Below are 72,089 nucleotides of genomic sequence, written 5' to 3' on the forward strand. Positions count from 1 at the left end.
ATTCCCTTTGCTAAGCAGGCGTTGTGTATAGCTATGGTTGGTTGCTGACTACGTTTCAGTAGGTTAGTAATATTTTTATTGGAGAATTTCTGCATGCTTTTTAATTTTAAGGAAACAAACTAGAGTTGAGAGACTAGTTTTGTTGAGACTTGTTTGTTAACCAACTAGGTCTTAAGGATTGAGCCATCGAGCTATCCTACATAGCGCTACTATATAGACACAGAGTGAAGCTCACCTGTGCATCTTGTGTAGTGTTTATTAAATTTTTATCCGCTTTTAACCTAAGCAAGCTTGAGCGGCCCACCAGGCTATTTTCGCACTCAGAAGATGAGTAGCATGGACCATCCTGGGGCAAGGGCTCCCTCAAGGCCAGACGACCTGTCAGAGACAGTCGCCAGTCTGAGCAATTTTTATAGAAATGCTATAATTGAGTTTTTGTCCGCTTTTATCTAAGCAAGCTTGAGCAGCCCACCAGGTGTTTGCGCACTCAGAAGATGAGTAGCATGGACCACACTGGGGCAGGGCTCCCTCAAGACCAGACGACCTGTCAGAGACAGTCGCCAGTCTGATCAATTTTTCTAGTGATGAAGTGAGTGAGTTGAGTGAGTATGATTTAAGTACCTGCGATCGTAAGATTAAAGAACTGTCCATTCACCTGATCAACCCCACTGGCCCGCATCCAAAAATACCCCATGCTCTGGGTCAACTGACACTCCTTTACCAGCAGAGAGCCGAGCTGCAGGCCCAAGAACATGCGAAGGAGCTCCAGGCCATGCAAGCAGCATGTCGAGCGGAGCAGGAGAAAAACTCCCACCTGCGGCATATCATCGAGACCCGCACAGAACAGGACCAGGCGGTGCAGGAGCACGAAGCTCTGCACGCGAAGGTCAAAGGTCAGCAGAAAGGGGTGCACAGTCAAACAGAGCTGCCCCCCCTCGAGCTGATATCCCTGATGACAGGGCCAGGAGCTGACGTCATTCCCGGTGGAGCCAGCGGAACAGAGACACTGGGAGAAAAGCTGCGAGCACAGCTACGCAACCCTCTTGCAGAGGAAGCTTTGCTCTGGAGAGCCAGACACGCCCAGCAGTTGACCGCTCCAACCCCCTCAACACCAAAGGGGGGGCCGGACTCAACCCCTAGACGTGCAGTGACCTGGGACCGCTATGAGGCACTCCAAATGCCTTTCCAGCGGACACACAGCATCCACTCCAGCCAGAAGGAACACATCCTGCACGGAGCCATGCTGATCCACACCACAACGACGGAAGGAATCCGTCCTGGAGGGCTGAAGGAGAGTTCCCAGTCTGCCACTCAGGCAGGGGCGCACCATGACTCACGGTTGCGTCCTGGATGGTCCTCCACTCCCGGTGCAAGAGATGGTGGCCACAAAGATGAATACTGTGGCACACACAATTCAGAAGACCCTGATGACTCAGCACCCCCTCAAAGAGAGGAAATCTGCACCCGGCAGCTAGAGCCCCTTTAAAAAAAAGACATTTATCGCTTCGACCCAGACAACCGAGGGTTCAACGAAGACGACACCGTGGTTCTGGCAGTTCAAATCCAACAAAATGTGGACCCGGCGCTGGAAGATGACAACTTTCCCCACGCCAAGATGAACCCCAGCAAAGAGAACCAGGAACAGCGACCCTTCCAACAGGGCGCCCCACAAAACCAAGGGGGTGAGGATTTCAACCAGCCCCACAAACAGTTTCGACCTCAGCACCTGAATCCCTCTCAACAGAGGAGTAGGGGCTGGAACAGACGGAAACCCTATCAGTACCAGGAGTATAGATGTGGTGACCGAAATCCAACACATGGGATGCATCCTGGGACAGAGGAGTAAATACGGAGATGTGTGGATGAAGCAATGAGACATTGTGCCACGTGTTCCTCCAGGCTCCACTGAGAGACCAGACACTGAACCCCGTTGGCGAAACTAGGAGCAGACGCCCTCCTTCTCCACTCCCAAAGATGACTTCAATGACGGGGAAGGACCAAGGCGCTGCCAGAAACCCCCTCTCACCTCCACATCTGAAAAGGGGGGGAAGAAATCCCAACTTTAAAACAAAAAAACGCTCAAACCACTCACTCCATCAATAGCTGCATGCTTTAGACCCTCTGTCAGTAAATTGTATAACGTAGTTCAGGTAGTGAACCTCCTTAGACCTCGTTGAGGATTTTGAAGTCGTTACCACTACGGTTGTGCAGCCCTCACGGGTACACTTGGCAATTCAGTCTTGGCAGTGAAATTCCAATATCTGTAGATCTGAAAACCTAGAAATAGGATTTATCATAAATTCACAGATTAGCGAACAACAGAACGTGACTCGCCGTTCTAAATGTTTTGGTTTGACAGGATAACACACATGTTTACCTCAAAACACCAGCACCTACTCAAACATTTTCTTCTGTTCGTGTTTCCACTTTTCTTTCATTTCACTCTTCACCGAAATTCATTGGTATTTTAACAATAACTGCCGATAAGCATTATGTGAAATTGAAAGTGTGTGCCGTGTTTTAGAATATATGTTATTTAGCCTGTCTGCCCAGACAATTACCTCTCTCTGTTTAGACTCATGCCTCGAAGACATTTATGCCTCTCTGCCTCATAATGAACTAACTTTCACTGCTTCAACTCCACTCAAGGATTACCTCTCATGGATTATCACTGGACTCTCGACCATAGTTTGCCCTGGAGACCGGGGTCACAGCCCACTCTCCAGACCAAAAGGGGGACTGTTGGGCCAGAGCCCAGCGGGGGGCCGCCAGACACTGGAGCCGAGAGGAACAAAGGGTTGTTAAACTTTGGGCGGGAAACATCCTCCTGCAGGCTCAAGAATCTCCCCCTGGTGGTGGAAAAATGTCCTGGGGTTTTCCCAGAAGCCCCTGCTCAGTTCCAAGCCCCGCCCACTCAGATCCATTTCTGACACTCAATTGGCTTAAAGCCAGCATCATCCTATGACCAACTCCTCAAGGAGGAGGACCTCTCAGGTAGAACAAAACCACTGAGACCCCAAACATCGTAGCCATTTTACCCTGCTCTGAAGACAACACCAGGCCCCCTTCGGGGCCTCCCAGCTGATTTAGTTGCTCAAGGGGGCAACCAGAGTTATTTTCTTTCATTTCTTTCATTGTCTTTTATCTCAGTCGACGTTTTTATTTTCAAAAGGACTTTTGCTCTTTTAACTTGAAAAGACCAAACAGGAAATTGCACGCGGAACAATCTCAGACTGTTCCATTTTCCCCACGGACTTTTCTTTTCCCAACGATCTACAAACGGCTTCCACAGCCGTCCCCTGCAGAAGCGCGAGATTCATTCCGCTGAGGAGCACGAGCTCCACATCCCTGAAGAAGAAGGACGACGTTCATCCCATCGAAGCAGCACGAGCAAATCTGCTGTTTGTCCGGTCCAGCGGCCGAAGACCGCTTGAGAGACCACGTGATTCACTGGCCCGACGCGCACGCACACCGCGAGGGTGGTACAGTAAGAGGCTTTATTGTCTGGGCAGATGTTAATCTAATACGTAGCGTATTGTTTTAATACTTGAATGTATTTGTTTTGTATGAGACCGCCGAGTCTCTAGTGTTAGCGGCGATTCGCCACTTCCGGTTTCCGGTTACGGCCTTGTGCCACAGTTTTTAAGCGCCGTGAGCAGCGTCTCCAGCTCATTGTGACCGTTTGAACAACTTTAAAGAGACTTTACCGGTCAAACCTCAGCACACAACGCCACTTGGGTGCTGAGTGGTAAAGTAAATGTAACTTGTCTCTGACGGTGCTTTTAGGAGCTTTGCTCTCTCCTTGTATGCTCTCTCTCTCTCTCTCCTTCTAAACCGACCTATACACACATCCGATCTGTATTTAGAATACAGTTCAAGTAACGTAGTTAAATCTATATTCAGAGAGGCTGGACACATCTGGAAGCCATGCGGCCGAACGCCAAAGCAGAGACAAAGAATTCTCTTTGTCTGAAAATCCCTTGGTGTAATTCATGTGACGACCACCAGTGTGAGCTCCGGCCACATGGTGTCATTAACATAGACTCCATTTTGAATAACGCAAGTTAACCCACCATTTTGAATCTGTTATTGCCACGCCTCCTCTCTCCCTCTCCTCCCCATTCTGGCTCTAATTTCATAATGGCTCCGCCATCTTGTTTTGTAGTCAATCCGCCATTTTGAGAGTTTTTAGGCCTTGATTCCACGAATCATGATCGGCCGCCATCTTAGATGTGACGTCACCAAGTGACTGCGTCATCGCCACGCCCCCTTTCTTTTTCTATCTCTCTCTCTCTCTCGCTCTCTCACACACCCACACACACACAGACACACCCACACAGACACACATTGATAGACACAGACAGATACACACACAGATACACATTGATGAATACATGTGTTTTTCTAAATTGTGATAAGCGGCTGCTGTTGTTATCTTTGAAATATGGGAGTTTGTTAAAATGATGAATCATTAAATAACACTAACTTTATTTCACATGCATACACAGACACACACACACAGAGAGACACTTTGACACAGACACACACACACACACACACACACCGAGACAGACATACATAGGTAGACCGCCGGTTTTACATGTATTTTCTGAATTGTGATAAGTGCTGCTGCTGTGTTTATCTTTGAAATATCGGAGCTTGTTAAAATGATGAATCATTGAATAACATTATAACTTTATTTCCCCTTTTTAATAAATGCTTTTGTAATTAAAGTATCTGTAGTCTGTGATTATTTGTGCATATGTATGTGATTACAGCTGGATTATGATTGCCTGTGCTCGAACTTAGTAGCCTTCACTGTTAATTAAATAATTATTAATATTAAATATTGAGATTATTGATTTGACATTTATCATTATGAGACTGATATTTATAGATTGTATCGTTGGTCCCTGTAACCAGGGTGGTGCCCCGCGACAATAAGCAATGATTACAGATTTGTATTATTCTTAATTGATAATTTTATTGTTTTCATTAATTATTTTAACTATTATTAATGGATAACCGTATCATTTCTAATTAAATGTGTTACATTTCTTAATTAATAGCTTTATCATTTTTGATTATTTTTAAGAAATAATTGTTATTTTAATAATCATATTTCATGATTATTAATAATTAGCCAACGTCAATTCTACTCCTACTATTGCACAACATAAATGGTGCCCCCGTGTGAGGCATTCTAACTCCAGCTGTATCATAATACTGTACAATAATCCAGATTCATTTTCCCCCAGAAATTAATTTTTGAAGAAAAAGATATTAATGAATTTTTTTTTTCCTTCCAAAACTTTTTTTTTTATCCCTCACAACATAAATGGATCCCCGTGTGAGGGCGGAACGCTTCACGCATGCAACATAAATGGTGCCCCTGCGTGAGGCTATCTAACTCCAGCTGTATCATAATACTGTGTACAATGATCCAGAAATAATTTTGAAAATTATTTCTCTGCAAATAATTTTTTTTTTTTTTTTAATTTCTAAATTCCCCTGCACCTTTGCAACACAGGTATACTCGTGCCTTGCGTATCTGTGGTTGGCTGCAGAGTGCAATCGGTGGTTGTGTATTCGCGATGCACAATATTTATGATTAATTTCTTAAAGAGAAAAATAATTTTGGAAATTTATTTCTCTTTGAATTTTTTATTTGTAATCCCTTTGCACCTGTGCCAAGCAGGTATACTATTGCCTTGTGTATCCGTGGTTGTCTGCTTATTGCATATTAGTGGTTGTGTCATCTCAATGCACAATAATTATAATAAATTTTCTTAAGAGAAAAATAATTTTGGAAATTTATTTCTCTTTTTGAATTCTTTATTCTTAATTCCCTTTGCTAAGCAGGCGTTGTGTATAGCTATGGTTGGTTGCTGACTACGTTTCAGTAGGTTAGTAATATTTTTATTGGAGAATTTCTGCATGCTTTTTAATTTTAAGGAAACAAACTAGAGTTGAGAGACTAGTTTTGTTGAGACTTGTTTGTTAACCAACTAGGTCTTAAGGATTGAGCCATCGAGCTATCCTACATAGCGCTACTATATAGACACAGAGTGAAGCTCACCTGTGCATCTTGTGTAGTGTTTATTAAATTTTTATCCGCTTTTAACCTAAGCAAGCTTGAGCGGCCCACCAGGCTATTTTCGCACTCAGAAGATGAGTAGCATGGACCATCCTGGGGCAAGGGCTCCCTCAAGGCCAGACGACCTGTCAGAGACAGTCGCCAGTCTGAGCAATTTTTATAGAAATGCTATAATTGAGTTTTTGTCCGCTTTTATCTAAGCAAGCTTGAGCAGCCCACCAGGTGTTTGCGCACTCAGAAGATGAGTAGCATGGACCACACTGGGGCAGGGCTCCCTCAAGACCAGACGACCTGTCAGAGACAGTCGCCAGTCTGATCAATTTTTCTAGTGATGAAGTGAGTGAGTTGAGTGAGTATGATTTAAGTACCTGCGATCGTAAGATTAAAGAACTGTCCATTCACCTGATCAACCCCACTGGCCCGCATCCAAAAATACCCCATGCTCTGGGTCAACTGACACTCCTTTACCAGCAGAGAGCCGAGCTGCAGGCCCAAGAACATGCGAAGGAGCTCCAGGCCATGCAAGCAGCATGTCGAGCGGAGCAGGAGAAAAACTCCCACCTGCGGCATATCATCGAGACCCGCACAGAACAGGACCAGGCGGTGCAGGAGCACGAAGCTCTGCACGCGAAGGTCAAAGGTCAGCAGAAAGGGGTGCACAGTCAAACAGAGCTGCCCCCCCTCGAGCTGATATCCCTGATGACAGGGCCAGGAGCTGACGTCATTCCCGGTGGAGCCAGCGGAACAGAGACACTGGGAGAAAAGCTGCGAGCACAGCTACGCAACCCTCTTGCAGAGGAAGCTTTGCTCTGGAGAGCCAGACACGCCCAGCAGTTGACCGCTCCAACCCCCTCAACACCAAAGGGGGGGCCGGACTCAACCCCTAGACGTGCAGTGACCTGGGACCGCTATGAGGCACTCCAAATGCCTTTCCAGCGGACACACAGCATCCACTCCAGCCAGAAGGAACACATCCTGCACGGAGCCATGCTGATCCACACCACAACGACGGAAGGAATCCGTCCTGGAGGGCTGAAGGAGAGTTCCCAGTCTGCCACTCAGGCAGGGGCGCACCATGACTCACGGTTGCGTCCTGGATGGTCCTCCACTCCCGGTGCAAGAGATGGTGGCCACAAAGATGAATACTGTGGCACACACAATTCAGAAGACCCTGATGACTCAGCACCCCCTCAAAGAGAGGAAATCTGCACCCGGCAGCTAGAGCCCCTTTAAAAAAAAGACATTTATCGCTTCGACCCAGACAACCGAGGGTTCAACGAAGACGACACCGTGGTTCTGGCAGTTCAAATCCAACAAAATGTGGACCCGGCGCTGGAAGATGACAACTTTCCCCACGCCAAGATGAACCCCAGCAAAGAGAACCAGGAACAGCGACCCTTCCAACAGGGCGCCCCACAAAACCAAGGGGGTGAGGATTTCAACCAGCCCCACAAACAGTTTCGACCTCAGCACCTGAATCCCTCTCAACAGAGGAGTAGGGGCTGGAACAGACGGAAACCCTATCAGTACCAGGAGTATAGATGTGGTGACCGAAATCCAACACATGGGATGCATCCTGGGACAGAGGAGTAAATACGGAGATGTGTGGATGAAGCAATGAGACATTGTGCCACGTGTTCCTCCAGGCTCCACTGAGAGACCAGACACTGAACCCCGTTGGCGAAACTAGGAGCAGACGCCCTCCTTCTCCACTCCCAAAGATGACTTCAATGACGGGGAAGGACCAAGGCGCTGCCAGAAACCCCCTCTCACCTCCACATCTGAAAAGGGGGGGAAGAAATCCCAACTTTAAAACAAAAAAACGCTCAAACCACTCACTCCATCAATAGCTGCATGCTTTAGACCCTCTGTCAGTAAATTGTATAACGTAGTTCAGGTAGTGAACCTCCTTAGACCTCGTTGAGGATTTTGAAGTCGTTACCACTACGGTTGTGCAGCCCTCACGGGTACACTTGGCAATTCAGTCTTGGCAGTGAAATTCCAATATCTGTAGATCTGAAAACCTAGAAATAGGATTTATCATAAATTCACAGATTAGCGAACAACAGAACGTGACTCGCCGTTCTAAATGTTTTGGTTTGACAGGATAACACACATGTTTACCTCAAAACACCAGCACCTACTCAAACATTTTCTTCTGTTCGTGTTTCCACTTTTCTTTCATTTCACTCTTCACCGAAATTCATTGGTATTTTAACAATAACTGCCGATAAGCATTATGTGAAATTGAAAGTGTGTGCCGTGTTTTAGAATATATGTTATTTAGCCTGTCTGCCCAGACAATTACCTCTCTCTGTTTAGACTCATGCCTCGAAGACATTTATGCCTCTCTGCCTCATAATGAACTAACTTTCACTGCTTCAACTCCACTCAAGGATTACCTCTCATGGATTATCACTGGACTCTCGACCATAGTTTGCCCTGGAGACCGGGGTCACAGCCCACTCTCCAGACCAAAAGGGGGACTGTTGGGCCAGAGCCCAGCGGGGGGCCGCCAGACACTGGAGCCGAGAGGAACAAAGGGTTGTTAAACTTTGGGCGGGAAACATCCTCCTGCAGGCTCAAGAATCTCCCCCTGGTGGTGGAAAAATGTCCTGGGGTTTTCCCAGAAGCCCCTGCTCAGTTCCAAGCCCCGCCCACTCAGATCCATTTCTGACACTCAATTGGCTTAAAGCCAGCATCATCCTATGACCAACTCCTCAAGGAGGAGGACCTCTCAGGTAGAACAAAACCACTGAGACCCCAAACATCGTAGCCATTTTACCCTGCTCTGAAGACAACACCAGGCCCCCTTCGGGGCCTCCCAGCTGATTTAGTTGCTCAAGGGGGCAACCAGAGTTATTTTCTTTCATTTCTTTCATTGTCTTTTATCTCAGTCGACGTTTTTATTTTCAAAAGGACTTTTGCTCTTTTAACTTGAAAAGACCAAACAGGAAATTGCACGCGGAACAATCTCAGACTGTTCCATTTTCCCCACGGACTTTTCTTTTCCCAACGATCTACAAACGGCTTCCACAGCCGTCCCCTGCAGAAGCGCGAGATTCATTCCGCTGAGGAGCACGAGCTCCACATCCCTGAAGAAGAAGGACGACGTTCATCCCATCGAAGCAGCACGAGCAAATCTGCTGTTTGTCCGGTCCAGCGGCCGAAGACCGCTTGAGAGACCACGTGATTCACTGGCCCGACGCGCACGCACACCGCGAGGGTGGTACAGTAAGAGGCTTTATTGTCTGGGCAGATGTTAATCTAATACGTAGCGTATTGTTTTAATACTTGAATGTATTTGTTTTGTATGAGACCGCCGAGTCTCTAGTGTTAGCGGCGATTCGCCACTTCCGGTTTCCGGTTACGGCCTTGTGCCACAGTTTTTAAGCGCCGTGAGCAGCGTCTCCAGCTCATTGTGACCGTTTGAACAACTTTAAAGAGACTTTACCGGTCAAACCTCAGCACACAACGCCACTTGGGTGCTGAGTGGTAAAGTAAATGTAACTTGTCTCTGACGGTGCTTTTAGGAGCTTTGCTCTCTCCTTGTATGCTCTCTCTCTCTCTCTCCTTCTAAACCGACCTATACACACATCCGATCTGTATTTAGAATACAGTTCAAGTAACGTAGTTAAATCTATATTCAGAGAGGCTGGACACATCTGGAAGCCATGCGGCCGAACGCCAAAGCAGAGACAAAGAATTCTCTTTGTCTGAAAATCCCTTGGTGTAATTCATGTGACGACCACCAGTGTGAGCTCCGGCCACATGGTGTCATTAACATAGACTCCATTTTGAATAACGCAAGTTAACCCACCATTTTGAATCTGTTATTGCCACGCCTCCTCTCTCCCTCTCCTCCCCATTCTGGCTCTAATTTCATAATGGCTCCGCCATCTTGTTTTGTAGTCAATCCGCCATTTTGAGAGTTTTTAGGCCTTGATTCCACGAATCATGATCGGCCGCCATCTTAGATGTGACGTCACCAAGTGACTGCGTCATCGCCACGCCCCCTTTCTTTTTCTATCTCTCTCTCTCTCTCGCTCTCTCACACACCCACACACACACAGACACACCCACACAGACACACATTGATAGACACAGACAGATACACACACAGATACACATTGATGAATACATGTGTTTTTCTAAATTGTGATAAGCGGCTGCTGTTGTTATCTTTGAAATATGGGAGTTTGTTAAAATGATGAATCATTAAATAACACTAACTTTATTTCACATGCATACACAGACACACACACACAGAGAGACACTTTGACACAGACACACACACACACACACACACACCGAGACAGACATACATAGGTAGACCGCCGGTTTTACATGTATTTTCTGAATTGTGATAAGTGCTGCTGCTGTGTTTATCTTTGAAATATCGGAGCTTGTTAAAATGATGAATCATTGAATAACATTATAACTTTATTTCCCCTTTTTAATAAATGCTTTTGTAATTAAAGTATCTGTAGTCTGTGATTATTTGTGCATATGTATGTGATTACAGCTGGATTATGATTGCCTGTGCTCGAACTTAGTAGCCTTCACTGTTAATTAAATAATTATTAATATTAAATATTGAGATTATTGATTTGACATTTATCATTATGAGACTGATATTTATAGATTGTATCGTTGGTCCCTGTAACCAGGGTGGTGCCCCGCGACAATAAGCAATGATTACAGATTTGTATTATTCTTAATTGATAATTTTATTGTTTTCATTAATTATTTTAACTATTATTAATGGATAACCGTATCATTTCTAATTAAATGTGTTACATTTCTTAATTAATAGCTTTATCATTTTTGATTATTTTTAAGAAATAATTGTTATTTTAATAATCATATTTCATGATTATTAATAATTAGCCAACGTCAATTCTACTCCTACTATTGCACAACATAAATGGTGCCCCCGTGTGAGGCATTCTAACTCCAGCTGTATCATAATACTGTACAATAATCCAGATTCATTTTCCCCCAGAAATTAATTTTTGAAGAAAAAGATATTAATGAATTTTTTTTTTCCTTCCAAAACTTTTTTTTTTATCCCTCACAACATAAATGGATCCCCGTGTGAGGGCGGAACGCTTCACGCATGCAACATAAATGGTGCCCCTGCGTGAGGCTATCTAACTCCAGCTGTATCATAATACTGTGTACAATGATCCAGAAATAATTTTGAAAATTATTTCTCTGCAAATAATTTTTTTTTTTTTTTTAATTTCTAAATTCCCCTGCACCTTTGCAACACAGGTATACTCGTGCCTTGCGTATCTGTGGTTGGCTGCAGAGTGCAATCGGTGGTTGTGTATTCGCGATGCACAATATTTATGATTAATTTCTTAAAGAGAAAAATAATTTTGGAAATTTATTTCTCTTTGAATTTTTTATTTGTAATCCCTTTGCACCTGTGCCAAGCAGGTATACTATTGCCTTGTGTATCCGTGGTTGTCTGCTTATTGCATATTAGTGGTTGTGTCATCTCAATGCACAATAATTATAATAAATTTTCTTAAGAGAAAAATAATTTTGGAAATTTATTTCTCTTTTTGAATTCTTTATTCTTAATTCCCTTTGCTAAGCAGGCGTTGTGTATAGCTATGGTTGGTTGCTGACTACGTTTCAGTAGGTTAGTAATATTTTTATTGGAGAATTTCTGCATGCTTTTTAATTTTAAGGAAACAAACTAGAGTTGAGAGACTAGTTTTGTTGAGACTTGTTTGTTAACCAACTAGGTCTTAAGGATTGAGCCATCGAGCTATCCTACATAGCGCTACTATATAGACACAGAGTGAAGCTCACCTGTGCATCTTGTGTAGTGTTTATTAAATTTTTATCCGCTTTTAACCTAAGCAAGCTTGAGCGGCCCACCAGGCTATTTTCGCACTCAGAAGATGAGTAGCATGGACCATCCTGGGGCAAGGGCTCCCTCAAGGCCAGACGACCTGTCAGAGACAGTCGCCAGTCTGAGCAATTTTTATAGAAATGCTATAATTGAGTTTTTGTCCGCTTTTATCTAAGCAAGCTTGAGCAGCCCACCAGGTGTTTGCGCACTCAGAAGATGAGTAGCATGGACCACACTGGGGCAGGGCTCCCTCAAGACCAGACGACCTGTCAGAGACAGTCGCCAGTCTGATCAATTTTTCTAGTGATGAAGTGAGTGAGTTGAGTGAGTATGATTTAAGTACCTGCGATCGTAAGATTAAAGAACTGTCCATTCACCTGATCAACCCCACTGGCCCGCATCCAAAAATACCCCATGCTCTGGGTCAACTGACACTCCTTTACCAGCAGAGAGCCGAGCTGCAGGCCCAAGAACATGCGAAGGAGCTCCAGGCCATGCAAGCAGCATGTCGAGCGGAGCAGGAGAAAAACTCCCACCTGCGGCATATCATCGAGACCCGCACAGAACAGGACCAGGCGGTGCAGGAGCACGAAGCTCTGCACGCGAAGGTCAAAGGTCAGCAGAAAGGGGTGCACAGTCAAACAGAGCTGCCCCCCCTCGAGCTGATATCCCTGATGACAGGGCCAGGAGCTGACGTCATTCCCGGTGGAGCCAGCGGAACAGAGACACTGGGAGAAAAGCTGCGAGCACAGCTACGCAACCCTCTTGCAGAGGAAGCTTTGCTCTGGAGAGCCAGACACGCCCAGCAGTTGACCGCTCCAACCCCCTCAACACCAAAGGGGGGGCCGGACTCAACCCCTAGACGTGCAGTGACCTGGGACCGCTATGAGGCACTCCAAATGCCTTTCCAGCGGACACACAGCATCCACTCCAGCCAGAAGGAACACATCCTGCACGGAGCCATGCTGATCCACACCACAACGACGGAAGGAATCCGTCCTGGAGGGCTGAAGGAGAGTTCCCAGTCTGCCACTCAGGCAGGGGCGCACCATGACTCACGGTTGCGTCCTGGATGGTCCTCCACTCCCGGTGCAAGAGATGGTGGCCACAAAGATGAATACTGTGGCACACACAATTCAGAAGACCCTGATGACTCAGCACCCCCTCAAAGAGAGGAAATCTGCACCCGGCAGCTAGAGCCCCTTTAAAAAAAAGACATTTATCGCTTCGACCCAGACAACCGAGGGTTCAACGAAGACGACACCGTGGTTCTGGCAGTTCAAATCCAACAAAATGTGGACCCGGCGCTGGAAGATGACAACTTTCCCCACGCCAAGATGAACCCCAGCAAAGAGAACCAGGAACAGCGACCCTTCCAACAGGGCGCCCCACAAAACCAAGGGGGTGAGGATTTCAACCAGCCCCACAAACAGTTTCGACCTCAGCACCTGAATCCCTCTCAACAGAGGAGTAGGGGCTGGAACAGACGGAAACCCTATCAGTACCAGGAGTATAGATGTGGTGACCGAAATCCAACACATGGGATGCATCCTGGGACAGAGGAGTAAATACGGAGATGTGTGGATGAAGCAATGAGACATTGTGCCACGTGTTCCTCCAGGCTCCACTGAGAGACCAGACACTGAACCCCGTTGGCGAAACTAGGAGCAGACGCCCTCCTTCTCCACTCCCAAAGATGACTTCAATGACGGGGAAGGACCAAGGCGCTGCCAGAAACCCCCTCTCACCTCCACATCTGAAAAGGGGGGGAAGAAATCCCAACTTTAAAACAAAAAAACGCTCAAACCACTCACTCCATCAATAGCTGCATGCTTTAGACCCTCTGTCAGTAAATTGTATAACGTAGTTCAGGTAGTGAACCTCCTTAGACCTCGTTGAGGATTTTGAAGTCGTTACCACTACGGTTGTGCAGCCCTCACGGGTACACTTGGCAATTCAGTCTTGGCAGTGAAATTCCAATATCTGTAGATCTGAAAACCTAGAAATAGGATTTATCATAAATTCACAGATTAGCGAACAACAGAACGTGACTCGCCGTTCTAAATGTTTTGGTTTGACAGGATAACACACATGTTTACCTCAAAACACCAGCACCTACTCAAACATTTTCTTCTGTTCGTGTTTCCACTTTTCTTTCATTTCACTCTTCACCGAAATTCATTGGTATTTTAACAATAACTGCCGATAAGCATTATGTGAAATTGAAAGTGTGTGCCGTGTTTTAGAATATATGTTATTTAGCCTGTCTGCCCAGACAATTACCTCTCTCTGTTTAGACTCATGCCTCGAAGACATTTATGCCTCTCTGCCTCATAATGAACTAACTTTCACTGCTTCAACTCCACTCAAGGATTACCTCTCATGGATTATCACTGGACTCTCGACCATAGTTTGCCCTGGAGACCGGGGTCACAGCCCACTCTCCAGACCAAAAGGGGGACTGTTGGGCCAGAGCCCAGCGGGGGGCCGCCAGACACTGGAGCCGAGAGGAACAAAGGGTTGTTAAACTTTGGGCGGGAAACATCCTCCTGCAGGCTCAAGAATCTCCCCCTGGTGGTGGAAAAATGTCCTGGGGTTTTCCCAGAAGCCCCTGCTCAGTTCCAAGCCCCGCCCACTCAGATCCATTTCTGACACTCAATTGGCTTAAAGCCAGCATCATCCTATGACCAACTCCTCAAGGAGGAGGACCTCTCAGGTAGAACAAAACCACTGAGACCCCAAACATCGTAGCCATTTTACCCTGCTCTGAAGACAACACCAGGCCCCCTTCGGGGCCTCCCAGCTGATTTAGTTGCTCAAGGGGGCAACCAGAGTTATTTTCTTTCATTTCTTTCATTGTCTTTTATCTCAGTCGACGTTTTTATTTTCAAAAGGACTTTTGCTCTTTTAACTTGAAAAGACCAAACAGGAAATTGCACGCGGAACAATCTCAGACTGTTCCATTTTCCCCACGGACTTTTCTTTTCCCAACGATCTACAAACGGCTTCCACAGCCGTCCCCTGCAGAAGCGCGAGATTCATTCCGCTGAGGAGCACGAGCTCCACATCCCTGAAGAAGAAGGACGACGTTCATCCCATCGAAGCAGCACGAGCAAATCTGCTGTTTGTCCGGTCCAGCGGCCGAAGACCGCTTGAGAGACCACGTGATTCACTGGCCCGACGCGCACGCACACCGCGAGGGTGGTACAGTAAGAGGCTTTATTGTCTGGGCAGATGTTAATCTAATACGTAGCGTATTGTTTTAATACTTGAATGTATTTGTTTTGTATGAGACCGCCGAGTCTCTAGTGTTAGCGGCGATTCGCCACTTCCGGTTTCCGGTTACGGCCTTGTGCCACAGTTTTTAAGCGCCGTGAGCAGCGTCTCCAGCTCATTGTGACCGTTTGAACAACTTTAAAGAGACTTTACCGGTCAAACCTCAGCACACAACGCCACTTGGGTGCTGAGTGGTAAAGTAAATGTAACTTGTCTCTGACGGTGCTTTTAGGAGCTTTGCTCTCTCCTTGTATGCTCTCTCTCTCTCTCTCCTTCTAAACCGACCTATACACACATCCGATCTGTATTTAGAATACAGTTCAAGTAACGTAGTTAAATCTATATTCAGAGAGGCTGGACACATCTGGAAGCCATGCGGCCGAACGCCAAAGCAGAGACAAAGAATTCTCTTTGTCTGAAAATCCCTTGGTGTAATTCATGTGACGACCACCAGTGTGAGCTCCGGCCACATGGTGTCATTAACATAGACTCCATTTTGAATAACGCAAGTTAACCCACCATTTTGAATCTGTTATTGCCACGCCTCCTCTCTCCCTCTCCTCCCCATTCTGGCTCTAATTTCATAATGGCTCCGCCATCTTGTTTTGTAGTCAATCCGCCATTTTGAGAGTTTTTAGGCCTTGATTCCACGAATCATGATCGGCCGCCATCTTAGATGTGACGTCACCAAGTGACTGCGTCATCGCCACGCCCCCTTTCTTTTTCTATCTCTCTCTCTCTCTCGCTCTCTCACACACCCACACACACACAGACACACCCACACAGACACACATTGATAGACACAGACAGATACACACACAGATACACATAGATGAATACATGTGTTTTTCTAAATTGTGATAAGCGGCTGCTGTTGTTATCTTTGAAATATGGGAGTTTGTTAAAATGATGAATCATTAAATAACACTAACTTTATTTCACATGCATACACAGACACACACACACAGAGAGACACTTTGACACAGACACACACACACACACACACACACCGAGACAGACATACATAGGTAGACCGCCGGTTTTACATGTATTTTCTGAATTGTGATAAGTGCTGCTGCTGTGTTTATCTTTGAAATATCGGAGCTTGTTAAAATGATGAATCATTGAATAACATTATAACTTTATTTCCCCTTTTTAATAAATGCTTTTGTAATTAAAGTATCTGTAGTCTGTGATTATTTGTGCATATGTATGTGATTACAGCTGGATTATGATTGCCTGTGCTCGAACTTAGTAGCCTTCACTGTTAATTAAATAATTATTAATATTAAATATTGAGATTATTGATTTGACATTTATCATTATGAGACTGATATTTATAGATTGTATCGTTGGTCCCTGTAACCAGGGTGGTGCCCCGCGACAATAAGCAATGATTACAGATTTGTATTATTCTTAATTGATAATTTTATTGTTTTCATTAATTATTTTAACTATTATTAATGGATAACCGTATCATTTCTAATTAAATGTGTTACATTTCTTAATTAATAGCTTTATCATTTTTGATTATTTTTAAGAAATAATTGTTATTTTAATAATCATATTTCATGATTATTAATAATTAGCCAACGTCAATTCTACTCCTACTATTGCACAACAGTGCCATGGAAGCAGTACATCAGGCAGAGCTTAATGAAAAGTCCCATTGGCAAGGGAGGAATTCCTCTTTACAACAGGAAGTTGATAGGTCCCGTGAAGAATGGGACCAGGCACTGCAGGAGTGCGAAAACCTGCGCGAGCAGGTCAAACGTCAGAGTGAAAGAGAGGCAAGATATATAGGAAACGGTCTGTGGCCCTCTGGAATGGAAACAAGGTCAAGAATTGACACCCTTTCCGGAGGAGCCAGTGAAATAGAGACACCAGAAGAGCAACTGCAAGCACGGCCACGCCAACGTCAGGTGGCCGAAACTGATTCACCCTGGCTTATCACTAACGTTGATCAGAGATCCACCCCGGCCAACGCGAGGACGGAGCCAGCAGAAACCCCTAGGAGCACAGTGACTCTTGACCATCAGGCAACACCGAACGCCCGTCCAGCTGACGTTGGAAATCAACTCACCTTAGAAAGGGCTCCCCCTGTACGAAACTTACCTGCTCCATATCAGGACGACGGAAGAACGCCGCCCTGGATGGCTGAAGGATATTCACAATCAGGGAGGAACCCGGCCAACAACCATCCTCCACCTACCACGCAGGCGGCTGAACGATCTGGTTCTGGGTCACATCCGAACTGGTCCACCAATCCGAAGGCACGCCAAGAAGATGGTTTCTATGACCAGCACCAGGAAGAACCGGATTCAGATGACTCTGAGCACCATGAAGCACCAGTGGTACAGGGAATTCGCACCCGACAGATCGAGTCCCTGTCTAAAGACATCGATCGGTTCGATCCCGACGTCCGAGGGTCCAACGTGGACGATTATCTTCGTGAGGTAGAACGCTGCCTCTTGGACATAACCAACCCCTCATCCAGAGAAAAGCTGAAGCTAGTCTGGAAGACGACAGCCAGAAACGTCCACGCCTTCATGGAAACTCTGTCACATAAGGTCAGAGACAATTATTTCGACCTATGTCAGGCCCTGCGCGAAGAGTACTCACTCTTCACCGACCAGGCCTCCGCAACCCTCGGTGCCTTTGCTGTCCTGCAGAGGAAGAATGAATCTCCGAGGGAATATTACAGACGTCTGAGAACGGCGTACTTCCAAGGGCTTTCAAATCCTTGTTCCTGCACAATCTCCACGATAGTGTGCGATATGATGTTACCATGCACTGCAGAGCTGGTGACCACTCGATGCAAGAGATGAGAAGGTACTCTCAACTAGCCTGGGAGACGCGAACACGCCAAAACAAAGGACAAGAACAGGACGTCAGGGTTCTGGGGATCCAAGCTCAACCCCACATGGATCTGGCGCTGGAGGGTAACGAGATACCCCTGGCCAAAACACACCACAGGAGAGAGGATCGTGAACGTCGACCCGTCCAATAGGATCCTAGAAGGAACCAAGAAAGGGAGGGGTCAACCCAGCCCCGCAACCAGAGGTCACAGCACCTAACAACCTCTCAACAGAGAGGCAGGGATTGGGCTGAGCGAGGACGCCACGAGAAGTATGACAACAAATATCCCAAACAAGGGAGGTCACAAGAACATGGGAAGAAACAGGACCCATGGAATCCGCAGGATAATTGGAAGAAACAGGACCCATGGAATCCGCAGGATAATTGGAAGAAACAGGACCCATGGAATCCGCAGGATAATTGGAAGAAACAAGAACATGGGAGGAGACAGGGACCCATGAATCAACAGGGACCCATGAATCAACAGGAACGCTGGAATCAACAGGAGCTCCCTCCACAAAGGCATCAACAGATGCATCCACAAATGGAAGATCTGATACGCCGATGGGTGTCAGAGGCAGTAGGGAAACAAGATGCCTCTAAGATCCCCACTGCACCGCCTGGCCCCCCAAAGAATCCAGACGGTGGTCCCCCATCAATGTGACTAGAACAGGTGTCCGCCATCCCCACCTCCAGAGTGTACTTTGTCGGTTGGGGAAACTCAAGCACCACTAGACCACACCCTGAAATTTTCACTACAGACACTGCTCCCTTCTTAACTTTCTTGGGCGACCTTGTCCGGAAAGGCAACGCACAGCGCATATATACCTCAGTAGTAATAGGAGGCTGCTTCAGCTCCCTGGCCCTACTTGATTCAGGCTCGGAAATCAGCCTGATGTGTGCTAACACTTTCTCCCAAGTCGAAACAACCATGTTATCCCTTGGAAAACCCCTGCAAATTGAAACCTGCAACATTAATATCACCAGCTACACTCAGGACCAGTCACCCATCACAAAACGTGCCTGGATCGATATCACCTTCCAAGAGATGAGTCTGGCACATCCCATCTACATCTGTTCCATCGACACAGAACCACTGCTCATCGGTCAGGACCTGCTGGATCGATTGGCCCCGCTCATCGACTGTCATCAGGGACGCATTTGGGCTCAAGTCGATAACCCAAAACCTCTCGAGCCTAACGCCAGTCCTCCCATTCAAGTCACTGCCATCCAGACACCCAGCAGAATCTCCCCGATGTACCTGCCCCTTCCAGAAACGGACTCCAGCCCGAATCCCATCAGGACCACGGCAAGTGGGCCCGGGCCACCACATGATTCAGGAAACACTTTCAGAACCCATGATTCATTCCTATGTTCCTTAAACAATGAGAACCCGTCATTATACGTTCCCCGCATCAAAGAAGACGTTTTCCTAAACGGCATCCTGACCTCCAAAACCCTAGTAGCACTCTGGTCCGAGAAATCCGCAATCAGTATGGAAACGTACACTGATCTGTGCAGACTGGAACCCCCACCTCTTTTTGTGCGACGCTGCCACCGACTTCTCTCAGCAGAGATACCACAGACCCCTATCAAAGCGACTGGAGTGTGCGCTATCTCCGTGCGAATCGGAAAACGACAGATCTGGCATTTCGTGAGCGTAGTAGCCCAACTTCCCTTCTCATTCTTGGTAGGAGCAGATCTCCTCATCAGACTCGGAACACAAGTGAACACCATAAACCAAGTTTTGTGGTCACAAGTCAACGCCGAGAGATACTGCCTGTCCAACGACCCAGTCCAGATGCTCTCTGGACAAACGATTCCCCAAGCCTGCCAGGTCGCCAGTGAGGTTGATATGGTCATTCCTCCACGAACCGCCGGGGCCCCGATCCGACTTGAAATCCTCAAGGGACAAGGTTACCGGGTCCGCAGGCCTTCTTCCAACCGCTGCCCTCCTTCCAGGAACTCAACCTGGCAGTCTGTGGCACGCCACTGCTGGAAGTGAACCACCGAACGACGTATGTGCTTGTGAAAAACCTCACGCACTGCCCCGTTCAATTGAAAGCACACCAAGTGATAGGAATGTTGATTGACAGCTCATTCCACGATTTCGAGCTGACGATACCGGTCATTGGCGAACTTCCCCCTTCTCTAGCCAAAGATGACGCCGTGGATCAAGTCCTTCACACATTCCCAACCAACATGATCACGGTTATGCGTCATGAGTCACTGCAAGATGAAGCCATTTGTGGAGCCTCCCTGACGACAGAAGGGGACATGATGGTGTATGCTCTAGCAACTCAACCAGGGCAGGACAGCCCAGGGGATGCACAGGCTGCAGAACTATATCCCGGGTTCGAGGCTGAGATCAAACAACAACTAGAGAAAGCAGATGCCCTGACAACAGACGCACAGAGAAAAGTGCTCCGGGATCTGTTCCTTGATTTCCAGTCAATTTTCTCCAAAGACTCTACCGATTGTGGAGTCACTGACCTCCACATGGTGCGTATCCCCACGGATCCAAACGCACCTCCGACCTTCGTACGTCAGTACAAAATCCCATTGGCAGCCTACGAGTCCATTCAAGACATCCTCGACACCCTGTTAGAGAAACGTATAATCAGGGAATGTAATTCAACTTACAATTCACCCATTTGGCCAGTGCTAAAACCAACCGGAAAATGGCGTCTCACCATCGATTACCGTCCTCTGAACAAACAAGTCCCCCTGTCCCGCTGGCCCATGATTCACCTCGATCAAGAGCTAGCCAAAGTAAAAGGAGCCACGTTCTTCTCCACCGTAGACGTGGCAAATGGATTCTGGACTATGAAGGTAGACCAAGCCGACCAATATAAACTAGCTTTCTCTTTCGGAGGTAGCCAGTACACCTGGAACCGGTGTCCTTTCGGATATTCAAACTCTCCATCCGAGTTCAACATCTTTCTCCACAAAGCCATGAGTGACGCCGCAACACGTGGAAATCTCATTTATGTGGATGACATCCTCATGAGGAGCCAAACCTTTGAGGAACACATAACTGAGATCCGACATGTCCTCAAGCAACTGTCCAATGCAGGAGCCAAGCTGGCTCTCACCAAAGGCCAGTGGTGTCGCACCAAGGTGAAATATGTTGGCCTGATAGTCGGCGCTGATGGCATCGAACCCCAAGCAGGGCGGATACAAGCCATCAAAGACATCAAGGCCCCCAGTCGCCTAACAGAACTCAGAAGTTTCCTCGGGGTCTGTAACTACTCCCGCCAGTTCATTGAAGACTACGCAGAGATAGCCAGACCTCTCACCGAACTCCTGCGCAAAGACAAGCCCTTCGAGTGGGAAGAATCCCAAGAACAATCTTTCCGTCAGATGAAAGAAAAACTCTGTTCGGCACCCTGTCTGGCCTACCCAGACAAAGACAAAGAGTTCCACCTCGAGGCGAGCTTCTCCTCCCACTGTCTCAGTGCGGCCCTGGCACAGAAGTACGACACCGACAAGCGTGTTGTGGCCTACGCCAGTCGACCCCTTAGCGGTGTGGAAATCAAATTTTCAGACTGTGAGAAAGCACTCCTGTCCACAGTCTGGGCTGTAGAACACTTCCGCAGCTACATCGGAGGACAGAAGGTCATCATAGAGACGTGCCACCAACCCGTAGCCTTCCTGAACAGCCAAAGACTGAGAGAAGGACGGGTCACAAACAGCCGCATAGCCACATGGATGATGGCACTGCAAGGCTACGACATCGAAGTGAAATACGCCCAAAACAACAAGATGGCCCTGGGTAAAGGCTTGGCGGAGTGCCACCATTGTGATGAAAATGAACAATCAGACCCCATCTCTCTCCCAACAACCACTCCATCACTGCCTTCCAACCACCGTTATTATGAAGAAAACGTCTGCGAAGATCTTCCCAAGGTCTATGTTGATGGCTGCTCGTTCCACCACGAGAGCCAGCTCCGGGCAGGAGCTGGCATTGCCTGGGTCAACTACAGCAGCAGCGAACCAACTCACTACAAGCTAGGGCCCAAGACCAGCCAGTACGCAGAGATCGCTGCTATACTCATCGTCCTTCAACAAGCAGTCAAGCTGGCTATAACGCAGTTGGTGATCTGTTCAGATTCAAACTATGCCCGTCACAGTTTCATCTCCCATTTTCCCTTATGGAAGGAAAAAGGAATGAAAAATGCCAGGAACAAGGAAGTCAAGCACTCAGAACTCTTCCTGACCTGTGATCAGTTGGTAACAGACCAAGGGCTGATAGTTTACTGGAAGAAAGTCAAAGGTCACTCCCAACTAGCTGGACCAGACAAAGACGAAGCAGACCGACTAGCCAAGCTAGGAGCAGACGAAGGCGTGCACTGGGAACTACAGGGCGATGGACTTCAAAGTCCCCAAAACTGCGTAGTGAACGCGATCACCCGACGACAGGCAAGGGAGCGACAAGAGAACCCCCAAGCCTGCGACCAGATCCTGCATCTGGGTCGTAAACCTGAAGATACAGACTTGGTTGCAATGCAGGAACAGGATCCCGTCATCAGTGCCATCCGCCAGATAGTCGCGACACCTCCACCGCAAGACTCCCAACCATTCACTGACCAACCCAAGGAGGTACGGGCATATCAAACGGCACTACCCCACCTGAAGATGGAAAAGGATCTGCTCATCTACACCCGTAATGGCCAAGGACCAAACCGGTGGGTCGTTCCGACCAACCACCGGGGGGTAATGTTGTCCCACGCTCACGATTCCCTTGTCGGTGGCCATAGAGGTTACAAGGCTACTCTAAGCACCCTGCAGCAAGTCGGGTACTGGCCATCAATGGCCCATGACACCCAATCATACGTCCGAGGGTGCCTTACCTGTTGCCAGTTCCAACCGTCATCACCACTGAGTCGCGCCCCACTTCAAGGAAGGGGGGTCTCATTTCCATGGTCCCACCTTCAGATCGATTGGATTGGACCGGTCCCAAAGTCATCACGAGGCAACAAGTACCTGCTCACCGTTACTTGTGCCTTCACCAAATGGGTGGAATGCCTCCCAGCGTCCAATGACACAGCAGTCATCACAGCAGTCCTACTGCTAAATCATGTGTTCAGTCGCTGGGGCCTACCACTTTCAATTGATTCGGACCGGGGAACCCATTTCACATCTCACGTCATGACCTCCCTCTGCGACATACTTGGAGTTGAAGTCAGATTCCACATCTCCCATCACCCCCAATCGTCAGGCCAAGTAGAACGTGCCAACCGGACCATTATCCACATGCTGAAGAAGTACGTAGGAGGCAATGGAAAGGACTGGGACGTAAAACTTCCCCTGGTGCTGATGGCAATCAGGTCCACCCCGCACCGCTCCACAGGTGTCACCCCCTTTGAGATGATGACAGGAAGACAAATGACTCTCCCCCTGCATCTGTTTTACCATGCGGAAGACCTCAGCGTTGTGACCGCATACACTGCACATCAGTACGTGGCAGAGCTACGTGACCATCTGAAGACGACCTTTGCACTGGCACAAGAAACTCTGGAGGCCAGTGTGAAAGCTTCAAAAGCCTACTATGACAAGAAAACCTCCCACCATGAATACGAAGTGGGTGACAAGGTTTTCTATTTCAAGTTCATAAGACCAGTGGGGGTCTCCAAGAAATTCCTCCCCAGCTGGATAGGTCCCTTTGAGGTCGTGGGGAAACTCTCACCGGTAGCATACCGAATCAGGATCCAGAAACAGAGAAGACCCCCCACGTACAAATGGGTCCATTCAAACCAGATTAAGCCATACCATCCTTCCCCAATCTCAGGAGCAGAGGCCTACCCCACGTCAGAAAGGGGGGAGGCAGCCCAACTCCTAGATGAAAACCACTGAACCACTCACAGCATCAATAGTCGCATGCGTAAAATTCAACCCACCAGCATGCATTAATATAAATCTTCATTCCATTTTCAGTATTAACTAGGGTTTATTTGTTTCAAATTTAAGTTTGTGCACAAAAACGAAGGACATACATTGGATTTGTCCCAGTACACCCTTTATCAGGGATGTTACTGATTACCTCTGTGGTCTGCGAGCCAATGCCCCAGAACAAAAGTGCCAAGGCAGCATGTCCACCAGGAATGAGGAAACTCCTACAAGAGTAGAGCGAGCTGGTGACAAATGGTTGGTTAACACACCCGCCACTGAAGCCATAATGGCCTATGACCGTCATGATTCATCCACTAAACTAAAGCTGTTAAACCAGACGATGTTCTTGGTGGTTCCTCAAGGAGCCACTGTACATATCGGTGACATTGTCCTCCATCATCTCAACTCCGACAGACACGACACAGAGATTGAGATCATGGACGCCTTTCAGGGTCACAACCTCACAATTGACACCGCTATCCACCAACAGCTTTTAGCTGAAGGAACAAGGGAGGTAAAGTTCCACGTTAGATCAACTGGACTTACCACCGAATTTGGTAGACATTTTCATCGGACAGCAGGAATTACAGAGCATCCCATTAGCATGGTCGCGCTGGTACTTCTCCTTAGTGGATGGGTTATTACGATAGGTGTGGCTTTCTTTCTGCACAGATACATTCAGAAACTCCAAGCGAAATTGGACTCACTCCTTTTCGTTCCCAAAAGAAAGGATAAGATAGCTCCCCGGTCTACCCAAGACATCCCACTGATTTAAGAAATTTCTGTCTGTCTCTCTTGCGCCGTTTTTCCTTTCCCTTTCTTTTCATTTCACCTTTCGTATCAATTCATAGGTATGTTACAATTACTGCCGAGAAGAGTGTGTGAAACTGAAATTGTGTGCTGTGTTTTTAGAAATAGTAGATAGTCTCTCTGCCTAGATTTTGCCTCTGTCTGCCCAGACATAAATGTCTCACTCTGTCAAGATCATGCCTCCGTCTGCCCAGACATATATGCTCTCTCTCTGCCGAGGACACACACCTCATGTAAAATGAACTGACTTTCACTTTTCCCACTTCACTCAAGGATTATAATTGGACTGTTGACCCTTGTTTGCTCTGAAAACCGCGACTAACGTCCCACTCCCTAGACCAAAGGGGGGATGTTGGGACCTACAGCCACAGAGAACCATAAAATGAGGACTGGTGGAATATTCCACTTCAGTCTAAAGTACGGGGGGGGAGCAGGCTACAGTTGAAACTGTCAATGACCCCTGCTGTGTCTCTAGCCGCGCCTCAGATTTTGAACTCTGACCTTCCTATTGGCCTAAGACCCTTAGTCCTGCCAGAAGGCGGGAGTCACCTCTAAGGTGCTATTTAAGGGCAAACACACCGAAAGTAGTTCTTTCCAGTTCCACTCACATTAGAGCTAGCATCTCCAGTTTAGTTCTCAGTGATCCACAGGACACAAAGGAAACAAACTTAACAGCTGTTTGATTTTTCATAAGTTTATTTTAAACTTATCTTTTCGTAGTTTCACTTTTAGTTTAAAGCTACTTTTTCTAATCCAGTTTAAGCTTAACTTATCCTTTTTTAGTACATCGTAAGCTTATTCTTTCCTATTTTTACTTAAAGCTTTTAATCTGAATAGCGCGCGGCAGAAGCTCCCCCTCACTCGCTGGCCGAGAACAGAGACACTTTCCCCGCCATCCACGGACAATCCGGCGACGGTTGTTCCTTCCTGCAGACGGGCAAAGACCTTGCCAAGGAGAACGAGAAGCATTCTCTCCGAGACGGGCAAAGACCTTGCCAAGGAGAACGAGAAGAATCCTCTCCGATTCGGCCCAGCGCAATCTCGCCGTCGCCCCCAGCGGCCCCGCGATCAGCGGCCCGAGGCCAGGACATCATCCACTTCCTCCTTCCGGGATTCGCGCTACTCCGGTCGTGCACGAAACCCCGCGAAGCAACACGAAGTAAGAGACATATGTCTGGGCAGAGTCTAGTTTAATACTTAACGTGTTTTTATATGATTGTACTTTTATAGAAAGACCGCCGTGTCGATCTTATTGTGAAAAGCGCGCGGTGACGATCCGGCGCTTCCTGTTTGATTCGTGTTTCCGTCAGGCCGATCTCACAGAAGACGTGCATCTGTTAAAAGACACCTCTTACGTAGCTGGATTGCCGGCCTCACTGTGTGATCGCCTCTGACGGCGTTTTTAAGATCATCTCCGATCTGTGTTACTATATGTTTCTCTCTTTCTCTCTATTGTATTCTCTCACATCCGCCGACATACACATCCTCGCCCACACACATAGTCGCATTACATATAGTCATTCTGATATCAAGGAGGGCCTGAACGCACCTCGACGCCATTCGGCGCTAAAGCTAAGCTAAGCTAAGACAAAGAATCCCTTTGTCCTCCCTCGACCTTTGTCCCACGTGTGTTTAAGTCGGCCATCTTTGACCATCTTGACTCTAAGTTACGTGGTCCTTCGACCATTGATTGCAATACACATCGAGGCCCGCCCTCCATTCGGACTCTAAATTCCTTAGGCGACTCCGCCATTTTGAGTTGTAGTCCTGGTGTATATTACATCACCAATTTTGTAGTCAAACCCCCAGGGTTAAGCCGGCCCTCTTAAACTTCGTGAGTCATCGACCCCCCTTTTCCCTCTCTCTCTCACACACACATACATACACTTCCCCCCACTCACACACACACACACACACACAGCCCTATCAGAAGGATTGCAGTGTGATCAATTGTGCTGCGACTGTATTGGATATAGCGGATTGTGTTAAATGAAGAATCATTTGGAACAACTTTGACTTTTATATCTTTTTAATAAACCCCTTTTATACTTAAAGTATTTGAATCTTGTGATTATTGGTACATGTTTATGTGAACACAGTTGGATAACGATAGCCAGTGCTTGAACTCAAACCCTTCATCGTTTATTATATAATCCCTAATATTAACTATTGAGATTATTAATTTAACTTTATCAGATGAGACTGATACTTATAGACTGACTCGTTGGTCCCTGTAACCAGGGTGGTGCCCCTTTTCGAGTATTAATATAGATAGTAGCATTCTTAAATTGACGATTTTATTGTTGTGACTAATTATTTCATTATTCTTGGTTGATAACCTTATCATTATTAATTGATAGCTTGTACTTTCTAGATTGATAATTACTTGTTTTTCATTAGTAGTTGTTATTCATTGATTGATTATTCTTAAAGTTTACATTAATTATTTAATTATTCTTAATCAATAAACTTTATCACTCAAATAGTGATTTAATAATTCTTATTTGTTGAACTTCCTTATTTACTCACTAATGGTTTTATTGTTATTTGATTACTGATCATCTTCAATTAATAATCTAATTATTTAGTTTAATAAATAATCTTTATTGTTTCAATAATCATATTCCATGATTATTGATAATTAGCCAACGTCGAGTCCCCCTACTATTGCACAACATTGTCATCATCGCGCGTAACCTGAACCTCTCAGAAGTCGATGCACCCGGATAGGTATGGAACGAGCAATGATGAATGTTAGGATTTAAGCATTGAACTATATCTTAACATGCTGTATTTGTTGTTTTAATAATAAACAAATAAGGGAGCAGAGTATATATTGGTTGCTAACATTTCAGCTTGTTGTGACTGAGATCAAGCATTGTAGCTATGTGTTATGGTCACCTGAGTTCCTCCTGGTATTGTACTAGGAATTACTAGGATAACCTAGAGGTACTTATTTTTCTTTATTAAGTTATGTCAGCCTCAGCACTTATGTATATAATACACAACTACACTCCATTTTGAAACATTTCCCAGCACTGCAAAAACTCATGAATTTAATTTATTGAGTTTTAAAGTCCAGGCTCCAAAATTAAAGTTTTCCATGGTAAATCTAATTTGTAATAATTTGAAATCTCAACAAATAGTTCAATCTACTGCAAAAACTCAAACACCACATTTAGCATAGATAAAATATAGTGTATGCACCACAAAACATTACTCTGATTAGGTGTGTTTTTGTTCAATTGAGGTTTGAGTAACCAGGATCCTTCCACCCACCAACCCTCCATCATCCCCGCAAACCATCCAGCCACCCGCTTCTGCCCTCAACAACCCCTCTACCAGTTCTGCCAACCAGCCACCCAACACTCAACTACCCCACAAGTTCTGCCACCTACCACCCAATTACCCGCTTCTGCCCTCAACTACCCCTCCACCAGTTCTGCTAACCAGCTACCCACCATTCACCCTAAACTTGGAAATCTTTGTAAAGGTGAAAAGAAAATTACCAAATTGAGATTATGTTGGTGAACTTTGTTTCTACATTTGTCATTTCATGTAATGCAAATATATATATATATATATACACACACACACTTGTATATTTGTACAGGAGTTCTTTACAAAAAATGTAATTTACTTAATTCTCAGACAAGCCTGCAAAGAAAAAAAAGCTAGTTGAACAGGGAAGATTTATATGAAGGTAATATTTCTATCCTATATATGTTTGCATTTCAATATTTCATTGCGGAAGGAAAGCCCAAGATATTTCAAATCTTTCAAAGTTGGTTAACTTCGCAAACTTGGAGATGCTGTGGTTATGATCCCTAGAAAACACAGGAAGTCCCACCGTTTATAGATCAGTTTGGCACGGGAAAAAAAACATCACTTGCAGTTTCCACTATACTAGAATTTTGTCAGGAGGTTGAAATAATATTTGACAGAACGTTGTATTTGTGGTCCAGCCATGTTCTATTCAGTAACAATCTGCATTTTTGGTTATATTATCAGGGCAAAACTGAGCAGGGAGAAGCAGATTTTTAATTACAGACTCTCCAGAGCCAGGACGGTCATTGAAAATACCTTTAGTATCATGGCGGCACGGTGGAGAATTCTCGGGAGGGCGCTTAGTTCCTTCCAGAGTAGGCTTGGGATGTCGTCAAGGCTTGTGTAGTTCTCCACAACTACCTGGCTTACACCGATGAGGCGAACACACCTGTGAGCTGCTACATACCACCCAGTTACACTGATGCACACCCAGGCGGGTTAGAACAGCCTGGTGAGTGGCGCGGATAGGTGGATGCAAAACTCAAATCTACAATGCGCGACTCAAATCTACAAGCGCTCGATCCATCACAGATGACCAGGAGCCGTTCCACCAGAGCTGCTCTAGGTGTGCGCAATGCATTGATGAATTCTTTATGTGGGAGCGGTACCTTGTCGCGTGGCACACTTGACCCCCAGATGATCTAACCTATGCTGACATTCCGAGGCATAATGCCTATCCTTTTGGTTTATCCTCAAAAGACCGATATACAATAAAGAGGAGATGTGAACATTACATCTTCAAGGGTAAGTAGTGGCCTTGTCTTTTCAAACAATAAAGGCACTGATGTCGAGTTACTAATATCATGATGGCCCTCAGATGGTCCCCTTCACTACGTATGCCTTAAAAAGGAAGCAGGGCGAGTATCTCGCCAAAGTTGTTATCTCACCAGAGGAGGCAAACAATCTGTTTGTGGCATTCCATGCGAGTGAGCATGGAGGCCATTGTGGGATGGAGAAAACTGTGGATGCCATATCCTTGCGATACTACTGGCCTGGGATGGAGAAGGACATAAGGAAATGGGTGATGTTGATCTAATTTTGTCAGTAATCTGTATCCTCAATGCCAGGCCAGAAGGAATGTCCTCAAAATAAAGAAGGCGTACATCCCAATTGAGGTGACTGCACTGAAATTAGTCCCTATCTCAGAATAAGAACACATTTCCATAACATGCCCTCTTTCCTCAGGTAACTGAGACACTTGAGCTTGTAGGGATGGATTGGTTGGCAAACTGACACCAACCAAAAACGGCCACCAGTACATTTGTGTGATGATAGGCCTGTCCATTTTGTGAAATAACCTCTTTTGAGAACCGAATGGGCTGCTGAGGTCACAGAATGCATCCTTGACTTTTTTTTATAAGTTTGGTGCTCCGAAAAGGCTTCTCACGGACCAAGGAAGATCATTTGTTAATGAGGTAAGAGCTCCTCATGCCGTATGTATTTTAAAATTGTATTTGCTCAATATCAGTGTTTCCACTTTTCTTTCAGCTCGACTATAATGTATGTGAGAAGCTGGGAATAAAGAGAAGTTGTCTGCTCTCCCCATCACCCCCAGAGTAACGGCTTGGTCGAAAAAATGAACGGAACTATTCAAAAGGTATTGTATATGTCTATTAGTGACTTTTTTAACACTGCAAACTTAAGGTCTCAATGTTGTGTACTTTTAGTCAAGGTCCTGTAAGGTCATACACACATGTAATGTGGGTATTGTGGGAAAAACTGTAAATTATGATGTTTAACTTCATGGTTGCACCAAACTAAACATTCTGATTTGTTTCTTGACACAGGTGACAGATTATGGTGTGGAGTCTCTTATTGCCTCGGAGTGTCATGGTTTGGTATTTTCCAGGGTTTAGTTTCCACATCTTTTTGAAGAAGTGTTTTCAGTTTAGTAGTACCTCCTCGGGTTTTTTGTACATCCCTGTGTTTATGTCTGTTTGAGTTGTTTCTGGGTTTCATGATTTCACACTCAGTGTTCTCGTTTTATTTTGTAGTCTCTGTTCCTTGTGTTTTCTTTCACTTTCTGTCTGCACCAGTCATGTATTACACTTGTCCAATTGCCCCCCCGAGTCTGTATTTAAGTCTCTGTGCTCCCCTTTGTCCTCGCCAGATCGTTGTCTAACAGTCGTTATATCCTGCTCTCCTGTGTTTTTCGTATCCTGTGCCTCCTGGGCCTCTGCATGTCCTGTGTAAGTCTCCAGAGTTTTCCCCTTTGGGTTTATAGTTTTAGTCTGTTAAGACTCTTTTTCCATTAAAATTACACTTTTTGTTAATACTCCGCTTCTGGGTCCAACTGCCTCACTGCACCCTAACAAGGAGACCCAATCTCTAGGAATGAAGAGCCTCCCTGCCCACTACACTGTGGCTCAAGCCAACATGGGGAAAATGGTTAGAGAGAGAAAGTGGGACATCGGTCATGAAAATTTGGGCTGGGGAAAAGCCAGAGGTCTTGTGGAGAAAATTAGAGCCTTACAAACCGTTTACACACAACCTCCGGGAACCTTTGTCCAGATGAACTTGTGGAAAGTGAGGTAAGCAAAGTTTTCGGCATTTGGAATTTGAATTAACATGCAAGTTAAAATTGGATACCATTACAGTTCATGAATGCATACCTCACAATTACGCTGAGGCATTTCACAGAGGCAGGGGCTTTCTCCTGGACTCCTTCCAAATGACTAACATTTGGTAAGGAAAAAGAAAGGACTGAGGAAGGTTTCTGATAAATGTAAATCTTTTAAATCATGCTCCTTCACTTGTAGGGCTTTTTTCTTTGTCATGAGTATTTATTCTGCATCTTATTAGACCAAATTTCTCCTTAGAAAACCTGTTTAATAGTCTTTGTTCTATATTGCATAAATGCATGTAGATCCCCTGGATTACGACGTCATGGTTGGAGCTGTCTGCGAGCACCAACACTGGCTTTGGCTAAAATCACAATATGCAGCTCCTGTTAGAATAATTCTTTGTTGCCTTTTCTAATTTGTCCAGGTGATGTGACTTAAAAAGAGCCAATCTGTGTATGTGGATCCTTTTGGGGCACATGTGGACGCACAAAAAAAAAAAAAAAAAAAATGCAGTGCAGTTACCAGGTAAGGGGGGCCGTGGTGTGGAGGGGGTTCATAGATTTGGTACAAATTATTACTATGCTGCACAGGGCTTTCATGAGCCAGCGGGTCCACAACCGCTCCCGCTGGTCCAGTGAAACCGTTTCACAGGCCTATCAAGAGGATGCAACCTCATGAGGAGCCAAACCTTTGAGGATCACATAACAGAGGTCCAACATGTGCTCACTCAACTGTCCAACGCAGGAGCCAAGTCGGCTCTCACCAAAGGCCAGTGGTGTCGCACTAAGGTGAAATACGTGGGTCTGACAGTCAGCGCTGATGGCATTGAACCCCAAGAAGGGTGGATACAAGCCATCCAGGATATCAAGGCTCCAAGTCGCTTAATAGATCTCAGGAGTTTCCTTGGATTCTGTAACTACTCCCGCCAGTTCATGTTCAGATGTTGAAGAAATGCACTTTGCGTATTTCCGTAGGCGGATTTGACGACCTTCGTCGTGTGGAACCACACATACGGCCCACACAGCATGCCGGTTGATGCCGTCCAGAGACTCACTGTGGCGCGACGACTTTTAGCCTCAGGTGGAAACCAACAGGCTATAGCGGCGAGCTACAAACTAGCATCCTGCACGATGTCCGGCATTGTGTCCGAGGTCTGCAATGCATTTTGGACAGCTCTACAGCCAGACTACCTACCCTGCCCCTAAACCAGCCAGTGAAAAGCGATAGCAGAGGACTTTCGGCGGCTCTGGAACTTCCCAAACTGCGTTGGCAGCCTCGGCGGGAGGCTTGTCAGCATCAAGGCACCACCGCATGCCGGGAGTGACTACTAATTAAAAAAAAAGAAAAAGTACTCACTCCATTGTCCTGATGGCAACATGCGATGCCAGGTATCGCTTCACAATGGTGGACGTCTGAGGGTATGGACGAGAGAGCGACGGCGGCGTTTTCAAAGAAAACGCATTTGGGTCACAGCTGGTCAACAAGTTGAACCTGCCGCCATAGGCGTTTCTTCCCCGGACCAGGACCCCGCACGTGATAGGTGCGGATGTTGCCTTTCCACTGCACGACAACATAAAGTGTCCATTTCCAGGTATGTCAAAAACCATAATAATGAATTGCATTGCACGTTGCATAGAAATTTGACAGAACGTACCATCTTATTTGTGATGGTGGTGCAACCATGTTCATTCAGTAACCCTCTGTATTGTTCGGTTGTATTATCAGGGGCAAATCTGACCAGGGAGAAGAACATTTTCAATTACCGCCTCTCCAGAGCCAGGAGGGTCATTGAAAATGCATTTGGAATCATGGTGGCACGTTGGAGAATTCCTTGGAGGTCGATTGAGTTCCCGCCAGACAAGGCTGGGGTCAAGGCTTGTGTAGTTCTCCACAACTACCTGGCCTCCACAGATGAGGCGACCACACATGTGAGCCACTACATACTGCCCAGTTACATACTGCCCAGTGCACAAAAACAAAAAGGACATCCATTGGATTTGTCCCAGCATCCCTTTCAGGGATTTTACAAATTACCTCTGTGTTCTGCGAGCAGACGACCCTGAACAAAGGTGCCGAGGCAGCATGTCCACCAGGAATGAGGAAACACTTACTAGAGTAGAGCGAGCCGGTAACAAATGGTTGGTAAACACACCCGCCACGGAATCCATAATGGCCTATAGTCGTCATGATACACATCATACACAAAATTAAGCCTGATCAACCAGACAATGTTCTTAGTGGTTCCCCAAGTAGCCACTAAACATATTGGTGACATTGTTCTCCAACAGACACGATGCAGAGATTGAGATCATGGACCCCTTTAGGGGTCACAATCGCAGGATTGATACTACCATCCAACAGCAGCTCATAGCTGAGGGGAAAAAGGAGGTAAAGTTCAGTGTTAAACCAACCGGACTTACAACCGAATTTTGGTATTTTACGATTTATAAACTTGCCAACGTCAAGTCTGTCTACTATTGCACAACAGTGTTGAGGCACCCTAGGCATACTAGTCGGAGAACGAGGCACACTTCGGCACGTTTGAACGTATTGCTGCAGCTTTGCACTGGCCTGAGGATGTGCGGGCCATTTTATTACAATGCAAGTTAGCTGGTAAAACTCCCGTTTGTAGAGGATGGATTGAATTATGAGAGTTAGAAACGCTATTTTGCGGGCGTATGAGTTAGTCCCTGAGGCTTACAGGCAGAGTTTTTGCAATCTTAGAAAAGTGACCAGCAAGACTTTGCCAGAGAGGAAGGGATCCTTTTTGACAGGTGGTGTGTAAGTAACGTTGTCTGCCGTCTATTTTCTGTCTTACTCCAGCTGACTGTTTATGTAATACTACAACTGGATTAAGCTGGGGAGATCCCACCCTCTGGGTTGCTGTGACTGTGCCTTGGCTTGATAGGGTGTTTTGTATGGTCACGTTGAATCATCAAATTCATATTTTGTGACATTACTAAGTCCTTCTTAGAGGCCCTTCTCCTTCGTCGGCTGTCAATGGCAACAGCGCCTCGGACGGACCTGCTGATTTGGCTTTACTAGATACTGCACTGTCTTAAACGATCATATCCCCCCCAAAAAAAACTGCCTGGTTTGGACCAGGAACTGAGTTTTTTTTTTATTTTTCAAAGTTCACAATTCAATATAATTGAGTTGAAAAGATTTAATCCCATTTACGTTGAGTTTAAAAAAAAGAAAAAAAAAGTGTCTTCTTTGTTTTCAACCCTGACATGTTTCAATTATTTTTTATTGTTGGTCAGGTGCTGTGGGCCTGAGGCAGCAACCCAATTCCTTGTCCCAGCCCTGTCCAGTTGTGATCTTGTCAGAAGTGTTTTAAATGGTGTTCTGAGTTTCTGTTCATATCATATATTAAAGTTATTTTCTACTAGTTAAACACTTCTCTTGCCCCATAATTCAACGAACTTGTTCTACTGTTCTAATAATCAATTATTACAGTATTTCCTGGAGGTGAAGCTCCCCAGGTGCCGTTGTGGCAACTTCTCACTATCCGTTTTCCCTCACGCTACACATGCAAGGCTGTCGATCTGTCCTCAATGGGTGAATTAATGTTGTTAGTTTAATGTTTAAAAACTGTTAACCAGAGCGTACCACTATTTCTGAATGAGCAGAACGTTTCTGGCCTACAGTAAGCTGTCACGCTTGCTGAAGAGTTTACCCTCGTACATAAACGTTTAACAATCGTGATTCCTTTAGCCGCGAGTCTTCAGAGATTGGAAAACCAGGTGTGTAACAGTGTTCCCTCAAACCCGAAGACAGACAAATTGTGTTTTTATTGCCGTAAGTCTGGTCAATTAATTGCCGATTGTGAAGCGGAAGCAGCAGGGGTCAACACCGAGACAGCCAAAGGGGATGGGGTTGATAAACGTTTCTCTGAGAGTCCAGTCTTTGCACTATAGACCTTCTGAAGTGCCTGATAAATGTTTTAAACCATTTATTTTTGATGGGTCTGTGTCTGTTACAGGTTACGACACAGCTTGCTCGCAGTCGCTTATCCTCTCTGGTGTTATGCCCTTAAGTGATCATTCTGATGTAAGTGCAGTGGTAAGGGGTATGAAATGGTTTGTGTGCCCGCACCTCTGCATCAGATTCATTTGACGTCAGGGATAGTGACTGGGTTTTTCACAGTGGGTGTCCGTTCATGCTTCCCCATTAATGGCATTGACTTAATCATGGGAAATTTAGCAGGAGGTAAAGTTTAGCCAGTTCCAGAGGTTGTTGATATTCCAATCCCTGAAACTGATGGTTTAGCCACAAATCACTTGTTTTTTTTTGTACCAAGTGTTTTAACTAGAACTCAGGCCCATGATGTTGACTTGGCTGACTCCATTTGCTTCTGTTCTGAGGAAGAAGTGTCCTCTGGTGGTGCAGGAAACTGTTCTTTGGAGAAGCTTCTGAAGGTAACAGAATCTGTGTCTGATTCTGATGTACCATTGCCGCTAACTTGAGGCTCTCATTAACCAAAGGTTTGACCGCAGCTGTCACAAGCTCAGAGTGTGACCTCCATTCTTTGGAGAGAATGGTGTGTTAATGCACAGGTGGAATTCAACTGAGGTGTGTGAAGATTGAAGAGTGGTTTGTCCAGGTAGTTATCCCTGTTAACTGCCGACAAAAAGCAGTTTGTACCGTAATGGAAAAGAGTGTTAGTCTTTAAAGTAATTATACACAAATTGCAATAGATTTGATGAACAAGATTCAAGCCAGTTTATGGCGGTTCCTTTAATGCCAATTAACTTTTCTATTCTCTGTGGTAAGATGTGATGGTGTAAAAGGATGAGGACACAAATCCTTGATCTGAAGCTATGAGAAGGTCATTTTAGGAATTGTGTCATGGCTGTCTCTGCTATGATGAGCTCTAGAGCCCAACTGAAAGTCTTAATTACTTTTCTGGAGAAAGTCACAACTTTTTTATTTATGGACAGCGTAAGCTGTGAAAGAGGGGGGGGATAAAGAGACAGTGGGGGAGGACCCGTTGAGGCCATGCCTCGTTGGGGCAGCAGCTCTACCAGGTGAGCCATACGCTGCCCCGACTGTCCCACAGCTGATTGCTACAACATTTTTAGATAGGAAAGGGAGGTTGGATATCAGTCTGTAGTTGGGTAAAACCTCAAGTCCAGAATAGTTTTGACAAAACTAGCTTAAGATTGTGGTACATATCCTGATGACAACACTGTTTTTGTTCAGTAAAGTACTATTTATTGGGGCCAGAATTTCTTAAAGTAACTTTGAATGGGATCTGAGATACAAGTTGTGGGTTTATAAGATTAGATAATTGAGGTCATCTGATCTAGGGCGATCAGAAAAAACTGTAAATAATTGGCAGGATTCTCAGCCGTTCCTGAGATCTGTGCTTGATGGATTAGCATCAATTGAGGGCGGTAGATTGTAGAGCTTTATTTACAATTGTTGCTATGTTATCGTTGAAGTGCATAAAGACATCAGGGATGGAGGACTACTTAATTTAATGTAGTTGCGACTCTTTCAGCCTGGCTAAAGTGCTAAAGAGAAACCTGGGGTGGTTTCTATTTTCTTCACTTAATGTGGGGTAATAAGCTCTCGCTTTGTGGAAGGCCTTCTTATATACTTTAACACCATCTTTCATCAGAATAGGAGATTTTCAACACAGTTGGAGCACTACTTCCTTTCCAGTTTTCTTGATGCTAGTTTTAAGTCACGTGTTTTGGAATTATGTATGACGCTTCTTTTCAGAAGTGTTATGTTGGCTTAATATTACTCAGTGGTACCAACTAGATGGTCAATCTCAGTGGAACAGTTATATTGAGGGATGATAGTTTAATGTAACTATTTCCTTTAATCTAGTTACAGAACCATAAGATCCAGAAAAAGAAAAAAAATTAGGGTATGACGGAATAGGATTATGTGGAAGTACTATTATATGTTAAATTCTGACACCATATGATAGTACAAGGTCAAGTCTGTGGTTACAACAAAGAGTGGGTTGGTGTTCACACTGACTGGAACTAATATTGAAATGAATGCAACATGATTATTCACGACAATAACTTTGCAAAACAACTGAGGGATTTCCGTTAAAATTCAAATAAGCCCCAGGAGCATGGTAAACTACAGCAAATAGGATTGGCTGTTCGGTTTTCCTGGGTGGGAGTGTGGCAGACTAAGAACAACTTTCAAAATGAGTATAGTTTAGTAGTGATTGATAAACTATAGTTAAAAAAAAGCTGCAACGCCACCTCCTTAGCCAGAGTCAAGAGGAATGCGAGTGTTTATGATTCAGGGGAATAGATTAATTTAGGCTGACACATTCTTCAGGATGCGTCCAGAGGCCTGTTTCAGGTAGCTGGTTTAACATACTCTGAGTTTAATCCTGCGCTCTGAGTTGGTTGACTCAGAGTTCAGGGTTGAAAAGCAACTCTGGGTTTACGGTTTCAGAACAGGTGATCAGCGTTGGCTTAATCAACTCTGAGTGTGTTCATGCTGGGTTGGGGGTGTGCCTGTTGACTATAAAGAGCCATCATCAATGGATCTCTGATAACATTATCAAACATGGACCAAAAACGTAGATCCAGTTACTTTTCACCCACGGAATTGGAAATATTAATGCACGCATATGCCGAGCAGGTACCCATTTTCACCAAAAAAAGTAATACTGCCGCGGCAGCGAGAGCGCGAGAGAGAGCTTGGCAGGAAATAGCCGAACAAGTCAATGCGTGAGTAAAATAAAATAGTAAAATAAAATAAGAGGAAAGTTTAATATCTTCCACTTATTCAATATGTAAATTGTGTGTGTGTGTGTGTGTGTGTGTGTCAATTTACACAGGAACAAACCGAGTTGCCCCAAGAGGACTTGGCAGCAAATGAAAATGAAGTACAAAAATATAGTTCAAACAGGTAAACTAATGTTTAATTGAAATCAAATGTGCCGTTTTGCCTGCTCTACCTAATTTAACAGCTATATTCAACATGTGATGGGTCTATATTTAAGCAGTAAATGTAAGTAGTACATTTCTCAGCCACCCCAACACTGCCAATATTTAATAGGATTTAGATATATTAGAAGGCTACTCTTAGGCAAAATGCATTATATGTATGTATGTATGTATGTGTATATACATATATATGTGTCTTCAAAATAGCGCTTACTGAATATTAGGGTAACATTTTCCTCCATGTTAGCAAATCGAAAAAAAGCAGAGGCCCGGAAGACTGGAGGGGGTCCACCACCTGCAGCCCTCAGAGGCTGAGGAGATGGCCCTCAGCCAACAGAGTATGCATCCTGTGGCTGAGGGCATCCCTGGAGGGAGCTCCTCTGATCCCCCCCCCCCCCCCCCCCACAGGATAGAAGTGCCTTTATCAGAGGTTGGTTATTCAAAATAATTAAATATGTACATGCAACCCAGCGCGTTGCAAATTAGATGGGGCAATATTCTGGCTCAAGTAATAATTTCACTGTCTAATCATCTTCTTCCAGTTACTGATGGCGTCATCGCCCTACTGGAACCAGATGCCCACACCAACCTCCATGCAATTGTAACAATTCTTCACCTTCCACAGATTATTAATAATGTCTTGATAATTGCGGAACACAACTGTTAATGTCATTACAGGAAGATGATGGAGAAACATTGTCTGCAGCATTTGAAAGGGAAGAGGAAAGGCCTATTGAGGTTAACACCTTTTAAAAATAACATCTAAAAGTTGATGATAGCGTTGTACAATTTAAAACTGACATCTTCTTTCTCTCAAACAGGATGAAATCGAATTCAATGAGAGGCCATCCACTTCTAGCTCTACTTCACAGCTTACCTCTGTAAGATTCTCCCTGGAATTATAATGAAACGCTGTACTTGGCACTGTGAAATCCAATGTCATCTTTTGCATTCCTATAGCTTCCAGTCAAAGAGCTCTATAAAATCTATCTGGGAAAACAAATAAACAAAGCAGACTTGGAAATGGACCACATTAGACAAAAGGATGCTTTGGAGATCCAAATTTTGGAACATAAGTTAAAAAGGTGGGTGAGGTACAAACTGGGATACTGTTTCCTGCTCCAAAAACATACCCAATATGAATGACTTTTTTTTTGTGCTTTCAGGAAATAAAGAAATCCTCATAAAAAGTAGATTGTCTTTATTAGAACACAGGCTGTGGTGGGACAAGTTATTTTGTTGAACAGTGTCACCCCCTACCAGAGGCTGGGTCTGTCACACGAGTTTACTATCATACAGGAAGGCGAAAGAATGCCAAAGAAAACATTTCGGAAATAATAAAATACATTTAACTACATAGAAAACTCAAACAAAATGATTTTGGCAGAGTCTCTCTAACCACCCTTCCGTCCTGTGGATCCATGGCATGGTTTGGGTTTATGTGCTGCTCATCTGCAACTGCAGGTGGGCAATTTTCCCCTCTCAAAATCACGATGTTGTGTAGAACCACACATGCAATTATTATGTCACATGCCCTTTCTGGTGTGACTCGCAGCATTTGGAGGCACTGGAATCTTGCCTTCAGGATCCCGAACGTGTTTTCGACCCTGGCTCTCGTCCTCATATGCGCCAGGTTGTAGCGCTGCTGTGGTCCTGGCACGGGATCAGAAGGCAAGGCTGGCAGGGGTACCCTCTGTCACCTAAAACATGACCGTCGAACTCTCCTACGATACAGGTGAAATATTAATCATCTGAACAAATATGGATGAGTCATGCACAGACCCCGGCCACTTTGCCTCCACTTGGGTGATGATATTTCTGGCATCACATACAACCTTCAAATTGCAGAGGAGTATAATTAGATACAGAGGCTGTTTTGTTAAGTATCTTTAATTTAAAATGCTGAAGGTCTAGGCCTTGACCTGTACATTGATGCTGTGGAAGGACTTCCTATTAACAGTCTCCTTTCATTCACTGAAGGAGCTTTAATAGGAATTTGAGTTCCATCGATGCACCCGATGACACCCGGAAAATCTAGAACATTACAAATTAATTAATTTAATTGTGCACATTATTTATTACATTAAAACGTTCCAAGAAACAAATAGGCTACATTGTTGCTACTGTTTCCTGCAATTCTGTAGAACTCTTCCTTGATTGTTCGTATAGGTCGGTGACTTGGAAACATCACAAACGTGTAAAGAAAACGTTTCAGTGCCAAAGTCACATTTCTGACAGACCGACACACGGTTGCCTTTGAAATGTGCTCGGCGTCACCGACGTTGTAAAGAAAGCTGCCGTTTGCAAAAAAATGGATTGCCACACAAATAATTTGTATTGAACTTAAAGCATGCCCCCGGTGCGTTTGAGAGTTAACATGGGGGCTGAGAAGGTGGTCTAAATAAATGATAGATTGCGCTGAAAAACAATAGCGCTCGTGAAGAAAATTATCAGGAAAAGAAAGTATATCCAACCGGGGTCTTAATAATCGTTCCTCACGGAGATTCTTTCTGAGGATCGCAGCCTCTACGTCCACGGGCTCTCGTAGAAAAGGACATGCCATTTCTAACACTTCCTTCTGTCGGAGAGCTGCCTTCAGCCTTATAGACAACAAACTCAGAGTAGGTCTAACCACCTCCCGAGCAGGTTAGGTCCACGGCGTATTTTCCACTAACTCAGAGCGAACAAACTCGGGGTTGCCTCAAAACCAGCTACCTGAAACAGGCCTCAGGTCTAAGTGTTCGACAGTAAATAAATATTGTGATCCGAGGTTGATTCATGAACTAAAAAACAGCCATGGATGACAATTATCTTATGTTTATAAGTCACCATTTAATTAGTTCCTGTAGAATTGTCCCCCAGTTAATTTTTTATTTAAATAATTGAATGGGGCTAGGGGCAGAGAGTCTATCGGGCTGTGGTTGTGTGACTGATCTAAAGGGGAGCACAGAAGTGTGTAGGACTGCAGCTCTGCGTCCTGGTCCCAACTCTGGGTTGTCATTTGGATTTACAAGGAGAGTCATATTCCCCGATAAGAGAGCCGCTCCATCTGAACGCCATCTCATCTCAATAGACCAGGTTTCCTCCAAAAGTTTTCCAATTGTCTATACTAAAACAGCCAGTGGTTAAATGACAACATGTAGCTAAACATGTAATCACTGGTCAGGTCAATTTGGCAAATTCAATCCGATTCCACATTAATTTTAGTGACCGCCGACATACATTTTATGTCCCTACTGATCGGCCGTGGGTCTATTGAAAGGCACAATAGGAACTCAAGTTGTTATTCTAATGATGGTGTGGCTAACCTCACTTTGTTGAAACTGAGTCGCCAATGACAAGAGTTTGCTTCTCAGTGGGTGTGTCGTTGAGTGGAGAAAATCTGTTTGAAACATGAGCTGGTGTATCCCTAATCGTGGGCTTTGAATTAGCACTATGCCCCTTCAGGATAGTCACCCAGCCGCCCGACTGCTCATGGTGTTGAGGGACTGCTAGCAAGGGCTAAGCTAGGTGGCTCTGCAGCCGATAACAGGGCCGCGATAACTACAGCTAATGAGGGTTCCCAGCGGTGGAGCAGAGCTAACAAATTGCTAGGCCTCTCCTCCATTGCTGCCAATACAACACATTTATTACATGTACAATTACTGTTAAAATGACTGAGAGGAGTAACTGACCATTAGACACTCGGAGTAGTTGGGAGGGAGAGAAGCCATTGCTAATAGATTAGCCTTTTAGCGTACAAGGGTGAGCTCAAACAGAAAAGTCAGGTGAAATGCAATCACTTCAGCAACAGGGAACAGTGAGTGATCTATGAATGTATAACTGTAGATCAACAAATAGCCATATAAATTAAATTAGAGTTAGCAGAGGATATATTTAGGAGAGGGTGAACAGCACCAGGAAAACAAGATATGATGCATGCTTACTGTAGCATGTAGGGACGTGCAGTCTGACCAATCTGCTGGAAAAGCTACTCTGTCAAAATTCTCAATGATTTATTGGTTGCAGGTCCAGGTCTGGATAGGATAGCACCTGGGCCACAGTCCAACCATTAGTGACTTCTGTAAATATGTTGTATAGTGTGGGCTGTGAGCATTACCACAATGTTCATACTGTTAACTTTAACATATTTTAAAGCAGTGTAGTTGCTCCTTTAAGACGACGCATATCCCTTAAATCATGAAAAAAATAACTAATTTGTTTAATTTCCCATGCACCCGTAAACCTCTTCATGCCCTGCTTGGCGAAGCACTAACTGTCAACCCCTGCTATTCAGTTGAAGGAACACCTCTGACAGTGTTAACAAAAACATTAAGCCGAGGTTTATTAAATCAGTATTAGCTGAAAGCAATTTGGATGGAGCCCATTATACTCTGAAGGTGTTCCAACTATTGTGTCATTATAAACCTCCTACTGCCAGTCAAGGTGGCAGCCACAAAAGAATACTGTGGGGACTACTCAATGTGACCCCCCAAAATTAACAGCTATATTGCAACTTCATCGGGGAAAATGTAACCAAACTACATGGAAAAAATACAAGTAAAATGCAACACCCCCAATCCCAAAGAGAACTAATTAAATATTAATCCGTTGAATGAAACAGTTACGGCTGTGTACAGAACCATAGAGCTGAACTGAGTCAGAATATGTATAGTATTTATTCAAAATAGCAAGCGTCAGATGGACTGGCAGCCTGTTGACATGGTGTTAGTGCAGAGGAGATCAGGAGGGTTTGAAATGGTGAAAACAAGGCTGAGCTTAGTTCTGATACAGAGCAGTGTGGAAAATTTAGTGTGAAGGCTGGATTCCTGAGTCAAGCAGAGGAACTGAAGGTACATAGAGAAAACAGGACAACTGGCTGGCAAGAAAAAGGAACAGTAGCTTTTTAAAGAACAGCTGAACACACACAACTGACTGAGCAAACAGAGTCTACGATCTGAGAGTGTTGAGGGAGGAACCAGGTATTTGTAGCTGAGCAGGATGATTGGCAGCTGGTGGTTTGACTCCCCAACACCTGACTCCACTCATGTAATCAACACACACACAGAGGGGGATGGGGAGAGAGACACACTGCAGCTAGTAAGATGTGGAGGCTCTGACAGAAACAATAAATCCATGGCAGCAAAACTACATCAACACATCAAAGTCCATACAAGTCTGATCTGAACCCTACTTTTATACCTTTTCTTAAATTATTATTCATATTTGTATGTTTCACTTGGATTACCTGATTCCTGAATCTGATGTCATGCAATAATTAAGAAAGAAGATGAATCCTTCTGTTGGAGTTTTTCAAACCACAGAAAACCTGGCTGCTACCTGAGTGTTTTGAACATTGGTTTTGCTAAAAGGGAATAAAAGTCAGAGCCTCGCAAATCTTTTTATTTTACCAATCCACGTACCAGGTAGGCAAGATATAAGATATATTCACTTCCACCATTTTGTCTGGTGTGCAATTGAAATGCTGCACTTTAGAGCAACAGAGCTTCAACATAAATTTGAGGTGGACAAAAAAGCAGAGGAAGGATAATAATTCAATTGGCTCTTTTAAGGGAAACCAGTCCTGAGTGCTATCTTAACAATGGGCTTTGGACATCTCCAGTGAATTTGGTCATAAAGTAAAAATAAATCCATATTGTTCAAGACAAGACAGACATGTAGGCAAAAGAGGACAAAGGTGATAGATCATGAGCCTGTCATTGAGATGAAATATCCAGCCTTTGGGAAGTGACATTTAGCAATTTTCTAATGGACAATGCACGTGATAGAATATTGATACGTTTATACACTGGTAGAAAACGTGATGCCCCTATAGTTCAGATCCATTCATGTGATGTTGAGTGTGCTGCAGCTGTTAACAAAACACTGTATTTTGTCAGTTGTCTGTTCGAATAATCTAAGTATATTAAAGTGCAGCAGTATATTAAAATGTAATTATGACACTACAGTCTCTCATCTTCTGATAGAAAAACCCAGAGTATTGTCATATTAATCAATTAAAAATGTCAGTGTCCAATACTTAGTTTTTTTAACACTGACATGCAAAGCTCATGAAACTACCCTTTACTCTAGACTGAACTTACAACAACAAATGTCAGCATGCTAACAAATGCTTATTATTTTCTGCATTGATTCTATTCTATAAATATTTTAATTTTTTAATTGTTGCTAAAACCTGAAAAACTGCTGTTGAGGTTGAATGATAAACATGTATATGTACATCCACTATCCGGACCAACATTTATCCTTTCTTCATACTCATGTTCTCTTACATTAATTTTACAGTTTGTCCTGTGTTGTTTCTATTTAAGCCTAAATTACTGAATATATCTTAGATTGATCGATTGACAGATGTCATAGTGAAGAGCGTTGGAAAGGAAACACTGTGCCCATGTTTACCCTCATGTAACTTGTTTGGCTGTAAACTCGTACTTTATAACACAGCTTTGTTACTCAGTGGAAATACCTGGTCTTTATTGGTGCAGGGAAGGAAACCAATTTTTTGTATCTTCAAAGGCTATTCCTGTACCACTTTTCTTACTTTTGAACAGCTCTTCCTGTGTAATCACTTATGTTCTGTGTCCAAATGTCAGAGTTGTTTAATTCTGGTGATTAGTTTGGCCAAATCTATTCCCAATAGGAAATTGCAGACATGAAAGAAGAAGGAGAGAGAATAATGAGTGGAAACAAAATGGCCTTTCATTCAGAATATGTTTCCCCTGAGCCATGATCACTTTCTCAACACCACAGATCAGCACTTTTTTTATCCATTGTCTAAAAGAGCTATAGTTCTAAAGTTTAGAATGGATTATTTACCCTTCCTGCCAAAACTACTTAGAGCTAAGAAACAAGCATGAGGGAGAGAGAAGGGTGTGGAGAGAAATTGGTGTGCAAGCATTTGGTCAGTGGATCGATCAGCTGATGGAGGGCTGACAGAATGATAGCTCCATGCCGATCGCTGAAAGACATCTGAGCAGGAGTGAGAGCGCGAGAGAGAGAGAGAGCGACAGAGAGAGAGAGAGAGAGGCATAGTGTTTGCAGAGGTGTGAGAGAAAGAAGGAGTGAGAGGGTGAGAGGCTGCAGTAATAAATGATAATTGTTCATCAAGTAGACATGCTTAGTATGTGGAGGTGAACATTAACCCCATTTATGCAAAATAAATAATTTTGGGGATAGTTACTCCTTAATAGTTGAGTTTGAAAGTTCAATTCAGCACAATCAAAACATGTTTTTCTATTAATACAAAATGAAAGTTTGGATAAATATAATTGTAATTTTACTTTCCCATGTCAAAAAGGCCTTCGTACTGAATTAAACTTGAACTACAAATGTGTTTTTAATTGGATTTTCAGTGAAAATTGATCTTTCACCACAGCTTCAGTGTATGTATTTGCTACACTTCCTGTACCTGTTTCAAAATAAAAACACTTTTTCTGTTGACTTAATCCATTCATTTGTTTAACAAGCTCTTAATTGTGAGACATTTGCAGGACATCGGGATGCATAGCTTCATGCCACAGTGCAAAGGCCTACTTAATTCAATGAAATACAGCAGTCATACCAGCAACCTCATGTATCAGCTCCACAGAGGGAAGACATGCTCCCTGTGTGAACAACAGATGTGTGCGAGACACAGCAGATCAGGGACCCAGACGTCAATCACTGCCCACACATTCAGTGTGAGCCTCTGTCTAGTCAGGAAAAATACCAAAAAGATTGATTCTAATTATTTTCTGCATAGATTCTATTCTATAGATATGAGTTTTTAAATTGTGCATGTTGCAAAACCTGAAACTGGTGTTGAGGTTGAATGATGAATGTGTATATGTACATCCACTATCCGGACCTACATTTATCCTTTCTTCATACTCATGTTCTTTTACATTAATTTTACAGTTAGTCCTGCGGTGTTTCTATTTAAGCCTAAATTACTGTATATATCTTAGATTGATCGAGTTTTAAAAGCTTCCATTTAGGGCAATGTGTATTGTCTCTGTGGACTAAAGATATCACGTAAATAAACCCACACTGTGTTGCCAAACGCAAGGTAGCTGTGAATTAATATAACTTAGAGGAGACAGGATTATTCATTATTTATATCTAGGATGAAAATTACTCATTCTCACTTGTAAATACAGTATTTTACTGCAGGAGCTGTGACTCCGTTTATTGAGGCAATTAAGTTACCTTAAAGTCTTAATTTGCTCCCTCTCTGAGTCATAAGTCAAATCTGATCACACAGACATGGTGCACAGGTTTGCAGATGAGAATATCATTATCTCAGATGACTGTAAATCCGAGGGGGGTGATTATTCATTATTCAGTGTCCCTGATATGAAAGTTGTCATGTGAGTAGCTGGGGGAAATTTTTTTAAATTGGCTCTCCCTAAAATACAATTCATCATCCATACTACGATGTCCCTGACCCAAATCAAAACTTTTATTGTCTTCTCAGTTCACTTTCTTTGGCTTTACACGATACGAATGTTTGAAATACCCAAAGAAAAAAAAAATTCCCCCCTGACCGTAATGAAAAAAAACTAAAGCAACAACAACAAGACCTTGTCGTCACATACTGAAAGAGAAGAATACAGATAGAAAAATTCTGGAGCAAACATTGCACAGCTGAACAAAGACAGTCTTACCATTGGCCTTTAGAGGACAGACGGTCCCAGATGGATTGAATTGCTGGTTGCAATATATTGATGAAATGTTCCCTGGTCTAATACAAAGTACAGTTAATCAGTTTCTCTAAAGGTAGTACTTATAACACTTATTCATACCAATAGTCTAACAAATGCCCATCATAGGAGATCCAGGTGAGGAGAATTTTTCACACTGAATAGTGAGGTAAAAACGTAGAAGAAAATGGAAAAGATGCAGAGATAAAGAAATGAGTTTGACTGAAAAGAACAGAAGAGAAAGATGGACTGGAGAGAGAGAATGTATAGAGTTGCAGAGGGAACTATCTCAGACATAGACAGAGACTGTAGATAAAGACTGAGAACAGCAATACAAGGAGCTTCTCCTTCAGAAACAAGGGAACAAGTAGAGAATGGGAGTACAAAGGGAATTGTCTCACCATCATCATAACCAGAGGACAGGGAGTGGAGCTAGTAGCTTGTACAAGCTGTCTTAAAAATAATGAAATAAAAAGTGTGAGAGTGCGAGCTGTCCTCACTTGATCTCCACAGTCTGCTTCAGGCTATTGCACACAGAGGACCAGCAATGAGACATTTGCAAGTGGGTATGTGGCTCATTTGGAAGCTCACAAGTAAAGATCCGGAAATCTGTGAGGAGTCTCTGAGGAATTTAAAGGATGTGGACATGTAAAACAATTGTACTCTTGACAGAATGTTTGCTTAATGTTTGATGACGCACAGTTGGGGGATGGTACGTCTTAATCAAAGCCTGGCAACAGGATATTAGGCGATGACACATGCAATTACACAGGTTGTTACAACTGTCATCCACCTCCTGCACAATTCTAGAAAAATGGTGAAATCTCTGCATTAATTAACTACAATTTGAGCATTTCTTAAGAGGATCTCTGGAGACTTGCCTCCACCATCACGTAATATAGGTGACAACATCCCAGACATAGTGAAAGCAAAGTTTGGGTCAGAGTCTTTACTATGAAAATGCTGTTTAAATAATTTGGTTTTAGTGATAAGGTAGTTGACTTACAGTTTAAATTTTGGGTCTTTTTATACAAGTTTTGACCAAAAAGAGGTTTTAGCGGCTTTGTCGATAATGTACTACCCCGTCTCTGTGTCTCTACCATTCGCGCTGCACAATGCCAACCAGAGTGAGCCAAACCGAGCGCACCCAGCCATCTCCTCCGGCTCTCCATTTAGTGTCTAATTTTACCCAGTCTGAGTTGACACAGGGGTCCGATCGTGTGGGTGAGTGCGAGATATGAGCTGAATTAATGAATGAGTGCACGCAACTGTGAAGAAAGATTTGACTCATCTAATAGAAGTAGCATGGATCATTATGTGGTGATCAGTGTCGATACTGTATCATTTCAAGCAAACCAACGATTAAACTGCAGCGGGTCAGAGATGTCAGCTGAGCCAGGGCATGTGTCTGTGTGACGCTCACATACACAAGTGCACAATGTGTTATCGTTCTTATCCTAAAAATCATCATTACCTTTAGCTCAAGTTTTGGGCCTATCATACAGAAGCTACGCAATAGTGATCAAATCCCCAAGAAAAACGCATTTGTTTAGTTTGGTCGCTGTACCATATGCTAACATGGGTGAGGTGGGGTTTATGATCTGTACTGCAACCAGCAAACAGGGGATGATCCAGTTGATTTAGGTTGACTTTTGTTGGGCTGTCATCTCCTCCATCTTTGTACACAGTCGGTGTTCCGAACAGTTCAAGGACACTGAAACTGCACCTGCGCTTTTCTTACTGGAGCGTGTCACAACAAAAAGCCCACTGGCCCATTTCAATGCTCCACCCATCCGCCAGAACTCTTTCTAGGCACCTGTTCATCAGTTCCCTCATCTGCTCCCCTTTATTTATATCAGCCCTTCTCCACATTCAGTTGCCAAATTTGCTAATGCTTCTTCGTGTTTTCCTTTTAGCTGCTACCTCTTTGTAATTACCTGCCTGCCTGCCATCTCCATCCATCTATTCATCTGTTAGTCTGATCCTCATCGCTTAATCCATGCCCGTGTCTGTGTGGGTCCTCACTGCCTGTGCACCTACCACCAAGCGTGACAGTGTAATACAATACGCTCCAAACCCTCAGGCCACCAATACATCTGAGTAAAGAGTTTATTCAAATCTATGATAATTTGAAGTGGACTGTTTTTGCCATGGCATGAAATTGCATTGTAGTGAAATGGAAACTAAACCTAAGATCTGTGCTGAAAACAATATGTGGGAGATGTGCCGCCCGACATAAACACCCGATGTGATGAGTATAACTGAAAACATTATACATTTTATATCGGAAAACATTTCCTGCTCTTAGCCTTGTTGAGTGTTTCCCACTCAAACAGTGTGTAATATGTACATATAATACAATCCATCTGAGCATATTTATACCTACCGGTTCTCAGAAAGGTTCGAGGTCTGACAAAGCAAGGATGTATTGCGGGACTCTGCATGAAGACTATTATAAAATTTAACGCAGCAGTAATGTAAGGATCATTATCACAAGGGTTGGAACTGTGAAAAGTCTGCTTATTACAAAACAAAATTGTGATGTTTCACTTCTCTTTGATTTTGGTGAAATAATGTTTTGTATTTCAAGAAAGGAAAATAAAGAAAATAAACCTTCCATCCTAAAATAGTCAATTAAAGACTGTTCTAAATTAACATAACAAACAAGTCAATTGAAGGAAGGGGTGAATTGTCTAAACTATTTGCAGAATTGTTGGGTTTACTTTGTCCATTTGTACTTACAGCTGCTCTTGAATGTACATTTTTTGTATTGGTTGATACAAAGTACTCAACAAACCAGATTGGATTAGCTTCAAACATTTCTCTTTATTATTCCATCTGCAAGCCCAATACAGATTCTCTATAAAATGACTATGCATCAAACTTATTATCAACCAAAAAGTAGAAGATAACAAGTTTGAGATGTGCGAGGACACATCAGCAACAAAACTTACCATGAGGACCTTCTAAAAAAAAAGACTCCTTGGTGAAAAGCACATGCAGCTGAAGGTTACCAGCAGGGAATTGGCTGGCATAAGGCAGGTTGGTCGACTACAGATGCTTATGGTCAGCAATCAGCAGTGTGGCCAAAGTCCTGCTGTTGATGGGTGGAGGAATAAAAAATCCTCATGCATACACAACACGTTCACATTCATCAGTCTGTCCCTGAAAATGCTACCTCATGTGTCAGTGGAGGTTCAGAACAAGTTATATTTGATGAAAGGAATCATACAAAATCACATATAGAATGCATGTCAGTATTATGCTCTATTTTTTTCTTTAAATGCCAAATTAAATGCACAATATATAAATCTATGCTTTTCTACAGGTTTGAAGTCAAACCAATCAAGTAATTGTGTATAATCAGTCTGTGGTGTGTTGTCTGATGAAATCCCACAAAGCAGAGCCATGGAGAAACGGAGTTGCATGAATGGACAGTGATGGCTACACCCTCAGAGTAATTCCACACACGATTTAGATTCATGTTGTTTGAACAGACAAACACGATTTACCAGCAAACACTCATAACACTATGTACAGGAAGATTATATGCAAACAAATCAATGTTAAACTTTTACATGTAAGATTCAAACTAGATGAGAAAATTGTCTGATGTAGCATATAATCAAGACTCCACAGTTCCTTTGAGAACAGTAGCTCAGGTGACACCCCCTTAAAGTTAATCCCAGAAATAAAAGATGTCATCTCTGAAAACCATTTAAAGTTGTAATCAAAATGATGATGCTTGAAAATGAGTTGGAATTAAGTCATTGAGTAAAGTGGCGATCGGAATTTGGACAAATTAGCTCACTTGTTTTGAAGAACATTTTGAAAACACTTTTGTTCCACTGGTTATCTGCTCTGAGTTAAAATTGTGTACCTGACAGAAAGAAGTGCCTTTCATTTGAAGTATATTTACTTCTCATCTGGTCCTTATCTAAGGTCCATGTCTTTACAGCCAATCCGTGTTTCCCCAGCAGTCACAGATACACAGCGAGGCAGACGGGTGAGTGAGAGAGGCGCAGAGGTAAGAAGAAAATAAAAAGAGAGAGGCATTAAGAAGTGACAGAGCTTAGACTGAAGATAAATCAGTGATGTGTGAAAGCATATTCCACAATCAGGGCTGTGCTTTGTGAGGAGACAGCAGACGGGAGAGGAAAAGAGCCGAGCATGTGAGTGATTTTGTGAAAGTAAGGAAAGCATTTGAGAGCTCCTCCAAGGTCAGATATGTTTCTCCTGAGCGAGTGTGGAAGTCACTGCTTGATGTTTCATAGGGCTCTTTGTGCTGCCACTTGCCTTCTAACAAACGTGGGTGTGCTGTGCGTGTGTGCATGTGTGATTGTGCAGTGAGGTGGCATTTGAAGACAGAAGACACATTCCTAAGGCAAAGCACAAAGAGATGCATTTTGCAAACTTCAAATGTGAACGCATTCAAAATGTGAATATACAGTTACCAATGAAAAGATCCAGTGCAAATGCCAAACCAGTGTCAGAAAGGACTTTATTTTGACGGTCAGAAAAACTAAGCGATGCACCCACATAGGGATGTTCAATAAAGAGCCACTGCCACAGGAAGTGAGAGGCTGAACTGTAGCTTTTCCATTGGCAGACAAGTCACTGCAAATCCACTGCAGGAAACTACCGAGACTTAGTGGACTCTAGGCATCAGGGCAAATATAATCACTATAACCAACCAGCACACAGTGAACGTGCATGGTGACTGACAGCAGTCCACCTGGCTGACTGCAGGGATGTTGCCAGTTGCCGCCAACACCTTCCACAATTGGCTTCTTGTAGGACTGATCACTCATTCAAAGGCACTCAGTCAAATAACACCATCTGGTCACTGAAGCCGACTTTATAGTCATATTTCAAAGTAAAACTAATTCTAATGCAATATTTTTTTTGCATTTTAGATTTTCACTGCTTACAATGACATAATGTGCTACTTAGTGAATCATCCAACAATGCAAATAAGCTAATTCCCAAATATTTCTTTCCCCAACGTCAACCATGTGTATGCAAAGTGTGTATTGGAGTGACAGGGTACGTCGGGATAGATTGGATGAGGGTCATAGGTGGAGAGATGAATGACAGTTGGGTAGAGCGGCATGAAACCGGGTTGAGGGTTGAGATGAAGGGAGTTGAATTCAATAAAAGTGGCAGGAGGGGATGTAGCCTGAAGAAGGAAGAGCTAGGCATCCAAGAGGTCTGTCTGTTTCCAGGAGGCTAGCACACATCTGAGGGGGAAAACAAAACTCACATATCTTCCTTCTGCTATGACCTTCCATCCATCCATCCATCCATCCATTGTCTATACCTACTTATTTTTTAGGGGTTAATCAAGGGCTGAAGTCAATCCCAGCAGACATTGGGAGAGAGAAAGGATACACCCAGGACAGCGTAATGCAGGGCAAACATACGACAAACAACTGATTACACCTACACCACAATGAGCGACCTAACAATAATAATGATGATAACTTTATTTGTAGAGCACTTTTCAATAAAGGTAACAACATGCTTTACAACTAACAATATGAAATTCACCAAATAAAAAAATTAGGCGGTGGACTAGTGGCAGAAACTTGGACTATGGGCAGAAAAGGTCTCTGGTTCGACTCTGGTTCAACTCCACGGAGTGAAAACAAAAGACGAACCTGGATTATTCTGTCCAAAAATCCAAGAGGATTCTCCCTACCCTGTCTAGTGCCCCTGAGCAAGGCACCTTACTCCCTCATCATCTGCTCCCCGGGCGCTGTACATGGCTGCTCACTGCTGTGTGTCCTGCACCAGATGGGTTAAAAGCAGAGGCTAAATTTCATAAAACTGCATGAGTGTGTCTGTGCATGTCTCTGCATGTGTTTTGGATAAATAAATGGATCTTAATCTTAATCTTAAAGACGATGACTTTAGGTTTAGTTGGATAATGATAATATATTCTCTCTCATTTGTTCGAGAGAGGGGGCGAATAATACATTTGCTTCCATTTGTAAAGCAAATCAGCTTCGTGGCTTCTCCTGGAGTTAAATTTCGGTTAACTCTGACTGCCGACTTCCCAGCCTCAACAAATAGCAATGTTTGTGCGGTTGATCCTACTTGGCTGCGATTGGCTGTAGGTGTCACAGTGAGGCCAGATGGAGGAGACCCTCACACGGACTGCAGACAACTGATTTCCGTGCCCGACACTCAGGAAGGATGATAAGTAATCCGCCTCGACAGGCAATTATCATTGATCTGCCAAGCTGAGTTTCCCCTTGTACATGTGGGTGTGAGAATCGATGGGGTGGTGAAAGGTTCCCACTTTAGTGATAAATTAGAGTAATTTCATGTTATTTTCTCTGATGGACCAAACAGACAATTAATCAAAGGCGGGACCTTATTGTTGTAATAATAATAAGGTTTTGCTTTTTTGCTCCCATTTAACTTGTGTCCAGTTTCCAGTTTGTGGGTTGAGTTTTTTTCTCTTCCATATCAGTGCGATGGTATATTTTTCGGAGGTTGGGTTCATAAACAAGCCCAATGTCCCCACTCTCAACTTTTTAATGACTTGGAGGCGAGACATGTCCACTTTAAACACTTTGGTGTTTTACTGTTGCCTGGCGACACTATGGCATATGGCAATATGATGCATCTTTGATTCTGCTTTTGGATATGCAACAGTTACATAATTGGTGAGTAGTTTACTGGAAATTGGTCAAATTGTGTCCAGTTGTCAGTGATTACATTAAGGTTAAATATGTTCAGAGTCGGCAGCAAACATAAAAGTGATGAAAGAGATATGTCCAAGTGGGATGATGATTTTATTGGGACTTAGTTTTGTGAGAAATGTAATTTTACGTAAGTTACTAAAACAAGTCTTTTTAAGTTAGATTCACTTTCAAATACCGGAAAGTATGATTTCAGATTAAATGTATACATAAGGTTAGCTGCTTGAAGCTCTATATAGATTTTGATTGATAAACTAGTCTATAGTGCCTCATGAGCTGTGTCTCACACGTAGTAGCTGTCGCAGCCAGAAAGCTATGAATGCTGAACATTTGTTGGTGTGTTTCAACTCTTTCTCAGAAGCATGTTGAGAATGAACCTTCCTAATATGGAAGCATTGTTTTAACACTTTCTTCAAAAACACAGATCTTCAGTCTGTACGTACATGTATACATATCTGTAGTCTGTGTAATAAGCAGCAAACCAGTGCATAGCCTATGGTGAAGCTTCAGCAAAATCAACAAAAATAAGTCACAGACCAGATCTTCTTTGTGTTAGAATAACCGTTTCTTGGTTTTGGTTGATTTCTCCTAAGTTTACGGGCAAAAGTTAGGGTCACACAGTCAAAGGTTCAGGGGGAAAGAGAGATAAAATAAAACCAAAAGAACAAAATGTCTTCTTAATATTCTGACGACTCTGAGATCTGATGTAGGAAAATTATCTTATGTGAGACGTTTTTGTGCCTGTTTCACCCTCTGATCTCCCTCAGTGTGCCTGACACAGTTCACTTCTTTTTTGCAGACTTCAAGGTTCCCATCGTACTGCTGCTTGTCAAACTGCTGCTCTTCAACCCTTTCAATATGATTCCAGCTCTCCAGCTACCTGAAGTCTTTTACATCTGACTGATAACCGATTTTATTTAATTTCAAAGTTACCATGAGTGGTGCCATCAGCAAATAACTTGTATCTCTTGCAAAGTTGAGGATCCTTCACCCTTTTTCTTTCAGTTCTTTCTTTGGGGATTATGGACAATGCTCAACTACCCAGTTGAAGAATGAATTCACAAATAAGACATCATGTGACTTATCGAGACAATAAATTGCACATTAATCCGACTTTTTCCGTGCTTTGGCTCCAGCGACCCTCAAAGGGTAAGAGGTATACACAATTGATGGATGAATGGATGTCCCTACTGACATAATCCACGACATAAAGAATAGCACCACAGCTTCAGAGTCCAGGATAACAACCTGAGTACATTATATAGGCCTTTTGCTGTGACAGGTGTGATGACCCCTTCTGTTTCATCGCTTTGCTTGGCCTGCCCTGCTTGTTCTTGTCTCCACCCCTTTCAGGAAGCAGCCAAGCAGACTGGAGGTCATCAGGGATGAGGTACACCTGACCTGTGGGTCTGGGGAAGGTTCAAAAGAAACTCAGAAGCTCTCTCTTTTTCTCTGACACACACACACACACACATAAATAATGAATACATGTCTTTCATTGTGATCCCATTCTTCTCCCCCTCTTTTTTCACTTGAGCCTGTTCATCACAAAATTGAGGCCTCGTCCATGCAGAGAACGTACCAGCTTTTCATCGAACAGGGCTTGTCTTTCAGCTCTTTGGTAAATTGGATAATCCTGTCTTGGTAGCGTGGTCACATCATTATTTGACATTAAGTTAGCCCTTGTTCAGAGTCTTTTCCCTACAGCTTTGGGAGCCCATGGTTCGTCTTTTAAGTTACAATGAAAGCAACTATAGCTATATGCATGCTGCATAGAAAGTGATTTCCATGGCTTTTTTCATAATGTGGGATCCTCTGCCAGTAGCAGCCTGAATGCAACGGCAGAGGTCGGCAGTTTGTTCTTTTCTTAGTAAATCGGGGGTTTGACTGAGTGAGTCATGGCCCTCATTGTTACTATGGTAGCTGTGGAGGTGAGTATATTTTGTGATTTGATTTATCATAGTTATTTCCTGTTGTCCTAACATCGCTAAAGTGTGGGCATAAAAGTTGGTAGCAAGTAGAGATGAGCCGGATACTCGGCTGAAACGAGTATCCGGTACGGATAAAGCACTTTTGCCGAGCACGAGTATTATACGAGTAATACGAGTCAATATCTGTGCTCGGACTGAATGAAAATCCTCACACAGCGTCACAGCGCTCCTCCCCTTCACACACCGCTCTGCTCACTCACTCACAGAACCGCTCTCTGTCTCTCAGTCACTCAGGTTCGCGGGTCTTTTCCGTTAACGTTTAGGGTTTCTTCAGCTTGAAGTTTGTTTTTATTTCAGTTTGTACTTACTTATTAACCAGTAGAGTTCTGTTAAACATGGGTTCGTTCAGACGTGGTGCTGGTAGAAAGCGACTCGAGTTGCGTCTCTGCCTATCAGAGATTTTTTTTTAAACAGTTTTTTTTTTTTTAACTTCACGCATTGAGTGTCTGACTACTCTCTATCGTCTGGCTACTCTCTCTCTCTCTCTCTCTCTCTCTCCCGGTCGTTGGAGTTTTTTTTTTTTTTTTTAAACCGTCAGTTGGCTCTAACCAGTTTTATTTTACTTCACGCACTGAGTGTCTGACACTTTCTAGGTAGTAGTGGAAAAAAAAAATTTAAAAATTAAGCTACACACACACTCCCCCTCTCTCTCTGTGTCTCTCTCTTACTCACTCATACACACACTCACACACACACTCCCGGGTTAAATCACAGCCACTTCCAGGTTAGGCCCCGCCCACTCCGAGTACGGATATGGATAATTCATATGGTTAACAGATACAGATACAGATAATGCTGTACTCGCTCATCCCTACACAGTAAATTTCGCAGTGTTAAATGTGCAGTGTCAAAGTTCATTGACTCTTTCAGAGTTATTACAACAACAGATTGAGTAGAATGCCCCCTAGTGTTGGTGAAAATTTGCAGAGTTACAAGGCGCCGTGTCGATTTGACTCTGTAAAGCCCCGCCCACCTCGTCATCCTTCAAACCGATGAGATCAACCGTCAAGATTTTTCCAACCGCCATGTTCTCCCCGTCGAGCGGCCGCGGTAAGTTTCTTATTTTCATATATTAACCCACTTTTTATGTTGACATTTCAACAGAAATTGTGTTTATGAAGAACATTGTGTTGCTCGCCCCCGTATTTGATCGGGTTTTGTATCTTAACACCGAACTAAAAACGGCTAACGGGACCGAGTGAATACCTAGCTTAAAATACGCTCGTGTCCAACTTGACCATGTCCGCAAAAGGTAATTAACACAGGGTTCCCACGGGGTCTTAAAAAGTCTTAAATTTAATAATCGAAATTTTAGGCCTTAAAAAGTCTTAAAAAGGTCTTAAATTTGATTCGGCCAGGTCTTAAAAATGTATGGATTCTCAAACTGTGTCGCGCGCCGGGCGCGACCGGAGGGGAAATGTGAGGCGGAACTTGTGTTTTGACGTTGGCATCTCTATAACGGTGGAAATCGCTCTTTCGCCGTAGCCTGGGGTCGCAGTACAGTCTATGGTCGCAACCCGCGGCTCTGCAGCAGCTACCTGTACAGTGTTGTGCGGGCGAATGCGTGTGTGTGCTCCCAGACAGCACACACACACACACACAGGCCCTGGGGCTCCGCACCCACTCATTCGCTCAGAGAGACGCACAGTGAGACTGTGTGTCTTTGGGAAAAGGAGTTAAAATGTGTGAACAACATAAAGTGAATGACCACTGACAGCGTGGTGGGAGTGATGCTGCTGCTGTACAGCGAGAAAATAAAGTGGCGCTGTTAAGAGGGAAAGAAACGTCTCATCCTCCTTTTTCACGGAGTGGTCCGGATGGCTCGTTATCTACCAGTCAGCGAGCCAAATAACCAGTGAGCTGCCAACTACGGTCCGGAGCCGCGATGCTGGCCTCGGGGAGGTTAAGGTAACACTTGTTCTCCAGTAAATGTGTTTTGGGGAAAGGTCCGCGCTGCAAAATGTCCCCCCACCCAACAATTCGTAAGGAAATAAATCGGCATGGAACCAATAATCACTTACTTTGCAGCCCCCGGTGAGAACTTATCGGGGACCACCCAGTGCCTAGAGACTCAACAGGTGCGCAGCGATCAAGCGAAAAGAGGGACAATTTACTCGTGTGTCGACAACTTCTGTAAATAAGTTTGTTGTTGGCTTTTCACCCAAGTGGACTAGGTGAGCTTCACGCTCTGTCCCGTGCGGCTGGGTTAGCACAGGTACACAGTAGCTAACAACGTTACTCCCACGAGCCAACAACGATGAAGAGTTTTTTTCAACCTGTTCGCGTTGAGAACACAAAACGAACGAAAGACACGACACAGACAACAACGTAAATGAAGCGAACGAGGACCCACCAACACCAACCGAAAAAGCGCCAACGACAAAAATGTAAACGTATAGATACAGCTACAACGCTGAGTGGGAGCAGTCTGTATGTCTGTCTCTGTCTGCGTGTGTGTCTCCCTCTTTGTGTATGTGTGTGTGTGTGTGTCTGTCTCTGTCTGCGTGTGTGTCTCTCCCTCTTTGTGTATGTATTTGTGTGTGTGTGTCTGTCTCTGTCTGCGTGTGTCTCTCCCTCTTTGTGTATGTATTTGTGTGTGTGTGTCTGTCTCTGTCTGCGTGTGTGTCTCTCCCTCTTTGTGTATGTATTTGTGTGTGTGTGTCTGTCTCTGTCTGCGTGTGTGTCTCTCCCTCTTTGTGTAAGTGTGTGTGTGTGTGTCTGTCTGTCTCTGTATGTGTGTGTCTCTCCCTCTCTGTGTATGTATGTGTGTGTGTCTGTCTGTCTCTGTCTGCGTGTGTGTCTCTCCCTCTCTGTGTATGTATGTGTGTGTGTCTGTCTGCGTGTGTGTCTCTCCCTCTCTGTGTATGTATGTGTATGTATGTGTATGTGTGTGTGTCTGTCTGCGTGTGTGTCTCTCCCTCTTTGTGTATGTGTCTGTCTGTCTGTGTCTATGTCTCTGTCTGTCTGTTATCCATTCATACAAAGATGTAACATTGATTCATTTTTAGGGTGTGCTACGACTCTCTGGTCCTGTGGGAAAAAACTGTCAGCCTCTATAGCACTAGTGCTATGTGCTGAAAAAGTTAACGTACAGCCCTGGACTCGGGTGTTTTATTATGAAGTAAAAATGGAAGTGGTGCTTGTCAATTCTGTAAATAGCTGATCCTGTATCTGCTGTTTGATGGCCTGAAACAAGCTACACATTTTATTTTCAAATTGAACAATAAAAGTTAACGTTAGTCTTACTGCAGGGCTCTGTTGAAAACCACGCACTTGCTGTTAAATTTGTGTTTTTGTTATCATGATAAGCATATAAGATTCTGACAATGAGGAATTGTGTGCTGCAGGAACCATGTTGATTAAAGCCAGGCTTGGTGATGTCCAAAAATTTGTTAGAATAACGGAGCCAGATCTCAAAGAGTTCTTGATTGCAGGTAAGAAATTGACATTAGACTCAAACATTGCACTGGAAGCTTTATGGTGCTAAATGTGATAGTAACTTTCTGTACAAATGTTACCATCTCTATTGACATTGAGAAACTTTGAATTCTTTGCTAAAAAAAAAGTTATAATACTACAAATACTTTTATTATACACATTAATTTATTCATGTTTGTTAAAAAAAAGTAGACTAATGTTCCAGATTCATTGGACGTGAATGTTTGACCATCATGAACACATACAAGTATTTGTCTTTTCCTGTAGCATTTGCAAAGTTTGGTGTGCCAGCTGTGACAGAAGGTGTGAAAGTTTTTGACAGTTCTGGGACTGAGTTGGATGACGACGTATTTGAGGACGTAGTTAAGGATCCCTCAGCTGGAGTGCTAACCATCACATATGAAACTGGTATGTCTCAGTTAAATATGTAATTTATTTTTCAGTTTTCAATGTACATGCTAGTTCCTTGTGGTTAATATTTTCCTTCCTTCTGCTTCTCTTGTGTCAAGAAACTGTCTCCATGGTACCATCTCCTGAGCTGTCTACATCCCTTGAATCGTCTGATTCTCACGACACAATCATCCTCTCAGAAAGTCCTTCCAGTAAACGGCAGAGGCTGGACACAGAAGCCAAGAACGTAAGAATTAACACACAAACAGAGCAGAACAGGGATTATATTAAGGCCGCCAAGGCCATAAAAAAATAACCACTTGTTTTTAAGACATGTGGAATTGTTTTTCTCTTTGTTTGAAGTTGGTGGAATCCACTCTTACCAAGAAACCTGGTGGGGAACGCATAATGCATGAGTATAATCGAAGCAAGTCCCTGACAGATGAAACCAGGAGGAAAATGGTGATCATACTGGCAGCTGACATGACGGAGAAGAATGGGTAATTTGTAAATAGTTTTTATGTTACTTGGTGAAGCTTTTAGATCAAGTTCAAGTCTTTGTTAAATGTGCATTTAACAAATCTGTACTTTTTTAAATCTTGCAGTATATCACCACCGAGACAGGTGAAAGAAATGTATGCCAGGGGCATTGTGAACTTATTCCCCTACCTCAGTGATCCATTCTCCAGGACCGGTTATGTAAGTCACATATAATCTCTGTGATAATGTTAAAAGATTAAATATTTTGATTGCTACCAGAGCACACTTTCAAAGGTACTTTTTGATTAGAAAAAATTGATTTAATTGCTCTGCATACATGAGGCTTTTCCAGTTGCAGTTGTGGAACTATGGCTTTCTTACCCCCAGTCCCCAATCCCCAATTGTGAGAGGCAGGAATGGAGGATTCATGTCCAAAATGACACTTTTTTTGTTGCGTACAAAATTGGAAGCACCTTTACTTAAAAAAAAATCTCATTAATTGAGTGTCTGTTTTTGTTATCCTTTCACCCTTCAAGGACCATTATTATGATGGCGAGAGTGGATCAGGGTACTTGGCCTGGAGGATCAAAACTATTCAGAGATCCACTGCTAGAGACAGGCGATCATCATATGGAGGTAACGCTCTAACAATAATAATAATAAAAGTAGAAGAAGATTTGAAACATTGTTTTTGTTCTTGTTTGTTTTTCTTGCCTGTACGTTTATATGGTTGTCAAAGTATGGTGTTTTTTTTCCATGTTGTGTAGCATCATCTGAAGGAACATCTTGGGAAGATGGGCCTGGAGGACCAGCTGCCAGACGAGAGCCCCAGTGTGTTCCAGAGACTGTCCTGAGTGAAGATGGGTGTAAGGAAGCAATCGCACTGATGAGACATTCAGCTGATGAGGACACAATCAAGAAGAAGATGAAGCTGACGTTTGACTTCCGCCGCAACATGGTTCTCGAGCCACAGCAGTCAAGCGATGTACTGTCTGTCTTTCCACGTTTCAAAGACGTCAAAGGCTTGGTAATTATTATGTTTTAAAAAGAAAGTATGTGTGCATTTTAGTGACAGTAACAATTCATCTGGCTGTGAAATCTTTAAGTTCTTAATTTTCCTTCCCCTAGGTGGAACAAGATTTTGTTATGATGTTTGGAGAGGATGTCTCTGGCAAGTTTCTTGAGAAATGGACGACCACGTTCAAGAAAAAGGTCATCCAGCAATGCAGAAAGCTTCCATCCACCAGTGAGCTTGAAGATCTTCTCCTGGCAGCTGATACTTGTGAGGATGGGTCTGAAGTGGATTACGACAGTGGTCAGTATGACTTTTGCCTCATTTCATTGGCTGCATTTGTTTTGTCTGCTTCACTGTAACCCATGTCAGTGTTAAGGTTTTACTGGTGTGTTATGCTGTATACACTCAGTATGCCAAGTAGCAATAATTAGCAGTGTAATAATGTCCTGTGAACATACAGTGATGAGGAACATTTAATAACCTCACAGCCACATAAAGGTATTGGTGCCCTTAAGGCAGAGAATAACATAACAAAATAGTGACAACTTACCGAGCTAAACAACCACTAAACTCATCAATACACATTTCAAAATTATCAATCACATAATTGCTAATTCACTCACTCACTACCTCATACAACTTCAACTGATGGTCCACTTAACATCAAATTTGTCTTGTTACAGGTTGGGACAGTGACCTCTCATCGATTTTGCTGCTGTTACACCTGATTCCCCCCACTGCCCAGGGTCGTAAAAGACCTGGAAAGTATCTTGTGGTCTTCAAGAAGGTTTCTATATTCTCCTAATTTTATAATATGTTTTATTCAATTATGTTTGACTGAGGGAGCTTCAGTTTTGCAGGTCATAATCACTTATACACATTTAAAAACTGTACAAACACATGGAAGCTGTTTTGTGTGTGTCTGTGTAATATCACAACCATGGAATTGTAATAGTCTCGCCTTGTGTTTTGTGTTTTTGTTTTCTCAGACAGGAACCAACATCCAGGAACATCTCGATTCCATCACAACAAGCACACAACCGTACCTCCTGGCTGTAGGACGAAGGAAGAAACAAGTCCACCAGTTCTTCATCATACTTGACAAAACTGCCATCAGTTGCAGGTCAGCCTCCTCACTTGGCGCTTTCGACGAAATGTTTAAGGCGCATTATGTTTTTGCCACCACATACAATCCCATGCTGTACAACATGTTCACGTTCATCCAGACCACTGTGTACAACATAGATGTTGGTAAAGTGAAGGAGAGTCCCCGCGTCGCAGAAGTTCGGGCTAGAATGCTTCATTAGTACTTGAACAGTATTGATCTGTTTGTCATGAAGTGCTTTGTTTGTCAGACTGAGTTAACTTGCACAAATACCCTTGTTAGGCATTTACGAGTTGTTCATGGTTACTTGGATGGAAAATATCTTCGCCTTAAATGTGCTCAGTCTGGATGTGGCCGTGTGCTTGGAACTTTTTCTGGGTTTAGGAAACATTTAAACATCAAACACACTGACAATATTGACCAACAAGTTGATAATGACGTCAATTTAAGCAGAGCAGATCTTGGTGAAGCAGGAGAGCAGGTGACAGCCAATGTAGAAGAGACAGCCTCAACATCTACCCCGTTGACAAGGTCCAGTAGCAGCCCTTTAGATATGTGTGCCACAGCTATTGCACAACTCAAAGCAGCAGGATTAAGTCAGTCTAATGTTAAGAGATTTGTCTCATCAATGGAAGAAGTGATTTTTGAGGTTCACAGTCAGGCTAAAGATGTAGCTTTACAGTGCTTGTCTCCACAGGATACAGAAAATAGGAACAAAATAGAGCAATCCTTCCAAATGTTGGAAAACCCATTCACACCTTTAAATACAGAAGCAAAACTAAGCAGACACCTAAGAGAGAAATGGGGACTTGTTGAGCCTGTACAAAAAGTGCTTGGCACAAGATTTGCCAGCAGAAGAAACAAAACTACTGGGACATATGACCAAGTCCTTGTAACTGACATGTTTGCATATGTTCCCATTTTGAAAACACTGAAGAGTATTTTACAAAAAAAAGAATCTGCAGACTTGTTCAAGCCCAGGTATATTCCCAAGGAAGGTGTGTATGCAGACTTGAGAGATGCCACCTATTTTAACCAAAGTCCCCTATTTTCTATAGAAAAAGATGCCTTGCAGATCCAGTTCTTTTACGACGACTTCGAAACTGCAAATGTCTTGGGACCAAAAAGGGGTTTACATAAATTAGGTGCTATATATTTTACTTTAAGAAATTACCCCCCAATCTTTAATTCGTCTTTGATTAATATTCATTTGTGTGCTCTATTTCATGCACAGGACATAAAGCGATACAGTTTTAATTTGATACTGGAACCACTTATTAATGATCTGAAAGTGCTTGAGACAGAGGGACTTCAAATTCCAACTTTTGAACATGTTATTCATGGTACTGTAGTTCAGGTCACTGGGGACAATCTTGGTTTGCATGGTCTCTTTGGCTTGGTAGAGTCATTTGGGGCGCGATATTGCTGTCGTTTCTGTCTCCTTGAGAAACACTCTTTCCAAACTGTATTCTGTGAAGATGACCCGGAAGTTGTCTTAAGAACTGTTGATTCACATGCACAGCACTGTCAAACTGTACAAACAGATCCAAGGTTGCCACATGTATATGGTGTCAAACGTGTTTGTCTGTTGAATTCACTTCAGTATTTCAACACAGCCAACAATTTTGCAGTTGATATCATGCACGATATTTTAGAGGGAGTTGGGCAGTTCGAGGTGAAACTGATTCTGAAATACATCCAAGGCAACTGCCTAAGTGCTGAACAAGTGGCTGGTAGAATACATGCGTATGACTATGGTTTCAGTCAGCAGCGAAACCGTCCACCTCTGCCAACAGATAAAATGATGGATGAAAGTAATGATTTGGGGTTGAATGCCATACAGGCTTGGTGTTTGTTGAACAATATGCCTTTGCTTTTTGGTGATTTGATCGAGACAGATGATAAACACTGGCATCTTCTACTTTTGCTTCTTCAGATTGTTAACATTGTATTCTCACCAGTCTTGTCAGAAGGCATGACCATATACCTCAAACATTTAATCACTGATCATCATCGGCTGTTCAAGCAATTATTTCCTGAAAGAAATCTCTTGCCAAAGCATCATTTTATGATACATTATCCTAGCTGCATTAGGCACATTGGTCCAATTTTACACACATGGTGTATGCGTTACGAAGCCAAACATAATTTCTTCAAACAGCAATTAAAAAGCTTTAAAAACATAACAACAACATTAGCCAAAAAGCACCAAAGATATATGGCAATGTATCATGAATCTTTTAGCAAAGAAAGATTAATTGTAGGTCCAGGAAAAATTGTGACACTTTGAGTCAAAACATGGAGCAGCAATAGCGGAAAAATGTGGAACTATTTTGTCAACCAGTGTGTTTTCTGCTACATGGATAAAGTATCATGGTACGGAATACCGTTGTGACTTCATTGTATGCACTGAGGTAGCATGTGAGATGCCTGTATTTTGTAAGATTGACATGATTGCTGTAAAAGATGATTGTGTTTTGCTCTGTGGAAAATTGATGGAAACCATCTGTTTTGATAACCATTACCATGCTTTTAAGGTCAAGCTGCATCCAGACAAAGTTCCTAAAGTGTTGCACATAAATAATCTTTTTTACTTCAAACCATTTGATGTTCAAATGAAGTATGGTACAACTGATACTGCCTTATATATTGTTCCATATTGTCATTTTATGCAGACCTAGGTAGTCTAGTAGGAAGGAGGGGTCCCAATGTCTCCGAGACAAACGTTTTTGAAACATGTTTTTTTAGGACCCTGAAGGTGTCTACTTAAGATTTTTGCTTGTTGCCCGGGTCAACTAATGTCCCATGGGGGTTTATTGGTGGCCATTTTGAATTGGTGTTTTATTGGTGTTTTCGACCATTCGTGTGGACAAATTCAAAATGGCCACCAATAAACCCCCATGGGACATTAGATGACCCGGGCAACAAGCAAAAATCTTAAGTAGACACCTTCAGGGTCCTAAAAAAACATGTTTCAAAAACGTTTGTCTCGGGGACATTGGGACCCCTCCTTCCTACTAGACTATGGGTCAGTGTTTTAAAGTGGTGGCATTGTAAGACTGATCAAAAGTTAACTTGTTTTTTAAGTAATGTTTTTATGCAGACTTGATCAGTTGCTTGGCATGACTGCAACCATCTAGCTCAGATGATGTAAAGTTCACTTTGAGCCCTGTAATGGCATGGCAAGTACACTGTTAACTGTTATTGTTTTGGGGTGCTTGGCACGGCAGGCACACACACCCATTGCACTGTTAACACAATCTTACTGTTATGTTACATGTGAACAAGTTATTGTTTTGGGGTGCTTGGCACGGCAGGCACACACACCCATTGCACAACTATTCACTTTGTATTTATTTTGTACAACTATAAAGGTTGATTCCAAATGTTAAATGCATTTTTAGAAGGTACTTTGTGCAATAAAAAATGAGAAGTTTAATGCATTTTGGTGGTCACTTGTTTTTATTAAATGGTATTTCTAAAAGTATATTATAGATAGAGGCAATTTGACACTACAAAGGTGTAAAAGTAACAACATATTGATCTGTGCAGTGTTAAGATTTGACTCTGAGTAGTTTTTTCACAGCACAGAGTAAATCATCAACACTGTACTGTGTAAAATTAACAGTAATCAGAGTTATATGAGCCTCCAGTGTTAACCTTCAAGAACTCCATTCAGTGTTAAAAAGTATATGAATCAGAGTTGATTTGTCACCACAGTAGAGTAACTTATCAACACTGCTCAGAGTCATATTTACTCTCTCCAGAGTTATTTAACCTGTAGTGTTAAGTTCCATTAACACTGTACAGTGTTAGCCAGTGTTAATTTTTTACTCAATTTTGAGTTAATTTAACTCTGAAATTTTAACACTATGGAAAGAGTTAATTTAACACCAATTCTGATAAGGACCAAATACACTCGGACACAGTGTTAAATTTAACTCTTTAAGTGTTGATTTAACACTGCAAAATTTACTGTGTAGTAGCAAGTATACACATGGAGGGACCAGGCTGTCTCCATTGTTCTCTGTTTGAGTATTGTGTTTATCCTTTTTTATATTTCCTCATGTGCACATTTCAATCTTGGCTCAGTCCTTTAACACTGATTGGTTACAGTAGATGATTTCTTTCCAGAATACTATGTGTATCAAACTGAATAAAGATTAATTCAAGGTTTCACATACAATACTATTGCACTCATACTGCCATGGAAATTGTTACAGTAATTGCCATACATCGTAGTTACAGTGACGGACAATGTGTTAAGTATTTTTTATTTTTTTTTATTTGACCTTTATTTAACCAGGAAAGTCCCATTGAGATTAAAAACCTCTTTTCCGAGGGAGTCCTGGCCAAGAGGCAGCAACAAATAACATATGTACACTCACAATATTACACTCACAACATATAGACAGAAATTAAAATGATAAAAAACAGTTACAAGTAAATTAAAATTCATAAAAAAACATCTACAAGTAAAAGAAGTGGTCTGAAATGCTCTCATCGTAGATTTAAAAGCGTTCAAAGAAATCATTTCGGTTAATTTAAAATCTTTTTGCAGCCAGTTCCATGTGGTGGGAGCAGAGTGGACGAATGCCCTTTTTCCTGATTCAGTGCGGGCAAATGGAACTAACAGAAGCATCTGATTGTTTGAGCGCAGACTGTAAGAAGCAACACTTTTCTGTGTGATTAAATTACAAATATATGATGGCAGTAGCCCAAGCATGGCCTTATAAATGAAAGTACACCAATGTCCCAGCCTCCTTGTGGACAAAGAGGGCCAACCCACTCAAGAATACAATTCACAGTGATGGGTCAGGGCTCTACAGTTAGTAATAAACCTCAGAGAAGCATGGTAAACAGCATCAATCTTACTTAGACATTTAGCTGAGGCATTCCTATAAATCAAATCTCCATAATCTAAACTGGATAAAAACGTTGCAGTGACAAGCCGCTTTTTCACCTCAAAAGAGAAACAAAATTTGTGCCTGAAGAAGAAGCCCAATTTAAGTTTCAATTTCTTCACAAGATTGTCAATGTGGGGTTTGAAGGAAAGGGAATCATCAATCAAGACACCAAGATATTTATAGATATGAACCACCTCTATGACATTTCCCTCAAGAGTGGACACTGTGGGGACAGTTTGAGGTACTTTCTTAGAGTTTAAAAACAACATTTGTTTAGTTTTTTCAGTGTTGAGGACTAATTTTAGTTGCAGGAGTGTGTGCTGGACTACATCAAAAGCTTTCTGCAGAGATTCAACAGCTCTAGCAGGAGTTGATCCAAAACAGTAAATAATTGTGTCATCTGCATAAAAATGCATGTTAGCATCTGACACGTTTTTTCCCAAATCATTAATGTACATACTGAACAAGAGGGGTCCTAATATTGAACCCTGTGGCACGCCCTTGTGGACACTCACAAATTCAGAACACAGACCATCATATTTAATACACTGAGTCCTGTCACTCAAATAATCTGTGAACCAGGAAACTACATGATTTGACAAACCCAAGCAAAAAAGCCTATGCTTTAAAACAGCATGGTCCACAGTGTCAAAAGCCTTTGACAGATCAATAAAAAGTGAAGCACAGTGCTGCTTCTTATCAAGAGCAACTAATATATCATTGATCACTTTTGTAGCTGCAGTGATGGTACTGTGTTTTTTCCTGAAGCCTGATTCCAGTTTTGAGAGAAGATCATTAAATGTTAGAAACTCTTTTAACTGATCACACACAAGAGATTCAAGAATTTTTGACAAGGCACACAGATTTGATATTGGCCTGTAGTTGGTTAAAGCTGCTGGATCACCTCCTTTTAATAAGGGGGTAACAAAAGCTGACTTCCAAACAGATGGCATTTCTTTGTTTTCAATTGAGAGATTAAAAAGGATTGTAAGAGGCTGTGCTACAAAATCAGCTGCTATTTTTAAAAAGTAGGGCTCTATTGAATCAGGTCCAGGGGATTTTCTGCTAGCCAACGTTTTGAGGGCTTGATGCACTTGCTGCACAGTAAAAGGTAAGAAATTAAAGGGTTCTCCTGAAAACCTTGGAGCTTCTGTGCAGGGAAACACAGGGGCAGCTCCCGTAGAATCAAACAAAGAACCAGATAATACAAAATGATTGTTAAAACAATTTAGAACCTCAGTTCTATCATAGACTGGGACCGAGTCTTTTAGAACAAATATCGGAAGAGCCGGAGGACTTTTACTTACAGATATAGATTTAATTACTTTCCAAAATTTCTGTGGATTATTAAGGTTCTCAGTTGTGACAGATACATAATATTCAGATTTATCCTTTTTAATAAGAGTAGTGCATTTGTTCCTTAGTTGCCTGAAAATAGACCAGTCAGAGGCAAAATCACTTTTTCTGGCTTTGGCCCATGCCACATTACGTCGATGGATGGTATCTGATAACTCTGGGGAAAACCACGGATTATCTCGTCCCTTAACCCTGAATTTCCCGATGGGGGCATGTTTATTTACAATTTTCACAAAGTGTTCCTTAAAGAATGTCCAAGCTAACTCCACGTCCGGCAAAAGACCTATATGTCCCCAATTTACCAAAGACAAATCATGATGAAAAGCCTGTTCATTAAACATTTTTAAATTCCTCTTGAAAATAATGCATGGTTTACGTTTGGGGATCTTTGTGTCCCTGCAAGTAGCAACAACACAATGATCACTCAAATCATTGCAGAAAACACCCAAGGATAAGAATTTATGAGGAGCATTTGTGAGAATTAGATCAATCAAAGTGGACTTTTCAGATTTTTTAAGATTTGGCCTTGTAGGTAGGTTGACCAGCTGGATAAGATTAATAGAGTCACAGAAAGATTTAAATTCATCCGAAACTGCATTTAGCCAGTCCCAATTCAGATCTCCAGCCATTAAAAGCTCATTATAATTTAATTTGGACAAAAGATGCTGCAATGACGATAATGCCTCCTTTGTGGCAGATGGAGGCCTATAGCAACAGTCATAGAGAGGGACTTTGCTATTTCCACCTTCAATGCCAAAAATTCAAATTGCTTAGAGATAGACTCAGACAGAACAATTGAAGCATCAAATCTTATTTTAACGAAAATGGCTACACCACCGCCTTTCTTGGGCCTATCACTACGATAAACATTGTATCCGAGTATGCTAATGTCTTCATTTGTAATAGATTTTGTCAGCCAAGTTTCTGAGATGACCACAATGTCTGCATCTGTTGATCTAACCCAAATTCTGACCATGTCCATCTTTGGTACTAAGCTGCGCACATTAAGATGAATACATTTGAGACCAGACATTAATTTAAAATCAGCGGGAGTCTGGATACATAGCAATTCAGGACCAGGGTTTGATTGCACATCTCCAGACAGAAGTAAAAGTAGTACAATTATCACTGCTCGTCTCACATTACATTTTGAAGCAGTTTTTTCATGTGTTAAAGCCAGGCAATGCCTTTCCTTAAGGGAAAGAGTAAGATTATATAATGTAAAAAAACGTAGAAGTTTAGGTAAGTCCCTAGGTGGGTCCGACCACAGGTTTGAGGCCCAGACCAAATCAGACTGTGGTTGCTGAAAATGCCCGGCAACATTAGCATTAGTGCCACTATAGTAAGTGTCTTGCATGCTCGACAAATAGCTAGTGGTACTCACCAAGGGGCAATTCCTTGGAGTCAGGTCCCAAAATGTCAACAAACATACTAAAGTTAAGAAAAATGCCATTGTCTTTAAATTACTGAGTTTACTATGCTAGCTGCTGCTGCTGGGGCCTTGAGATGCTAGCAGGGCTGCTGCTGCTGGGGCCTTGAGATGTTAGCAAGGCTGCTGCTGCTGCTGGGGGCTTGAGACGTTAGCAAGGCTGCTACTGCTGCTGCTGGGGCCTTGAGATGTTAGCAAGGCTGCTACTGCTGCTGCTGCTGGGGCCTTGATGTATTAGCAAGGCTGCTACTGCTGCTGCTGCTGAGGCCTTGATGTGTTAGCAAGGCTGCTACTGCTGCTGCTGCTGGAGCCTTGGGAGTTGGCAAGGCTGCTACTGCTGCTGCTGCTGAGGCCTTGGGAGTTAGCAAGGCTGCTACTGCTGCTGCTGAGGCCTTGGGAGTTAGCAAGGCTGCTACTGCTGCTGCTGAGGCCTTGGGAGTTAGCAAGGCCGCTACTGCTGCCTTTGTTCTAGCCCTTCAGAGTCCAGGTAGTCCACATTCATTTCATGTGATGAATGATAATATCCTTAAATCCAGTGTGCTCAATGAGTAGCCGAAACAAAATAGCGCAAAAATGAACAAAGACAGAGAGACAAACTCACATACAACCTAACATGCTGCCATCTTGGATGCTCAAAGAGCCAGTATAATATACTGTCAAACAATAAGCACATCAAAACAAAAATTAGGTATAGCCTACACTAACAACACATACAGTAAGAAAGTAAAGCTGGAGTTTCACTAGTTTTCATCCTCACTCTCCTGCTCATCCTCGCACTCATGTCTTTCTGGCCACATATTGTCATCAACATCACATCTGATGTTCTCCCTTGCTATGCAACGGGGGAAGAATCTGCATGCATGCCGCAACCATCCCTGACATTACAGGCGCCTGTAATGCCAGCAGAATAAAATTGAAATGGATACAAAAAAAGATCCGAAGGTGCAGAAATGATCCAAATACATGAATATTCCATTGTAGGCCACTGAAGGTATTATGCTATTATATTATGAACAACTAATCTGACTTATGTTTGGAGGTCAGTGTATGTTGATCTGCTGCAGAATTTACTATCACCAATAGATGGCAGTGCTAAATAACCTGAGTAGCTTTTCTTTACTACTTTTCAATTGAAAACTTGCCATATACAAACGAATAAGGCAATGACTAAATTAGTGATAACATGCTGTGTTCACTGTTCACAGGAATTACACATCTGTTAACATCCAGAACGTTATTTCACATATCTAAGGATGTCAACCATTTACTGTATCATATGCTAATCACCTTCACTCCGCTTCTTACACCCCCACCACCCGCTGCAATACCCCCCTGCAAACTTGCCTAAGTTTAAAAAGAATCTGGTTTTAACATGGCGCCATCTTGAGACGTATCAGAAAACCATGTATTGCAATCGAACAAGCATATCACTAAGGATCTGCAGGTCGGAGAGAAGTGCATGCTATCGACAAGTCTATTGCTAACCTGAGAAGAGTTGAAGTTATTATTAGCCCTGAGGCTATGCAGGATATATTTCAGTCTCACGAATCTCAGAGATATCATTGCTGCGCCTTCAGCTTCCAATCCATTCCGTGTTGGTTTCCATGCAGCACATCGTTTGCATACAGGTAGGCTGTTTTTCAGATATGGACTCATTAGATTTTATAATAGAAAGGGATGCTAAAATTTAGGGATGAGCGAGTACAGCATTATCTGTATCTGTATCTGTATCTGTTAACCATATGAATTATCTGTATCCGTATCCGTACTCGGAGTGGGCGGGGCCTAACCCGGAAGTGGGTGTGATTTAACCCGGACGTGGGCTGGATTTAACCCGGAAGTAGGCCGGGTTGTCTTGATACGGGCGGGGCTTTAACCAGTATGTTATTTTAAGCATGCAATTGATATGGGTTGATCAGAAATTGTTATATTTATTGCTGATTAGAAAACTATTACAGGACAGTATCAGCATTGAGCTTCAGATCAATGATTTTGATCACAATAGCAAACAAACTATTTACAGAACAAGTTTTGCAACAATGAATACAACACATGCTGTTGCAATTATGAAGTGAAATGTAATAACAAGGGTTTTCATACTCAACATAACTTTATTTTTTAACTTTGAAATTTTTTTATGATTTTTTTATTTTAATTTTATTTACATTTATTTCCACACGAGGTGTGTGTGTGTGTGTGTAGCTTAATTTGTAATATTTTTTATACCACTACTACCTAGAAAGTGTCAGACACTCAGTGCGTGAAGTAAAATAAAACTGGTTAGAGCCAACTGACGGTTTAAAAAAAAAAAAAAAAACTCCAACGACCGGCAGAGAGAGGGAGAGAGAGTAGCCAGACGCTAGAGAGTAGTCCGACACTCAATGCGTGAAGTAAAAAAAAAAAAAAAATCTCCGACAGGCAGAGACGCAACGCGAGTCGCTTTCTACCAGCACCACGTCTGAA

The 72,089-nt window shown here is 43.2% G+C and overlaps 1 long non-coding RNA gene and 1 pseudogene across 1 annotated transcript; one reads left to right on the forward strand and one right to left on the reverse strand.

Moving 5' to 3' along the window:
• Positions 1 to 38,706: 38,706 nt before the first annotated feature.
• Positions 38,707 to 39,160, forward strand: LOC128453999 (uncharacterized). The gene is made up of 4 exons (XR_008341582.1): positions 38,707 to 38,725; positions 38,803 to 38,862; positions 38,946 to 39,005; positions 39,085 to 39,160. It is a non-coding gene; the product is annotated as an uncharacterized LOC128453999 (long non-coding RNA).
• A 168-nt stretch (positions 39,161 to 39,328) lies between these two features.
• LOC128455245 (putative nuclease HARBI1) lies at positions 39,329 to 40,687 on the reverse strand (annotated as a pseudogene).
• Between the last annotated feature and the right edge of the window lie 31,402 nt (positions 40,688 to 72,089).

This window comes from Pleuronectes platessa, chromosome 13 (genome assembly GCF_947347685.1).
Source record: "Pleuronectes platessa chromosome 13, fPlePla1.1, whole genome shotgun sequence".
Lineage (NCBI taxonomy): Eukaryota > Metazoa > Chordata > Actinopteri > Pleuronectiformes > Pleuronectidae > Pleuronectes > Pleuronectes platessa.